At 36.5% G+C, this 61,992-nt stretch overlaps 3 protein-coding genes across 4 annotated transcripts in view; all 3 read left to right on the forward strand.

The window, feature by feature from the left end:
- The first annotated feature begins 615 nt into the window (after positions 1 to 615).
- Positions 616 to 32,656, forward strand: LOC117343469 (glycoprotein-N-acetylgalactosamine 3-beta-galactosyltransferase 1-like). 2 transcript variants are annotated; one of them, XM_033905828.1, is made up of 4 exons: positions 616 to 700; positions 23,365 to 23,661; positions 24,038 to 24,696; positions 29,221 to 32,656. In XM_033905828.1, the coding sequence occupies exons 1-4, from the start codon at positions 679 to 681 to the stop codon at positions 29,362 to 29,364; spliced, it is 1,122 nt and encodes a 373-aa protein (XP_033761719.1). In that variant the 5' UTR covers positions 616 to 678; the 3' UTR covers positions 29,365 to 32,656. The 2 variants fall into 2 exon arrangements, with proteins under 2 accessions (XP_033761719.1, XP_033761720.1); XM_033905829.1 differs by lacking the exon at positions 616 to 700 and adding an exon at positions 20,285 to 20,490.
- A 2,101-nt stretch (positions 32,657 to 34,757) lies between these two features.
- LOC117343422 (glycoprotein-N-acetylgalactosamine 3-beta-galactosyltransferase 1-B-like) lies at positions 34,758 to 54,783 on the forward strand. Its single transcript, XM_033905764.1, has 5 exons — positions 34,758 to 35,042; positions 51,557 to 51,764; positions 52,375 to 53,033; positions 54,359 to 54,382; positions 54,640 to 54,783. Exons 1-5 carry the CDS (start codon positions 34,758 to 34,760, stop codon positions 54,781 to 54,783), a joined length of 1,320 nt encoding a protein of 439 aa, XP_033761655.1.
- A 5,868-nt stretch (positions 54,784 to 60,651) lies between these two features.
- Positions 60,652 to 61,992, forward strand: part of LOC117343423 (glycoprotein-N-acetylgalactosamine 3-beta-galactosyltransferase 1-A-like) — a 2,092-nt gene continuing 751 nt past the window's right edge. The window contains 2 exon segments of the mRNA XM_033905765.1: positions 60,652 to 60,850; positions 61,696 to 61,992. The exon segment at positions 61,696 to 61,992 is cut by the window's right edge and continues 362 nt beyond it. Coding sequence (XP_033761656.1) covers positions 60,652 to 60,850; positions 61,696 to 61,992 — 496 coding nt within the window.

Consider the following 61,992-nt stretch of genomic DNA (forward strand, 5'->3'; position numbering starts at 1 on the left):
ATTACTACAATCGCCACAGGTGTTGATTTCACGGTCGATTAGCCAGGACCAGTCATGTTCGCGAAGTATAAGGTTTGTGACAGGTTCTAACTATTAATTTGCATTAGTGATGACATTTTCGTGCATCTGTCGTACAATCATTTTCGACCGTTTTATCACACCAATTCTTCATACGTTGTATACTGTAGAGTTAGCTCACGAACACAGCTAAATTAAATATCCGCGAATACTTTCAACTAACCTGTATACAAGACTTTTATAATTACTAACTATATACTTCATGGGGTGCGTGCAGTGATAGCTTCAAACGTCGCTAGTAAGCACAATACAAGATCTACACTATTACCTGTGTTTGTTTGAACAATATTAGTTTTACAGGAGAGTCCGTGTTGACGTAGCTGAAGGACATTTTTATCACTGAAAATTCTGCAGTGAACTTAAATAACTCCAGGTCGATTTTCTATAACGTTAAATGGGATTATTTTCCTTTATCCAATCTACTATTGTAGGTAGAACTCCCGTTCTCTATCTCAAACTCTCACAGGCTAACTGATACAATCAAAAACGATTTCATGACGTGGCAGAGTCACTATTGAATGATCAAACGAAGTCTGTACATACAATCAATGTTACGGCGACTTTACGGATGTTAGCTGGAGTTTTAACCGCCGCCCCACAATGAGATTATGTATGAGACACGGTAAGAATTATCCTAATTATGTTTTATTTGTATATTATGTAAAAAGAATTAAATTCCCCGGATTGTTTATTCCCGGGAAACAGTAATTCAAGTCATTTAAGAAGATTACAAATATCTCGTGAAAATGACATCGCACTCCATACTCTGATGTCTTCTGATGTTCTATGTACTTGTAATTTGAGATAGTGTAGATAGCTGCGGAAATGCTTGATATCCAATAGTATTCTTTATATGTTATGACACTTATGTGTATCTGTTATTCTAGGTACTGCGTAATTAAAAATATTTTGGATATATACCATTCAAAACACATGTATGTATGTGATGATACTTTCGATATCTTCTCTTGTTATTTGTGTTTTATATTTGTTTATATATATACATATACATTTACGTTAAATGATACTATGCCTCTTAGAATATCTGACATACTAGATATGTGATGATACTTTTGAAATCCATTCTTGTCACTTATATATTTACGTTAAATGGTGCCAGCCCCTCAGTTTTTAGGAAATTTGGTATCATTGGTTCTCTACCTTATGTTGACATTGCTACCCACTGACCCTATCTGTGGCCGATCGAGGTTGTGGGACGAAACAAACCAATTGCGGATATACACAAAATATTTTCCTTCATAGCACGTGCTGTTATCTCTTCGTTTTAACTTGCGTAGATACTTGTTAGTCCCTTTATTACGTCTTTTTTATATTTATATCCATATAAACACAACCCCAGATTTTCAAGTTAATAGCAATGTGGGAAATAATTTATCGACCAAAGGGATCATTGAAACATAACGACACTGTTCCTTACTTTTCTACGTAACTTATGAATCTGTTTCCTGACCTTTGTATGTATGTAATCGTTTCGATTGCCTCGAAAATTTGACGATTTACTTATCTGTACTGTCTTTTGTACTATATGACCAATAATATGTATATATAATTATGAACACCAATGCTGTTGTTGACCAAATATATTATCGAAGTATAAGAATTGATTATAATAATTTTTTTCACCGCCTGTGCAATTGGAAGTTTCATTAATGCGGGTATATAAGAGGAAATCAAGGAACCGTTATTCAACATATGAAATTATATTCTTTTGAACCTGTCTTATACCGAATCATTTCACAACAAAAGAATTTTCGGTTTTCTGTTGTCAGCGCCGCAGTGGTAAGGTTTGTATGGTTTGTGTGGTCTATAAAAAAGGGATCTTTATCATTTAGTTTATCTGATCTATTACGAAGGGACCCTTATCCTCCAGACTAGCTGGTCTGTAAAAAGGGGGAACCTTTATCCTCCAGATTAGCTGGTCTGTAAAAAAAAAAAAAAAAGGGGGGGGGGGGGGGGGGGGGGGGGGGACCTTTATCCTCCAGATTAGCTGATCTGTAAAAAGGGGGGACCTTTATCCTCCAGATTAGCTGATCTGTAAAAAGGGGAGACCTTTATCCTCCAGATTAGCTGATCTGTAAAAAAGGGGACCTTTATCCTCCAGATCCCTCTTAACACCCAGATTACCTGGTTTATTAAGAATTGACCCTTATTATCCAGATTATCTATTCTATTTAGCTTGATTTTTTTTCAAAGCTTAGTAAAACCAGTCTTAGCTTTTAATCAATAGACAAACAATTGCTACTCCATTATCAAAGAAGCCTTATACATTACTGAATTGAAACAATGACTCACCTCAAGAACAATAAACATCTGTCAGTTAACTGTGACTAGGGTACGTAGTAGTATCAATAATTGAAACAGCTTATACACATCTATATATTTCATGGCATTTTTTTTTTATCAAACTAGTAAAACTTATATTTTTCACTTCAGCGATAAGCAGTGAAAATATATGATTTTGCAGTGAAAATATAAGTTCTGCAGTGAAGTGAAAATATAAGTTCTGCAGTGAAAATATAAGTTCTGCAGTAAAAATATAAGTTTTACGTTTTTGACCAGTCAGAGCAAACCTTTGTTTTCACCACATTGCAACTTGGCGATTTTTCCATTTGAAGCGAAGATAGATGAATTGATTATTTTGCTGTATTTCTGAAATATTCAGACTAGTTTTTGATAAAATACTAACTTGACGTTAGCTATTCATGCATAGATCCTCCTATGATAGCAGAAACGCTTAAATATTTGGTTGATCAGTCCATTCAAAATGGCGCCGTCAAGGTGACGTGGAGTAACGTCACAAAGGGATGACGTCATACTCGTGATATCTAACGGGAAACCATTCGATATCCTCTATGTATTTACTGATTTCTAATTGTTCAGAGTATTCATTTATCCCCATTCTGCAATGTAATCAGGTATCAGTCAAAATAACTGATGGCTGTAATGATGCGGAACACTTTCAGATGTTTTCTATTTTATTTTGTGACGTCTTTAACCTTGCTACCCTTCACTGAGAAGTTCTACATCAGTAGAAGGGAAGTAACTCACGTGGCCTTGTTTGCTTAAATAATCCCTTCCTCTAGGACAAAAAGTGTGGTGTATATATGTCTAAACATATTTTACTGATATATCTTAATATATGTATCATAATATATCTGTTGAAAAGGCATGATTAATATACAATGTACGTGGACATTTGCGATATGATACCTGTTCAAAAGGCGCGATTTATGCATATTAATATGTGTTATAAGATGCATGTATCAATATAAAGGGTTTAATTGATATATATATGTTAATAATTGTCATAAGATACCTGTACAAAAGGCGTGACTAATACATGTTAATATTTGCAATAAGATACCTGTTCAAAAGGCGTGATTCATGTTTGTTAATATTTGTTATAATATACATGTACACAGGTTTTTGGTGAACATACAGTGTATTTCCAATAATTCCTAAGTTACCCATACAGATGGCTTGTCACTTACATACTTATGACAGCAAAGTAGGCTTTAGCTTCAGCCTGCGTGACAACAACTTTACAATTTGTCGGTGTTAATGATATCCGGGTCTGTTACATGTTTTTTTCCTGCGAGTTAGTAAGTTTTATGTGATAGTGTATGAATCTGATAGGAATTCGAGTCTTACTAGGACAGGTTATTACGTTTTCAATATGTTTCATGAATTTTTGCTTTAATAAAAGTGGGTATACAAAAGGGTAATAACGTCGTCACACTTGTGTAAAAATCAAGATACACTTACAAAAACGTAAATACGAAGGATGATTGATATGTTGTGAGCCTCACATTGAAGGAGGTACTCAAAGATGTTCTTTTTAAGTCCTACTATTTTTGTCAATATAGGGCCGTGTACTCAAAGACTGATCTCATTTGGTTAGTTTATATCGAAGAGGAAGCACTGGACAAAATCGGTGAAAGAGCAGCGATCCAATATTTGCATAAACAGGTTTAACACCTAAGAATATCCGAAATGATATGGTAGCAACACTAGGGCGCTCATTATCGCGTGCTAATCTGATAGTTTTTAGCTCTCTGGACGGAGTCCAGGAGAGCTTACGCAGTCATTCTCATGTTTTTGCCGGAAGTAGAATTATTAAAATTTTGTGGACAGAGGATATCAGAAATAGTGGGACTGTCGGAATGGATTTCAAGACACATGATTGGGGTCGACACGAACTAGATTTGACAAGAAATTTGAGTTGTTAAATGTTTTCATTTTCGAGTAATCGTCAATTTACGGTGTCATTTTGGACATATTCGGTGTCACAGGGACATGCCGAACGTTATTCTGAGGAGTTATGAGGCAAAGTTCCTATATCAACCCACTGTAATGTGTATATAGTAATGTGCTGCAACACACGTATCCCTGTGCCGCTGCAAAAAAAATGCTGCTATGCGTGTTACTTTATATACATTATGTCGTCTGCTACAGTGTACAGAGTGTCTCGCGAGGTATACGTATACGTCCCTGGCAAACACACTGATATGAAACATTACTATGTGAACGGATTTTGACAATATTTCGTCATGTTATGAAGAAATGTCCATAGTTTCTTATCATAATATTAATTTATTTTTCCGTTGAGTATTTATGGAGCAATACAGAATTGTCTACACTGATAATTTCCGTGTGACGCCATTTCTCTATATGACGTTACTAAAATAACGTCAAAATGGCGTTCAAAAAATTAGGTATTGTAAAAAAAATATATGATTTCTCTAGTCATATACATCGGAAAACAGTGAAAATATTATGAGATGAAACAGGAAACAATTCTCTATAAGAGTACAAATTTCATTTAAAACGATCAATACACAAAGTCAGGAAAATTCATTGAAAAAGTTAAAAATACAAAGAATATATAGCAAAATTAAAAAAAAAAAAAAAAAGACTAAAATTGGCACGTTACTGTATCAACGTCCAGAGAGCTACGAGGCCCTTGGCCTCTTGTTTAGGAAGATCCTGCTCTTCAGATATTTGTCACTATTGATAAAACATGGGTCCATCATTTTACCCCACAGGTCAAACAACAACCGAAACAATGGAATCACCAAAGACTGTTCCATCAGCTGTAAATGTTATGGCCTCTGTTTTCTGGGATGCAGATGATATTCTGCAGATATCTCCAAAAGGGACCAAACAATCAGTGACACATACTATGCTTTACTTCTGAGGCAGTTACGGGAAAAAAGTAAAATTAAGCGCCGCGGAAAGCTCACTAATGGTGTGTTATTTCATCAGGACAATGCTTCTGTTCATAAGTCTGTCATTGCCAGAGATGCCATTTACGATTGTGGCTTTAAATTGATTGAGCATCCGCCTTATTCACCAGATCTCTCTCCATCAGACTTTTATCTATTTCCAAAACTGAAAACAGCTATTTGAGGCACCAACTTTCAGTCCGATGATGGCGTGATACATGCAGTGGATGACGCTGTGAACAGCCAAGAAAATGAGTTTGATATCAGTGGCATTTAGGTCATTAAACACTGCTGGCAAACGTGTATAGAGACTGAAGGAATATTTGTTGAAAACATAATACAATATGTCCGGCAAAATTCAAAGTCTTCAATATTAGGCTCACAGCACCTCGTAAGGAAGAGAAACGCCAAACAATAATGGATTACCGTACGAGACTTATGTGGAGTAGCATTAACAGCATTAGTTGATTATAAGACAGCGGGAAAGTCATCAAAGCGAGATAGATATTACTTGCATTGCACTCTAGTAAAATATACTTGCTTAAATTGAACGCTGAATGACTGTTCATGGATGCTTATTGTTAAATGATGATAGGAACAGGGACGAGCTTTGCCACAAGGCCAAATATTCTTAGAATAACAATGTAAATCAAAGTTCTGTTGGGGGGGTAGCATCTATCAATATTTCCTATCTTCTTTAAGTATACTGATTAAAAGTTTGAAGAATCAATGATTATTTAAACAGTGTTGGAACCTTGTTTAGGTCCCAGTGAGAAAAAAAGAAAAACTGAAGACCGATAGGCCCCGACAGCAGCATTGCCCGTGAATAGCCGACCACTCCAGCAGGATTGGGGTTGATATATCCGATTAACATTGAGAGAATGCAGCCCTTACTGTAAACCCCTTGATAATTGGACACTCCCTTCTGTATTGTCTTTTCTGTTTCCTTTCTCGATTGTCAACTGCTGTATTGCTTAGAACAAAAATTGTCATGTTCACTTTAAAGGGCCAGGTGTGTGTATCTTGTCTGTCCACGTTAGTCACTAACCAACGAAATCGTTAGTATCGTCATGAGTATGTGCAGGATTTTCTGAATATTATCGCTTGTCTTTAACAATATAGTAAATGTATAGCTACTAACATACTACTCACAAGTATTGATATTCGTAAGACTAAAAGTAATCAATTCTGAAACTGTATACGGCGAAGTAAACTACTTCACGATAAGTCGAATACGGCCATTAGGTGTGTAACAGGTGTCCTTTCGTTTATAGGGAACAACCAACCAATTGAAAAAATAGATTTTTGAAACAGCCCCTGTGTATAGAAAATTGAGCCAAGGATAAAATGTCTGGCGGCCACTGATTGGCCAGTATGTTATGAAGCGAGAAAATAGATATGTAGCCCGATAGGTAACTACGCATGTGGGTTAATGTTGCATTTATAATTAAAAAGAACAAAAAACATCATGCTTTAATATAAATTCAATATTTAATGATTTCCCGGTTAGTTCTGTTTGTTTTTTTGATCGGATTTTAATGTTAGGTGTCCAACGTCTTTATCGGGATGTTTTCGTCGTTCCTCGTGTTCTCGCGTGGTCACGTGACCGGCACGAAGGACTACATTAACACTTGGTCGGTAAATTTATTCATCGTGCTAAGAAACCGAGAAAAAGTGCTGTACATTCTTCTATTTATTCAAGTATGGTTACATAATGGCGTTATAAACTGGTGTTAATTGAAGAAATGCCGATTAATTGACTACTTTTTAAGTAATTTTGACGATGTTTGTCATTTTCGTAAGAATGTACAGCACTTTTCGTTGCTCTCATACAATTACCTTCACGCTCGTACCTGTTTCATAAGTATTGATTTAGGGTAGTCGGGTGCTCTAGGACCATTCTCCAATATTGGAACTCTTCAGTGTTTTAAGTATCGAAATCGGCATATAGAAACGAACAAACGTTAATAAACGAATGCAATGGATCGTAATTAATTCAATTAATTATTTACAGATGATTTCCAAAGACAAAGGTATAGTTAGAAGTTTTCGGCTGTACACATGCAAGTTTGTAAATTCGTCACTGTGATGAAACCACCGTCCTCGTCGTTGCCATGACAGCCGATCGAAGCTGCGATCACGAATGCACTGACAAAGTGAAAGTTGAAGTATTTTTCGCAATATGCGGTTTAAACTTAAAATTACAATCACACCTCATATTGATTGGGGTTGTTTAATCATACCTGATCAATTGAATTATCAGAAAACTAACAAAAAACATTAAAAAACACAGAATGAAGCCTTCGTGTCAGGCAGTGCAGGCACAACGCGGGATCTGTAAACAATGTGACGTCATTGGAATGTACAAGTTGCAACAATGTACAACAATGTATATTTTACATGAATACACCAATGAGCAACAAAACGGGACGCAACATTAACCCACATGCGTATCAATAAGAAATGTTGATATTAATTTTGTAAGTCCGATTGTTTTTTCCCCCCAAAGCTCAGGTAATAACAATAAATAGGTAAACATTTAAGATTTTTGAGAATTTTTACTGCGAAATTCACCCATTTTCAAAATGGCTACCCTGGAGAAAATTTGAGCTGAAGGACCCAACTTCTTTTTTTGATCTGGTGTTATATCAGACCCTAAACTTTTGTAATGTTATCTAGAGTTGTAAGTGACGAGGGCTGTGATAGTGTCTTGAGTTGTAAGTCACGAGGGCTGTGATAGTGCCTTGAGTTGTAAGTGACGAGGGCTGTGATGTTGTTTATAGTTGTAAGTGACGAGGACTGTGATGATGTCTAGAGTTGTAAGTGACGAGGGCTGTAATGTTGTTTATAGTTGTAAGTGACGAGGACTGTGATGTTGTCTAGAGTTGTTAGTGACGAGGGCTGTGATGTTGTTTATAGTTGTAAGTGACGAGGACTGTGATGTTGTCTAGAGTTGTAAGTGACGAGGGCTGTGATAGTGTCTAGAGTTGTAAGTGACGAGGACTGTAATGTTATCTAGAGTTGTAAGTGACGAGGGCTGTGATGATGCCTTGAGTTGTAAGTGACGAGGGCTGTGATGATGCCTTGAGTTGTAAGTGACGAGGGTTGTGATGATGTCTAGAGTTGTAAGTGACGAGGGCTGTGATGATGCCTTGAGTTGTAAGTGACGAGGGCTGTGATGATGCCTTGAGTTGTAAGTGACGAGGGCTGTGATGATGCCTTGAGTTGTAAGTGACGAGGGCTGTGATGCTGTCTAGACTTGTAAGTGACGAAGGCTGTGATAGTGCCTTGAGTTGTAAGTGACGAGGGCTGTGATAGTGCCTTGAGTTGTAAATGACGAGGGCTGTGATAGTGCCTTGAGTTGTAAGTGACGAGGGCTGTGATAGTGCCTTGAGTTGTAAGTGACGAGGGCTGTGATGGTGTCTGTAGTTGTAAGTGACGAGGGCTGTAATGTTATCTAGAGTTGTAAGTGACGAGGACTGTGATAGTGTCTTGAGTTGTAAGTGACGAGGGCTGTAATGTTATCTAGAGTTGTAAGTCACGAGGGCTGTGATGTTGTCTAGAGTTGTAAGTGACGAGGGCTGTGATATTGTCTTGAGTTGTAAGTGACGAGGACTGTGATGTTGTCTAGAGTTGTAAGTGACGAGGGCTGTGATAGTGCCTTGAGTTGTAAGTGACGAGGACTGTGATGTTGTCTATAGTTGTAAGTGACGAGGGCTGTAATGTTATCTAGAGTTGTAAGTGACGAGGGATGTGATAGTGTCTTGAGTTGTAAGTGACGAGGGCTGTAATATTATCTAGAGTTGTAAGTGACGAGGGCTGTAATGTTATCTAGAGTTGTAAGTGACGAGGACTGTAATGTTATCTAGAGTTGTAAGTGACGAGGACTGTAATGTTATCTAGAGTTGTAAGTGACGAGGGCTGTAATGTTGTCTAGAGTTGTAAGTGACGAGGGCTGTAATGTTATCTTGAGTTGTAAGTGACGAGGACTGTGATGTTGTCTAGAGTTGTAAGTGACGAGGGCTGTAATGTAATCTAGAGTTGTAGATGACGAGGGCTGTAATGTTATCTAGAGTTGTAAGTGACGAGGGCTGTAATGTTGTCTAGAGTTGTAAGTGACGAGGGCTGTGATGTTATCTAGAGTTGTAAGTGACGAGGACTGTGATGTTGTCTAGAGTTGTAAGTGACGAGGGCTGTAATGTTATCTAGAGTTGTAAGTGACGAGGGCTGTAATGTTATCTAGAGTTGTAAGTGACGAGGGCTGTAATGTTGTCTAGAGTTGTAAGTGACGAGGGCTGTGATGTTATCTAGAGTTGTAAGTGACGAGGACTGTGATGTTGTCTAGAGTTGTAAGTGACGAGGGCTGTAATGTTATCTAGAGTTGTAAGTGACGAGGACTGTGATGTTGTCTAGAGTTGTAAGTGACGAGGGCTGTAATGTAATCTAGAGTTGTAAGTGACGAGGGCTGTGATGATGTCTAGAGTTGTAAGTGACGAGGGCTGTAATGTTGTCTAGAGTTGTAGGTGACGAGGGCTGTAATGTTATCTAGAGTTGTAAGTGACGAGGGCTGTGATAGTGCCTTGAGTTGTAAGTGACGAGGACTGTAATGTTATCTAGAGTTGTAAGTGACGAGGGCTGTGATGATGTCTAGAGTTGTAAGTGACGAGGGCTGTGATGTTGTCTAGAGTTGTAAGTGACGAGGGCTGTGATGATGTCTAGAGTTGTAAGTGACGAGGGCTGTAATGTTGTCTAGAGTTGTAGGTGACGAGGGCTGTAATGTTATCTAGAGTTGTAAGTGACGAGGGCTGTGATAGTGCCTTGAGTTGTAAGTGACGAGGACTGTAATGTTATCTAGAGTTGTAAGTGACGAGGGCTGTGATGATGTCTAGAGTTGTAAGTGACGAGGGCTGTGATGTTGTCTAGAGTTGTAAGTGACGAGGGCTGTAATGTTATCTAGAGTTGTAAGTGACGAGGGCTGTGATGTTGTCTAGAGTTGTAAGTGACGAGGGCTGTAACATTATCTAGAGTTGTAAGTGACGAGGGCTGTGATGCTGCCTTGAGTTGTAAGTGACGAGGGCTGTGATAGTGCCTTGAGTTGTAAGTGACGAGGGCTGTAATGTTGTCTTGAGTTGTAAGTGACGAGGGCTGTAATGTTATCTAGAGTTGTAAGTGACGAGGGCTGTGATGCTGCCTTGAGTTGTAAGTGACGAGGGCTGTAATGTTATCTAGAGTTGTAAGTGACGAGGGCTGTGATAGTGTCTAGAGTTGTAAGTGACGAGGGCTGTAATGTTATCTATAGTTGTAAGTGACGAGGGCTGTGATGCTGCCTTGAGTTGTAAGTGACGAGGACTGTAATGTTATCTAGAGTTGTAAGTGACGAGGGCTGTGATAGTGCCTTGAGTTGTAAGTGACGAGGGCTGTAATGTTATCTAGAGTTGTAAGTGACGAGGGCTGTGATGATGCCTTGAGTTGTAAGTGACGAGGACTGTGATGCTGTCTAGAGTTGTAAGTGACGAGGGCTGTGATGCTGCCTTGAGTTGTAAGTGACGAGGGCTGTAATGTTATCTAGAGTTGTAAGTGACGAGGGCTGTGATGTTATCTAGAGTTGTAAGTGACGAGGGCTGTGATGATGCCTTGAGTTGTAAGTGACGAGGGCTGTAATGTTGTCTAGAGTTGTAAGTGACGAGGACTGTGATGCTGTCTAGAGTTGTAAGTGACGAGGGCTGTGATGCTGCCTTGAGTTGTAAGTGACGAGGGCTGTAATGTTATCTAGAGTTGTAAGTGACGAGGGCTGTGATGTTATCTAGAGTTGTAAGTGACGAGGGCTGTGATGCTGCCTTGAGTTGTAAGTGACGAGGGCTGTAATGTTATCTAGAGTTGTAAGTGACGAGGGCTGTGATAGTGTCTTGAGTTGTAAGTGACGAGGGCTGTAATGTTATCTAGAGTTGTTAGTGACGGGGACTGTAATGTTATCTAGAGTTGTAAGTGACGAGGGCTGTGATGTTATCTAGAGTTGTAAGTGACGAGGGCTGTGATGTTATCTAGAGTTGTAAGTGACGAGGACTGTGATGGTGTCTTGAGTTGTAAGTGACGAGGGCTGTAATGTTATCTAGAGTTGTAAGTGACGAGGACTGTAATGTTGTCTAGAGTTGTAAGTGACGAGGGCCGTGATGATGTCTAGAGTTGTAAGTGACGAGGGCTGTAATGTTATCTAGAGTTGTAAGTGACAAGGGCTGTAATGTTGTCTAGAGTTGTAAGTGACGAGGGTTGTAATGTTATCTAGAGTTTTAAGTGACGAGGGCTGTAATGTTATCTAGAGTTGTAAGTGACGAGGGCTGTAATGTTATCTAGAGTTGTAAGTGACGAGGGCTGTGATGCTGCCTTGAGTTGTAAGTGACGAGGGCTGTGATGATGTCTAGAGTTGTAAGTGACGAGGGCTGTAATGTTGTCTAGAGTTGTAGGTGACGAGGGCTGTAATGTTATCTAGAGTTGTAAGTGACGAGGGCTGTGATAGTGCCTTGAGTTGTAAGTGACGAGGACTGTGATGTTATCTAGAGTTGTAAGTGACGAGAGCTGTGATGCTGCCTTGAGTTGTAAGTGACGAGGGCTGTAATGTTATCTAGAGTTGTAAGTGACGAGGGCTGTGATAGTGTCTTGAGTTGTAAGTGACGAGGGCTGTAATGTTATCTAGAGTTGTAAGTGACGGGGACTGTAATGTTATCTAGAGTTGTAAGTGACGAGGGCTGTGATGTTATCTAGAGTTGTAAGTGACGAGGGCTGTGATGTTATCTAGAGTTGTAAGTGACGAGGACTGTGATGGTGTCTTGAGTTGTAAGTGACGAGGGCTGTAATGTTATCTAGAGTTGTAAGTGACGAGGACTGTAATGTTGTCTAGAGTTGTAAGTGACGAGGGCCGTGATGATGTCTAGAGTTGTAAGTGACGAGGGCTGTAATGTTATCTAGAGTTGTAAGTGACAAGGGCTGTAATGTTGTCTAGAGTTGTAAGTGACGAGGGCTGTAATGTTATCTAGAGTTGTAAGTGACGAGGGCTGTAATGTTATCTAGAGTTGTAAGTGACGAGGGCTGTAATGTTATCTAGAGTTGTAAGTGACGAGGGCTGTGATGCTGCCTTGAGTTGTAAGTGACGAGGGCTGTGATGATGTCTAGAGTTGTAAGTGACGAGGGCTGTAATGTTGTCTAGAGTTGTAGGTGACGAGGGCTGTAATGTTATCTAGAGTTGTAAGTGACGAGGGCTGTGATAGTGCCTTGAGTTGTAAGTGACGAGGACTGTGATGTTATCTAGAGTTGTAAGTGACGAGAGCTGTGATGCTGCCTTGAGTTGTAAGTGACGAGGGCTGTGATGATGCCTTGAGTTGTAAGTGACGAGGGCTGTAATGTTATCTAGAGTTGTAAGTGACGAGGACTGTAATGTTGTCTAGAGTTGTAAGTGACGAGGGCCGTGATGATGTCTAGAGTTGTAAGTGACGAGGGCTGTAATGTTATCTAGAGTTGTAAGTGACGAGGGCTGTAATGTTGTCTAGAGTTGTAAGTGACGAGGGCTGTAATGTTATCTAGAGTTGTAAGTGACGAGGGCTGTAATGTTATCTAGAGTTGTAAGTGACGAGGGCTGTAATGTTATCTAGAGTTGTAAGTGACGAGGGCTGTGATGCTGCCTTGAGTTGTAAGTGACGAGGGCTGTGATGATGTCTAGAGTTGTAAGTGACGAGGGCTGTAATGTTGTCTAGAGTTGTAGGTGACGAGGGCTGTAATGTTATCTAGAGTTGTAAGTGACGAGGGCTGTGATAGTGCCTTGAGTTGTAAGTGACGAGGACTGTGATGTTATCTAGAGTTGTAAGTGACGAGAGCTGTGATGCTGCCTTGAGTTGTAAGTGACGAGGGCTGTGATGATGCCTTGAGTTGTAAGTGACGAGGGCTGTAATGTTATCTAGAGTTGTAAGTGACGAGGACTGTAATGTTATCTAGAGTTGTAAGTGACGAGAACTGTAATGTTATCTAGAGTTGTAAGTGACGAGGACTGTGATGTTATCTAGAGTTGTAAGTGACGAGGGCTGTAATGTTGTCTAGAGTTGTAAGTGACGAGGGCTGTGCTAGTGCCTTGAGTTGTAAGTGACGAGGGCTGTAATGTTGTCTAGAGTTGTAAGTGACGAGGGCTGTGATGATGTCTAGAGTTGTAAGTGACGAGGACTGTGATGTTATCTAGAGTTGTAAGTGACGAGGGCTGTAATGTTATCTAGAGTTGTAAGTGACGAGGACTGTGATAGTGCCTTGAGTTGTAAGTGACGAGGGCTGTGATAGTGCCTTGAGTTGTAAGTCACGAGGGCTGTGATAGTGCCTTGAGTTGTAAGTGACGAGGGCTGTAATGTTATCTAGAGTTGTAAGTGACAAGGGCTGTAATGTTGTCTAGAGTTGTAAGTGACGAGGGCTGTAATGTTATCTAGAGTTGTAAGTGACGAGGGCTGTAATGTTATCTAGAGTTGTAAGTGACGAGGGCTGTAATGTTATCTAGAGTTGTAAGTGACGAGGGCTGTGATGCTGCCTTGAGTTGTAAGTGACGAGGGCTGTGATGATGTCTAGAGTTGTAAGTGACGAGGGCTGTAATGTTGTCTAGAGTTGTAGGTGACGAGGGCTGTAATGTTATCTAGAGTTGTAAGTGACGAGGGCTGTGATAGTGCCTTGAGTTGTAAGTGACGAGGACTGTGATGTTATCTAGAGTTGTAAGTGACGAGAGCTGTGATGCTGCCTTGAGTTGTAAGTGACGAGGGCTGTAATGTTATCTAGAGTTGTAAGTGACGAGGGCTGTGATAGTGTCTTGAGTTGTAAGTGACGAGGGCTGTAATGTTATCTAGAGTTGTAAGTGACGGGGACTGTAATGTTATCTAGAGTTGTAAGTGACGAGGGCTGTGATGTTATCTAGAGTTGTAAGTGACGAGGGCTGTGATGTTATCTAGAGTTGTAAGTGACGAGGACTGTGATGGTGTCTTGAGTTGTAAGTGACGAGGGCTGTAATGTTATCTAGAGTTGTAAGTGACGAGGACTGTAATGTTGTCTAGAGTTGTAATTGACGAGGGCCGTGATGATGTCTAGAGTTGTAAGTGACGAGGGCTGTAATGTTATCTAGAGTTGTAAGTGACAAGGGCTGTAATGTTGTCTAGAGTTGTAAGTGACGAGGGCTGTAATGTTATCTAGAGTTGTAAGTGACGAGGGCTGTAATGTTATCTAGAGTTGTAAGTGACGAGGGCTGTAATGTTATCTAGAGTTGTAAGTGACGAGGGCTGTGATGCTGCCTTGAGTTGTAAGTGACGAGGGCTGTGATGATGTCTAGAGTTGTAAGTGACGAGGGCTGTAATGTTGTCTAGAGTTGTAGGTGACGAGGGCTGTAATGTTATCTAGAGTTGTAAGTGACGAGGGCTGTGATAGTGCCTTGAGTTGTAAGTGACGAGGACTGTGATGTTATCTAGAGTTGTAAGTGACGAGAGCTGTGATGCTGCCTTGAGTTGTAAGTGACGAGGGCTGTGATGATGCCTTGAGTTGTAAGTGACGAGGGCTGTAATGTTATCTAGAGTTTTAAGTGACGAGGACTGTAATGTTATCTAGAGTTGTAAGTGACGAGAACTGTAATGTTATCTAGAGTTGTAAGTGACGAGGACTGTGATGTTATCTAGAGTTGTAAGTGACGAGGGCTGTAATGTTGTCTAGAGTTGTAAGTCACGAGGGCTGTGCTAGTGCCTTGAGTTGTAAGTGACGAGGGCTGTAATGTTGTCTAGAGTTGTAAGTGACGAGGGCTGTGATGATGTCTAGAGTTGTAAGTGACGAGGACTGTGATGTTATCTAGAGTTGTAAGTGACGAGGGCTGTAATGTTATCTAGAGTTGTAAGTGACGAGGACTGTGATAGTGCCTTGAGTTGTAAGTGACGAGGGCTGTGATAGTGCCTTGAGTTGTAAGTGACGAGGGCTGTGATAGTGCCTTGAGTTGTAAGTGACGAGGGCTGTGATAGTGCCTTGAGTTGTAAGTGACGAGGGCTGTGATGCTGCCTTGAGTTGTAATTGACGAGGGCTGTAATGTTATCTAGAGTTGTAAGTGACGAGGGCTGTGATAGTGCCTTGAGTTGTAAGTGACAAGGGCTGTAATGTTGTCTAGAGTTGTAAGTGACGAGGGCTGTAATGTTATCTAGAGTTGTAAGTGACGAGGGCTGTAATGTTGTCTTGAGTTGTAAGTGACGAGGAATGTGATGGTGTCTTGAGTTGTAAGTGACGAGGGCTGTGATGGTGTCTTGAGTTGTAAGTGACGAGGGCTGTAATGTTGTCTAGAGTTGTAAGTGACGAGGGCTGTGATGTTATCTAGAGTTGTAAGTGACGAGGGCTGTAATGTTGTCTAGAGTTGTAAGTGACGAGGACTGTAATGTTGTCTAGAGTTGTAAGTGACGAGGGCTGTAATGTTGTCTAGAGTTGTAAGTGACGAGGGCTGTAATGTTGTCTTGAGTTGTAAGTGACGAGGGCTGTGATGCTGCCTTGAGTTGTAAGTGACGAGGGCTGTGGTGTTGTCTGTAGTTGTAAGTGACGAGGGCTTCATGGTGACACCATCGTGTAAGATTTTGATCTTTCTTTATCGTGTTGTACCTTCACTGTATTGTATACAAATAAAGAACAAAGAGGACCTCCTATTTGACATTTCTTGTTTGATAAATAACGATAACCTTCTATAACGGAGATATTTTCATGTCACGTTTTGATAGATTCACACAGACCTGTCGCAATGAAATGCTGAGAATTGTGACATTTATCGGGGCTAGTGCACGTTTACACAAGAATTCTATAATTCTTTCGAGATATGATAATTTTCCCGTCGCCTTCTAGTTTAACACTTTCCGCCTTTAACACCATTGGTTATTTAAAGAAGGACGATACAGATGCAGATTGATTCATTTTCGGTGTGTTAATATCTTGTTTGTTTTTTTGCACAAGCATTTGATCTTTTTCACACATTATATCACTTGCAATTTTTTATTTTTTTTTCTTGTGATATACCGCAAAAACCAATGTTACAGCCAATACAGTTTTAAAAACGCAATGAAGCTAAGCAAACATATCGCAGTGATGCTCGCTATTCTTTCGGAACATTTCGACGCCACATTTGTTTTTATATGTTGTTCAGCGCAACATATGATATTAAATAGTCTGCCATGCATGCAGGCGATCTCACTTAAATTGATGATGTCATGAAACCAAACGGTCTGTCACTAGAAAAAGTAAAAAATGTTTATTGCAGGCCAGACACATTAATAACAGCTGAGTTCCACGCCTACGATACGTCGACATCTGCTCAGTCAACCTGTTATATAAGTTAACACATTTGGTGAAAATCAGCATTCAGTGAGTTATCGGCAAAACTTTTTAATTTTCGATAGGCTATTGTTACAGCAAGGAAACAATGGGTAGGACACTCATTATTCCAGTAATCAATTGCTGTTTAGTATACGCCCCTCCAGGGAGAATATCAAATTGCTGTTAAATGTATGTTGTTAAACTGTATAATGAATCCATGCGGGTTCTCGTGTCAATTAAAAGGTACTGTATGATATTTCAGAGTGATTGAACTATAAACGTGTCCGTCAGTCGTCAGGGGACAGCGGGGTTATACCTGGTATGATGGAATAAAGTATGTTCAAATTTTAATGTAGGGCAAATAACAATCCGACTATCATGTAATACTTAATAACAATCCGCTATCATGTAATACTTAATAACAATCCGCCTATTATGTAATACTTAATAACAATCCGCCCATTATGTAATACTTAATAACAATCCGCCTATCATGTAATACTTAATAACAATCCGCCCATCGTGTAATACTTAATAACAATCCGCCCATCATGTAATACTTAATACCAATCCGCCCATCATGTTATACTTAATAACAATCCGCCCATCATGTAATACTTTATAACAATCCGCCCATCATGTAATACTTAATAACAATCCGCCCATCTTGTTATACTTAATAACAATCCGCCCATCGTGTAATACTTAATAACAATCTGCCCATCTTGTTAAACTTAATAACAATCCGCCCATCATGTAATACTTTATAACAATCCGACCATCATGTAATACTTAATAACAATCCGCCCATCATGTAATACTTAATAACAATCCGCCCATCATGTAATACTTAATAACAATCCGCCCATCATGTAATACTTAATAACAATCCGCCCATCATGTAATACTTAATAACAATCCGCCCATCATGTAATACTTAATAACAATCCGCTATCATGTAATACTTAATAACAATCCGCCATCATGTAATACTTAATAACAATCCGCCCATCATGTAATACTTAATAACAATCCGCCCATCTTGTAATACTTAATAACAATCCGCCCATCATGTAATACTTAATAACAATCCGCCTATCATGTTATACTTAATAACAATCCGCCCATCATGTAATACTTAATAACAATCCGCCCATCATGTAATACTTAATAACAATCCGCCCATCATGTAATACTTAATAACAATCCGTCTATCATGTAATACTTTATAACAATCCGCCCATCTTGTTATACTTAATAACAATCCGCCCATCATGTTATACTTAATAACAATCCGCCTATCTTGTTATACTTAATAACCAACCGCCTATCTTGTTATACTTAATAACAATCCGCCCATCTTGTTAAACTTAATAACAATCCGCCCATCTTGTTATACTTAATAACAATCCGCCCATCTTGTTATACTTAATAACAATCCGCCCATCATGTAATACTTTATAACAACCCGCCCATCGTGTAATACTTAATAACAATCCGCCCATCATGTAATACTTAATAACAATCCGCCCATCGTGTAATACTTAATAACAATCCGCCCATCATGTAATACTTAATAACAATCCGCCTATCATGTTATACTAAATAACCATCCGCCCATCATGTTATACTTAATAACCATCCGCCCATCATGTAATACTTTATAACAATCCGCCTATCATGTAATACTTAATAACAATCCGCCCATCATGTAATACTTAATAACAATCCGCCTATCATGTAATACTTAATAACAATCCGCTATCATGTAATACTTAATAACAATCCGCCCATCATGTAATACTTAATAACAATCCGCCCATTATGTAATACTTAATAACAATCCGCCCATCATGTAATACTTAATAACAATCCGCCCATTATATAATACTTAATAACAATCCGACTATCATGTAATACTTAATAACAATCCGCCTATTATGTTATACTTAATAACAATCCGCCCATCATGTAATACTTTATAACAATCCGCCCATCATGTACTACTTAATAACAATCCGCCCATCATGTAATACTTAATAACAATCTGCTATCATGTAATACTTAATAACAATCCGCTATCATGTCATACTTTATAACAATCCGCCTATCATGTAATACTTTATAACAATCCGCTATCATGTAATACTTAATAACAATCCGCCCATCATGTAATACTTAATAACAATCCGCCTATCATGTAATACTTAATAACAATCCGCCTATCATGTAATACTTAATAACAATCCGCCCATCTTGTTATACTTTATAACAATCCGCCCATCATGTTATACTTAATAACAATCCACCTATCATGTAATACTTAATAACAATCCGCCCATCATGTAATACTTAATAACAATCCGCCTATCATGTAATACTTAATAACAATCCGCCTATCATGTAATACTTAATAACAATCCGCTATCATGTAATACTTAATAACAATCCGCCCATCGTGTAATACTTAATAACAATCCGCCGAGATATTCTATCATTGGTCGACTGCTTTAAATGCATTGAACTTTCACTCTTTAATGATAACTCGGTGTTGATAATTGTATATATCCTGTCTTTAGTTGGAGTATTTGTGAGCATACCTCGTCGGATTTGAAATTGTGCTGCGAATTGCATACCTTTCGAACGGTTTACCGTAATTAAGGAGTAACAGTTTTTGCTTTTCATTTGGTTGTGAAAAGGGGTTATTTGTGGAAAGTGCGTTAAGTTTTCAAATTTTGTGAGTGGGTGGATGTTGGAATGTGTGTGAGGGTGTGTGGATGTGTGATGGTGGGTGAGCTTGTGTATTACCCACTGACCACATGTCCGGTGGGGGCCGCGGTGGCCGAGTGGTTAAGGTGTACCGACACTTTATCACTAGCCCTCCACCTCTGGGTTGCGAGTTCGAAACCTACGTGGGACAGTTGCCAGGTACTGATCGTAGGCCGGTGGTTTTTCTCCGGGTACTCCGGCTTTCCTCCACCTCCTAAACCTGGTACGTCCTTAAATGAACCTGGCTGTTAATAGGACGTTAAACAAAAACAAACAAACCAAACATGTCCGGTATCTACCTGTAAATGTCTAACCTGTGAAGGTATATATATATACACATGCAGGCATATTGATTTTTACCTGTTCCGTGTCATACTTATCTACTAGATACACCAAGTCTAATTACCAATAACCCTGACCCTATAGGTATCCGTTAGTATACGTTATAAGTAAGACGTATCACCTCATCATTTACAGGTGAGACATATACAATTGTATAATCACGCTAAATGTAGACGTTAAAACTTCGTTAACATCATTATACGCTTGCTGTGTATATTTATATAGTCTAGGCCAATGTTCTACCGATGTAAAAACAAAACATAAAACAACAATAAATGATTTTATCCTCAATGTCTTTAACGATTTATTCTGTTATAACAAAAACATATACAACACCTAAAATGTTTCTGGTTATAAATACAGTTTAGCATTAAAATGAAATTGTTTCTTGATACGATACTAAATGGGATTAAACAAATTCAATTGCCTATTGTATATGATGCCCAGAGGTATCACTTGTAGCCATCCCTAATGGAATGTGTGTACACACTACCACGTGTGCACTCACACACCGGGGACTGAATACTCAGAGGTGCTGTATTTACATATCGCTCAAGACCTCTGTCGAGGCTATCGAGCAAGCGTTATCGTCAGTGTGTTGTGTAGAAGTGGACTAAATTTATCTGGCAGCTGACGTGGACTCTTACAGGAAAATATGGCGTGTTCATTCATTATGGTCCGGAAGCTTGTCTAAATACACAGAGTACAATGGGTAAGTGCTACCGTGCTTTCTGGCGATTTATGGTGGAAAGTTCACCCACGTCAGGATGTAACTAATGTTATGACACGACATCGAGATGTGCGGAATTCGAGATACCGGTGTAGTTAGTCTTAACTTGTAGTAAATGGTTCGGGACAGCGGGACCATTCACATAATTACGCCACACACACACACACACATTACATAGACCACGCGTAATTGAGACACTGTTTGTATTTCGACGCATTAGACCCAGAGTTAAAGTGTGTCGATACCGGCATTGTTCCAACACTCGTGAGCATCAGTATAATCAGTATATGGCGATGTTGTAACATAGATTTATATATAAACATTTCTTGAGTCAGGACATGCAAGATTTGTTTTGATTATTAACATCAGGAACAGGTTCATTTAATGTGTACACACGTGTGACAAAGTACTGACAATCTACATCCGTGTTTAAACTGTCATACACGTAATACAATACATCTATTTATAACGGGCTGGTGACTTCAAGTAATCATTCCGTGATTTATATAGCAAAATGATCATAAACATTTCCTGGGGATATATGCATGTGATGTTCTGCTTCACGGTTTGTTCATCATGAACAAACCGTGAAGCAGAACATCACATGCATATTTCCCCAAACTATTAATATAACAAGAAACAATACGTATATATAGAATTGATATCTGAATCTGACAGGCTAATTCACGCGCGTGAAGGTTTTACATGTTAGTATTTTACAGTATGATATATGTATTTTCAAATTTGTCTTGGCGTATTAGAATTAAAGTAGATATGTTTGACTCGACAGAAGCTGGAGTCTGTCGTCTGTTTGTGGACGTTGTGCTCGGGGATACTGCTTTGACTGGCCGTGGCTTTAAAGTAAACAATACCTGCAAGGGAAACTCTACGCGTACAATTATTACACATGGCCGATTATATCTCTAGCGATAAGCAAGAACACGCGGTCTAAACAAGATCTAGAGTAGCCTAGAGGCGCTAAAACCCATTTACACAGGAATGTAAGCTGTGTACGTACAGAGTTGTCTGTGACAGGCTGACAAGCCAACAGTATACTCTTCAGGTGGAACGTGACATATTATGCCGAAGAATTGTGTTTTTTTGGGATTATAAACAACGACACACAATCAATTTAATTTTCTATAAAAATGAGATCGCATTGCTGCCATATTGTTGAATATTGTCTCGCTTTAAAAGGACAGAAGAAACCTTTATCTAAGCTTACAATTGATTACGTCATAAATAAGCTACATAATGGAGTAGGTGACCTCTTGATTGACCTTTAATCTCCCAACCTATTTATAGATCCGTAGCTATCTAGGGACATATACAATCGTGTCGTTGAGAACAGTATGGACATTATCAACACTGGTCTTGAATATGACTTGTAACTGGTACACTTTATTGATCGAATGAAAAACATTTTCAACTAACTGTCACTTGATTTAGAAAGTAACGCTTTCTTGAACCATTGATGTCAAAAAGGTATGGCGCATATTGGTCTGTTCATTGCAATGGATATTTCATAAAATGTCCGTAAAGTTGCATCATCGGGCTATTTGCAACTTTCGAGGGGGGTTTTCCCGCATTCATATAATTTTTTGACATACATTGTAGAGCGCATCGGAAGACCAACTTTTACAATGTCTAATTTTATTCTATGTACCAAAAGACAAATAAAAATCCAATTCTTAAAAAGTGGTCCTCAGATGCGCTGGTATCAAAAATTGAAAAAACGTAGTTGATAAAATAATTTAGCTTTAGCATTAACTAGACTGACTCCAAATCATAACATAAACTTTACATTCCTGTCAGTTCGCATAGGTCATATGGTAGAACTATCGCTTATCAACCCGAAGGTTCGGAGTTCGAATCACTAAGATGTATCTTATCAATATTTTGTAATGTTTCTAAGAATGATACCTTTTTATTTTTCTTGGTCGTATTTGAAAGATATTTTCAACATTAAATGTATATTTAATATGAAGTATTTAGTAAAAAGATAGAAAGGTTGAGATAAACAAATTTTCACTTGGATAAAAAAAGAGTGAAATCATAACCTATTAACTCCTTATCATTCAAAGTAACATGTAAATGAACTGCAGAGTTGACAACAGGCATATATGGATGAGTGGTGTAAAATTCCTATCTAACATGTCAATTTAACTTTATTTCCTATGGTATTGATTGACTACATATATGGAATCCGTTCACAACACACAGCGCGCCAATGGACCATGAAGATCTATTTTGGTACTGAGGAAATCACTGGGGTCACGTGATATTTTACCTGTATTTTTAGCCCAGACTATCGCTGTACGTGGCCTAGGTCAGGATAAGCGGAAAACGACCATACCTTTTCCTGTCAAACCTCTGACCCGAATGTCCACAACGTTCCTTGAGTTTAGTAATATCTAACTTGAAATTTCCGTCGGAAAACATGTTATGATTTAAGAAAAGTTTTCTGAACTAAGTTTATCTTTTTAGTCTCGAGGTTCGGCAAATAACAAAATGTAAATATCCGGTAATACACTAAAACAATAACGATATGAACCTTCGAAATCTTATATTATAGGACGAAGTTCATTTCTTTGATTTCGTTTAGATACAAGACATTCTTAAAGCCATCCACCATTCACTCAGTTCAAATTTGAATGAGTTAATGTAGCGAAAGACCTCACCAAAACCTGAAAATCAGGAGAGAACTATTTTCTATTGCCATATTTTACAATTTTTAATTGCGGTAAGAATTGAATTTTGTGCTTAATAATATACGCCTAATATTATTTGCAAATTATATCAAAGTTTTAACTTTATATTTCGTTCTATATTGACTTTAAACTATTGATCTTACAGTGTGTGGATCGTCTCAGACCGCTAGTGTCAACTTCTGTTTTGGTTTGGCTATTGGACTGGTCATTGCCTTTGTGGTAGCCAGTCTGACGTCACTTCAGACGCCAGTGTTGATGGCGAAATATGCCGAAAAAATAGACAAGTTTCGGTATATTACTGCAGGCGGAAATGACGTCAACAAAACTTCCCAAGACGGGCATGAAAATGTGCACAAGGACGAGGAGAAATTCCACGAAGAAATGGAGAAAAATATTGGCAAAGTAAAACAAGTTGACTTCGACGACTCTCATTTCCATAAAGGTAAGGATGGAATAATTCAAACAAACATTTCTGTTGGCTTTCTCAAACATAAAATACAACGGTGTTGTCTTTTCTGAAAAGAACGAGCCCAAAAAGATAGAAAATGAAAATTTATTATTTAGAAACATAAAGGCTAACTAAAATTATTTAAGGAACAATTACACGTGGGAGTTCAGCCAATCATGTTACGCTTGTTTTCATATAGAGAACGCAGTGTGTTTGTGTTGGTGCGCTTTACAATCAAACTGATGTGAAATAAACATTATTATCATGTAATAGATAAGTGGTATAGATATCTTGTTATCAGGAGCTAGATACATAACAGAAAGCCTGGCATTGGATGTTCCAATCTAATACACACTGGTGTTTTTTGCAGATAACGACAAAGTGGCTAAGGAGCTAGAAAAGAAAATCCGCGTGTTGTGTTGGGTGATGACGAGTCCACAGAATTTGGATAAAAAGGCAATTCATGTCAAACGCACGTGGGCCAAACGGTGTAACGTTTTAGTGTTTATTAGTTCCACAACAAATACCAGCTTCCCTACCATTGGACTGGACGTCGCTGAGGGACGGGAACACCTTACTGCCAAAACAATGAAAGCTTTTAAATATGTTTACGACACACATTTTGATGACGCCGATTGGTTTGTTAAAGCAGACGATGATACATATATGATCCTAGAAAACCTTCGTTATTTCCTACAGTCCTACTCAAAGGACGACCCTGTATATTTCGGACACCACTTTAAGACTATAGTAAAACAAGGGTACTACAGTGGAGGGGCGGGGTATGTCCTAAGTAAGGAAGCGCTCCGGCGACTCAATGAAAAGGGCAAAGACCCAAAAGTTTGTCGCCAAGATGGCGGCGCGGAGGACGCTGAGTTAGGGAAATGTATGGAGAATTTAGGCGTCAGAACTGTTAATTCTACAGACGCTTTAGGACGAAGTAGATTCCACTGTTTCGATCCGGAAACACATTTATTTGGAGGCTATCCAGATTGGTACTATAAATACGATGCTAATGGGGCTAAAAAGGTAAGTTATTTTTAATTGGTTCAATGTCACTAGCTAGTGAACATTAGCAAATCCATTGCTTCGATTACTACCAGCTCCCCATTACTATCTAAACATACCGTTAATATGGAACCATTCTTATTGATTGTGATGAAATATCGACCAACAGCGTTGTGCTTTCAAAACGCTTTCGGTATTGTAAGAAATATGTGGTAATGTTGACATAGGGTAAGGTCGTGTGTTTTAATGTACAATGACACCTCTCTATTAAGACCACCTGGAGGTCTAAGTGGAAGTCGTCTTAATTAGCAGGGTGGTCTTAATACTGAAGTGGACCTTTGGTAGTCAAGAACCGTAACTCTGTGTGGTATCAGACGAGTAAATGTGTGACAGTTACTTTAGATATACTGAGAAATTGTAATTTAAACAAAGACGCATTTTATTTAGATAACTTTAATTAAAAAAAAGACGCATTTACGTTAAATAACTATAATTAAAACAAAGACGCATTTTATTTAGATAATTTTAATAAAAAAAAAAAGACGCATTTTTACGTTAGATAACTTTAATAAAACAATGACGGAATTTACGTTAGATAAATTTAATTAAAACAAAGACGCATTTTACGGTAGATAAATATTTTGGACACACGATAATCTGACTAGCAGCACAGGCTGATCAAGTTATAGATTCCAAGAGACAGTTCTGACAAGTTTAAATGGGCACAATCATGTTGTTGTCGTTTCTATCAGCCTCTAAATACCTTTCGATCGTTTACCTCTATAGTTCTGATAGAATGTTATCACTCCGACATTTTCTTCGGCAACGCGCTGACTGACCAAACACAAAGGTTATCTGAACGTAACATTGATCTTGTCAGGTGTGGTAAGTTGTAATCGAAGCCATGAGTAAATAGTTTAAATCGGACTAATCATTACACGGTAACTAAATGAATAGTCCTGTGACAGGTCATGTTGGGTAAGAAAAGGAGGAATCTGTAGTTTTGTTAGATGATATCAATTTTTACAAAACAATATCATGTTATATCTGTTCTAACAATTCATAAAACGTTTTGCGGAGAGGCCATAGACATTATATAGGAAATGTAATATGTAGGTGTAATGAATAGTGAACTATTTACATAGGTTTATGATAGAGGTATCTGGATTATAATAATTGATATGGAGGTTTGATATGGAGGTAAAGAGGGTTGAAAATCGATACAGATGTTTAATATGGAGAGGTAGGTATTAGATGAATTTGTACAGAGGTTTAATATGGAGGTGTAGGGGAAAGATAAATCTGTAAAAAATGTTTAATATGGAGGTGTACAGTAATATATTTGTACAGATGTTAAATATGGAGTGTAGAGAAATATATTTGTACAGATGTTTAATATGGAGGTGTAGAGAAATATATTTGTACAGATGTTTGATATGGAGGTGTACAGTAATATATTTGTACAGATGTTTAATATGGAGATGTAGAGTAAGATCAATCTGTACAGAGGTTTAATATGGAGGTGTAGGGAAAAGATAAATATGTACAGAGGTTTAATATGGAGGTGTAGAGTAAGATAAATTTGTACAGAGGTTTAATATGGAGATGTAGGAGTAAGATAAATCTGTACAGAGGTTTAATATGGAGGTGTAGAGGTAAGATAAATATGTACAGAGGTTTAATATGGAGGTGTAGAGTAAGATAAATTTGTACAGAGGTTTAATATGGAGATGTAGGAGTAAGATAAATCTGTACAGAGGTTTGATATGGAGGTGTAGATTAAGATAAATCTGTACAGAGGTTTAATATGGAGATATAGGGGTAAGATAAATATGTACAGAGGTTTAATATGGAGGTGTAGAGTAAGATAAATCTGTACAGAGGTTTAATATGGAGGTGTAGATTAAGATAAATCTGTACAGAGGTTTAATATGGAGGTGTAGGGGTAAGATAAATATGTACAGAGGTTTAATATGGAGGTGTAGAGGTAAGATAAATATGTACAGAGGTTTAATATGGAGGTGTAGAGTAAGATAAATTTGTACAGAGGTTTAATATGGAGATGTAGGAGTAAGATAAATCTGTACAGAGGTTTAATATGGAGGTGTAGATTAAGATAAATCTGTACCGAGGTTTAATATGGAGGTATAGGGGTAAGATAAATCTGTACAGAGGTTTAATATGAAGGTGTAGGGATAAGATAAATCTACCGATGTTTAATGTGGAGGTGTAGATGTAAGATAAATCTATACAGATGTTTAATATGGAGTTGTAGAGGTCAGATAAATCTGTACAGATGTTTAATATGGAGGTGTAGGGGTAAGATAAATCTGTACAGATGTTTAATATGGAGGCATAGGGGTAAGATAAATCTGTAGAGAGGTTTAATATGGAGGTGTAGAGGTAAGATAAATATCTACAGATGTTTAATATGGAGGTGTAGAGGTAAGATAAATCTGTAGAGAGGTTTAATATGGAGGTGTAGATTATGATAAATCTGTACAGAGGTTTAATATGGAGGTGTAGAGGTAAGATAAATATGTACAGAGGTTTAATATGGAGATGTAGGAGTAAGATAAATCTGTACAGAGGTTTGATATGGAGGTGTAGATTAAGATAAATCTGTACAGAGGTTTAATATGGAGATATAGGGGTAAGATAAATATGTACAGAGGTTTAATATGGAGGTGTAGAGTGAGATAAATTTGTACAGAGGTTTAATATGGAGATGTAGGAGTAAGATAAATCTGTACAGAGGTTTAATATGGAGGTGTAGATTAAGATAAATCTGTACCGAGGTTTAATATGGAGGTATAGGGGTAAGATAAATCTGTACAGAGGTTTAATATGAAGGTGTAGGGATAAGATAAATCTACCGATGTTTAATGTGGAGGTGTAGATGTAAGATAAATCTATACAGATGTTTAATATGGAGTTGTAGAGGTCAGATAAATCTGTACAGATGTTTAATATGGAGGTGTAGGGGTAAGATAAATCTGTACAGATGTTTAATATGGAGGCATAGGGGTAAGATAAATCTGTAGAGAGGTTTAATATGGAGGTGTAGAGGTAAGATAAATATCTACAGATGTTTAATATGGAGGTGTAGAGGTAAGATAAATCTGTACAGATGTTTAATATGGAGGTGTAGAGTAAGATCAATCTGTACAGAGGTTTAATATGGAGGTGTAGAGGTAAGATAAATATGTACAGAGGTTTAATATGGAGATGTAGGAGTAAGATAAATCTGTACAGAGGTTTGATATGGAGGTGTAGATTAAGATAAATCTGTACAGAGGTTTAATATGGAGATATAGGGGTAAGATAAATATGTACAGAGGTTTAATATGGAGGTGTAGAGTGAGATAAATCTGTACAGAGGTTTAATATGGAGGTGTAGATTAAGATAAATCTGTACAGAGGTTTAATATGGAGGTGTAGGGTTAAGATAAATTTGTACAGAGGTTTAATATGGAGGTGTAGAGGTAAGATGAATATGTACAGAGGTTTAATATGGAGGTGTAGAGTAAGATAAATTTGTACAGAGGTTTAATATGGAGATGTAGGAGTAAGATAAATCTGTACAGAGGTTTAATATGGAGGTGTAGATTAAGATAAATCTGTACCGAGGTTTAATATGGAAGTATAGGGGTAAGATAAATCTGTACAGAGGTTTAATATGAAGGTGTAGGGATAAGATAAATCTACCGATGTTTAATGTGGAGGTGTAGATGTAAGATAAATCTATACAGATGTTTAATATGGAGTTGTAGAGGTAAGATAAATCTGTACAGATGTTTAATATGGAGGTGTAGGGGTAAGATAAATCTGTACAGAGGTTTAATATGGAGGTGTAGAGGTAAGATAAATCTGTACAGAGGTTTAATATGGAGGTGTAGAGGTAAGATAAATCTGTACAGAGGTTTAATTTGGAGGTATAGAGGTAAGATCAATCTGTACAGAGGTTTACTATGGAGGTGTAGGAGTAAGATAAATCTCTACAGAGGTTTAATATGGATGTGTAGAATAACAGATGTTTAATTTGGAGGTGTAGCGGCTTGGGTTATTCGAGGTTTATTATTGGTTCATTAGAGCTAAAAATTGCATACCTGGGTGTGTAAGTTTTTATAGCTATACTATGGGTTGATATAGTTTTACTATGGGCTTTATTGCTATACTACTAAGTATATATAGCTATACTATGGGTGTATAGGTTTATTAGAGCTGTACGTTTTTATAGCTACATGTTTTATAACTATACTATGGTTGTTTTTAGCTATACTATGGGTTTCATAACTATAATATGGGTTTTATAACTATGCCACAGGTGTAAAGGTTTATTAGAGGTAAATTATGCACGTGTAGATTTTTACAAGAAAATATGTTGTAGAGTATATACATGTACAGGTATGTAGGAAATTATAGTTTTCCATCTAGGAAACAATATATAGTACTATCTGATACTGTGCTACCTTACTCAATATAATATCTTACCTGTCCGTATTCTACGTTATAACTAACCGTAGTCAATATTCTATGTTACAGGGTACAGAGAGTATCAGTGATTACGCCATCTCGTTCCACTACGTACCACCTCAGAAGATGTACGCATTGGAGTTTTATATCTATCATTTACGTCCGTACGGCCTAGAATCTGGCCACCAGGATCTCAATGTGCCCCGGCGCTAGTCCCTGCGTATTAACATCCATCATGTGACATATTACCATTACAATACGTAACACCTTAAATGTTCTAGTCCTCGTTGTACGGCGTACCTGTAGTGTCACCGTAAAGATGGAGTTGACATAACAGGAGTGTCAAACAGTTTATAGAACAGTGTAATCAGCCAAGCTTAACACGAATTGTCTTTAAATATCCACACCAAAGCAACATTTCACTACTTCAAAGATTTGAGAGATCCTTAGAGACATTCTAGGTTGATGACCATCAGCTGTCAAAAGAAATATAAAATGTCGATTAAAGAATTATGGCAAGCATAGTTCGAACTGGAGTTTATGATGGTCGCAATTACGACATCTAGGTCAACATTTTAATATCTAAGTCAATTTTACGCTATATGTATGTGTAAGTCGATATTACGACACGTGTATGAGTAAGTCGATAGTATGGTATAATTTCTTCGGTACTCGCTTCTTTTCCTAAACTGACTCTTTGGACCCCACACGAATGAAAACTGAAGATACAATCGTATTACTGAGGAAAAGTCACAATTTTTATTGTCGTGTATTAATTAAATTATAATTATGTTTTATTGTTAAGCTGCAATACAGTGTCACAAATATCATCTTTTGTGTAATTGTTAAACGTTATTATGAATATTGCATTCAAATCTATTCGAGTGTAATTATAGGTTGAATTATATATACGTTTGTGTGATTTCGAGTCAGTGCTAGGTGGGTGTGTGATTGTGTAATATAAGTTTGTGTGATTTCGAGTCAGTGCTGGGTGGGTGTGTGATTGTGTAATATAAGTTTGTGTGATTTCGAGTCAGTGCTAGGTGGGTGTGTGATTGTGTAATATAAGTTTGTGTGATTTCGAGTCAGTGCTAGGTGGGTGTGTGATTGTGTAATATAAGTTTGTGTGATTTCGCGTCAGTGCTAGGTGGGTGTGTGATTGTGTAATATAAGTTTGTGTGATTTCGAGTCAGTGCTAGGTGGGTGTGTGATTGTGTAATATAAGTTTGTGTGATTTCGAGTCAGTGCTAGGTGGGTGTGTGATTGTGTAATATAAGTTTGTGTGATTTCGAGTCAGTGCTAGGTGGGTGTGTGATTGTGTAATATAAGTTTGTGTGATTTCGAGTCAGTGCTGGGTGTGGGTGTGATTGTGTAATTAGCGTTTACCGTGGTGTGTGGTCGTGCGAGAGGTGTGTAGATGTTGACCAAGAAATTCTGCAACATTGCCAGAAGTGTTTTAATGTAGTAATATATTTTATTTAATGTTTAGTTATAGTTATAGAATTACGATGCGTTCACAAAGTGTTCTTATGTAGTATATATAGCAGAAGTGCCTTCTGAATTACTTGTATATGCAGCACAGGGGTAACAAGCCTGTACCGACTATGTACACACGTGTTTTAGTATGTTATTGCAAGGCGAGGCGCTTACAACCTATTACCCGTTAAAGACTCTCTATGTTTTTGTTTACTAATATGAAACTTGTAACAAACATTCAATTTCAAAACATTTTATTGACACAAGGACAATAGGATTGGACAGCAGGCAAAGCCTATATAAGTCCTCTCCCAAAACAGTAGCATACACAATGGTACAAACATGGACATAATATAACACATTACATATTAAAATCTCAATGCTTAACAAACATCTAAATATAGCACGTAAACCAACACTGATGGTTCCGAGTTTACATCTCCGAATGATTAACAGAAGAAAACCCTGGTTTTGTTGATCAAATGATGAGAAGATTCACTTGACAGATCTGACGTTAATCTGTAAGTCTAGTTTGTTGTGATTTTACCCCATCCTTTCTTGTCTTCGTGGCAGCAACCAGTTCGTCAGATCGACTTTTAATTTTTGGTGCGCATGCGTGCATATCATATTTGATTTGGCTCATCCACATATAGAGAGTAGACCACCGCATAATTAGAGATCCACTGTTATCACCGAGTACTGGGTAGTTTCCGGATTTTAATTGCAATTGTAAAGAACTGCGGTGTTGGTGGTCCTATAATATTATCATTTTTTTATCATATCTATAACATTTTTTTTTGTGATTTTGACAAAGTTTATATATTACGATAACATAGTGAGGTTTGATGGTGATCTACAGCATCTGTGTGCTTTAATAAACTCTCGCATCGGAAGTTAAAGCAAGAGGAGATAACTCCCATATACAAATTTAAGGTAACCAGTGATACAGAGGGTTATACCTTAAGTGTTATGGGATGTACATGTATGTTGGTTTCTCGTTGTTCATTTATTTTATGTAGGGATGTGTGTACATTGTAATACAATATAATTATCACTGTGCCCAGTAATATAACAACATTCCATCTGGTTAATCGCTTCCCTTTCTATTCATTAGCTGATTAAGATACTTTGTTTTTTCATTGCTTTTTTATTCAGAGGACGTGTTTTTTAAACATCCAATCACGTTTCTATATTATCCAAAAGGTTGTAGACAATTGTAAATGTGCAGCTTTACCTCTCAGTGTTTTGGGTGTCCATCCAGAGATGATACATGTATGTTCGAGTGTACCACGCAATGTTTCTTGGTGTCCGTCCAGACATATGTGTTCGGCAATAATGCAATGATTGTCACATACTATAGATGTAAACTATAAATTTCCACATCGATTGATTCATTTACATGTCGATAACGTAGTCATTTTCTTCAAGAAAATTTGCTTTTAGTTTCAAGACTATAGGCTTCACTCAGATGATTTTATTTAAGTTTGTGTGTAAATATACTTATTAGTGGTATTTTAAACATTGGCTGCAATGATTCGACAACATTCTTATAACGATGCTAGTGCAGCATTTAAGCAGGATTTGCTAAAAACACATTTTATTTGTTATTTTATTTTTAAGAACAGTAAAACGTAGATTATTTAGATATACTAGTATTGAAGAGGGAAAACAATGGCAATGACTTCCACACTAACACTAAGATAGAATATATCTATTGAGAAAGGGAAGAGGATTTTCCCTCCTTGTAAGAAAAACGGGGTAGGATCTAGGTGACAAAGATTCATCAAGTACGTACATATATAACATATGTCAATGTTATAAAGTTTAATATATGATACTATATTCCCTTTTCTGTGTTGATATTTTCTTCACATCAATTTTATGTGATAAACGATTAGAAATAACAGAATAATTATGATTTGTCGCCATGCAAGTGACGTTTTGTTGACAACAATGGTTTGAGGGATGCGGTAAACAGTTCTTTATTTTCATTTACTGCTACCAAAATAAATATCATATAGAACCGAAACGGATTTCTTTCAACTTTATTTTTAGATTACAGGTTGTCCACTTACGAATAAAAATACATCGAGTTATCTCCTGTTTGTTGCTAGGTACGTTTACATTTTTGATCACCCATTAAATAGTCACAGGTATGTATCGATTGGGTATCCTTGTAGTAGATGGTGGCTATCTCATTGCACATCTTGGCGGTGGCCTGTCGCATTCTTTTCCTAACAATTGGAGACATGATAATAACAGAAACTTGACAGACGTAATCTATGTCTGTATATCACATACCATTTATTTATATAACATTAGATTATAAACCACAGGATAATAACACAGACGTAATCTCAGTTTTTATAACGTATACCATCTATTTACATTACAATTAAGGATTAAACTGTCTGTTTTTGGTGTCTATGGTCGATATAGATGCCAGAGCTTTGCAAACAAACATTTAAGCTCTGGCATTTATATCGACCATAGACACCAAAAAAGACAGTTTAATGCTTATATTTACATTCTCGACATATTTTTGGGGTTATTTTTGAAAATTACAATTGTGTAGCATAAACAATGCCAATATTCAGCGACTTTGTCAATGGGGTTCGACAAATGGAACAGCCTATTTTTCAAAATTCATTTGTCACGTGCAGATTGGCAAACAAAAAAGTGCATTGAAATAATACAAAAAAAAAACCATAGTCTGTTCAATTCGTTTTATTATTGGTGTAACAATATTGATACTTTTTAATTAACATAAAAAAGCGACGTAGTCCTAGGCTTTTTTCATAGAGCCATGATTGTTTACGTTAGTTACAAGTAGTTCCGGTTGGTGAAATATTCATGCGCGCCATGGATTGATGTCACGTTTTGAGTGTCAATTAAGCTCACATAGACTGCAAATCTTTGTACATGGTTTATATCGTGGCTTTGTCACCAAAATGTAAATATTACATTATAAACCAGAGGAAAGTAACATAGACGTAGGAATCATTAAAAAAGATAACAACATTAGAGAGGAGATGTATTTACACTGTGTGGTTTAAGTATGAAGTATTTGATAGCTCTAAGCGAATTCTAAGTTTTAAGTTGTTGATCTATAGATACTGTGATTAACTGTATGATGTAGTTTTGAGTGGTATACCCGGTTCAGTCTGGTCTCGGTAAAAGGTTTATATCAAATTAAAAAGAGAGAATGAATAATGGATGCGTACATCCGGTTCCTTCTAATGTGAGAACGTAAGTGTATAGCTACACTTGTACATGCTAGGTAGTAATTAAAATATTTATGAAATGTAGGTATTAAATATATTTTAAACGTAATCAATTTTGTCTGCCTTGTTTATCTTGAGGATGTAAAATCAATGGTGGCCATGGTCTGTTGACTGGTGTTTGGTTACAATGTTAACTATCAAATTATTGATGTTTTATTTTAGCTTTCTATTATCTTTCATTTTCTCTTTCATTTTTACATTCTATTTCGTGGGCATGTCTGATAAAAGTTGGTGTCAATTAAAACTTATATTTAGGCATGTGTGATAAAAGTTAGTGTCATATTAAAACTTCGTTTTTAATTCGTGAACCCCAATTTACTTATAAATAAGTTTATAGTAAAATTAGAATACATTCTATAATATATCAGATGCATTTTCTTCTAGCTCTTCAAAAAAGTATTTTTGGAATAAAAAATGTCATGTTTAAGTGTTTTGCGGGATAAAGTAATTTAACGAAATTTAGAATTTGTTTTTAATATATCAATTACCACATGGCTAAAACGTATACATGGTGCTTCCCAATCTGATTAAAATCAGCTGTTACATGGCTACCTTTACCACGCACTACGCCTTGTAAACGTAGCCATGTAACAGCTGATTTTAATCAGATTGGGTAATTCCATACTACCAAGAGGAGGATGTTTTAGGAGCAAATACTGAAGTTTAATTTGAGTTTGCTTTAAACTTTCTATACTTACAAAGTAGGAACGTCGAGACATCTTTGTTACGTGTTTTAGTTACATATAGTATATTTGGAAGATTCGGCATGTCCTCACCTTATAAATAAACATGAGTATAGGGAAAGGAAAGTAGATACGGATTAAGATAGTCTCAGCACAATCCCTAATGCAGGATGGACAGGATGGACAGGATGAACAGGATGGACATGGTGGACATGTGGACATGGTGGACAGGATGGACATGGTGGACAGGATGGACAGGATGGACAGGATGGGCATGGTGGACATGGTGGACAGGATGGACAGGATGGACATGGTGGACAGTATGGACAGGATGGACATATTGGACAGGATGGACATGGTGGACATGGTGGACAGGATGGACATGGTGGACATCGTGGACAGGATTGACAGGATGGACAGGATGGACATGGTGGACATGGTGGACATGGTGACAGGATGGACAGGATGGACAGGATGGACATGGTGCTAATTCATATCAAGTCTCCCCTAGAGATAATTCTAAAACTAAGTCAGAATATATCCAGACAAAATAAAAGTATTTAATTTTAATAAAATAAAGAGCAACTATTCAAAACTGTGATACATTATTAATATCCCAAATAAGGAATACATATGTAATTACAGTGTATAAAGCCTATCAAGGTTTAAGGTATTTAGGGTACATGACTCCAGACAAGAGTAAAACACTGAAATAGAATGTAAACAATGGTCAGAAACAGAGATAAGTTGATAAAAAAGAACGACATATTAGTGAGCTGACCTCGTACTGACGGACAAACAACTCCCTACCTCGTACTGACGGACAGACAACCCCATACGTCATACTGACGGACAGACAACTCCACACCTCGTACTGACGGACAGACAACTCCCCACGTCGGAATGACGGTTAATGTCTTTTGCTTTTTTAAAGACACCCGCCAGGTAAATTTAGATCACAACGACACCAACTATGTTAATCTAGATCACGTCGAAACCCGCCATGTAAATCTAGGTCACGTCGACATTCGCCATATAAATCTAGGTCACGTCAACACCCGTTATGTAAATCTAGGTAAAGACGACACCTGCCATATGAACCTAGGTCATGGCGACACCCGCCAGGTGAATCTAGGTCATGGCGACACCCGCCATGTGAATCTAGGCAACAGGGACACACGACATGTAAATCTTTGTTAAATCGGAGTTAAGTTACGTTTACAAAAGTATAACGAGTGTCGTGACAAAGGAACTATCAGGGACTTCAAGGAAAGTTGAACACGTCTGACTTACCTTCTCACAAGAACACTGAATATTTTCAAATAGGATGAAAGGGTCGACAATAAAAGACACGATATTCCTGGGTCTCTTGAAATCAGGTGTTTTAGTTTTCCCACGTGAAGTTAATATGTTGTATGGTATCCATGATAACAGGAACATGTCACATAAAATTGAATCACCTTAGACATGTCAATATGATAGAAGGGGGGTGGAGGATATTATCAAGCCTTTCTTACACCTTTGCATACTTAAAAATACATGTTTCATGTGGAACACCCTTGTTGGATATCCTTATCCCACATAGTTGCACCGAGTGACCTTAGGGTCGGGACTACTTTTTAACTGTATGGCGTAACCGGGAAACTATTCTGTTTCTTTATATGTGTTATAACTTTCACAAATGCACTGTATCATTTTTCTATGTTTCTTTTGGTTTGGTTTATTTAGTTTAACGTCCTATTAACAGCTTAGGTCATTTAAGGACGGCCTCCCGTGCGTGCGACATACATGCGTTTGGTGAGTGCGTGTGTTTTGGGAGGCTGCGGTATGTTCCTGTTAAGTCTCCTTGTGATAGTCCGGAACTTTTGCCGATTTATAGTGCTACCTCACTGAAGCATACTGCCGAAGATACCAAGCAGCACACTCCACCCGGTCACATTATACTGACAACGGGCCAACCAGTCGTCCCACTTCTAACAAGCTGAGCGCTAAGCAGGAGTAGCAACTACCATTTTTAATGACTCTGGTATGTCTTGACCAGGGTACAGAACCGAAAGCCTTCTTCGCAAGGGCGAACGCTCAACTGAAGACCAAAAGTGAGGCATTGTCAAGGGAGACATTAGGAAGAAGAAAGATGTTCAGAAAGAAGAGAAAAGATAAGATCCCAAATTTAGTCGTCTCTTACGATCATGCAATGGGGACAGCAGGTACAATTCGTCCGCCCTACCTGCAGGGCAGTTTCTGTTTCAGTTGAACGATCATAAATTGTGATCATTGACCTATAAATTCAGTCATATTGTTACTGTTTGTCGAGAACTTACCTTTTACAGCGTAAGACTATATAGTTTGCATTTCATTTCAACAAATTTCATTGTTTAAAAAAAAAACAATTGGATTGAACATCAGGCTTAAACCTATTTTAAGTTATCTCCGTACTATAATAATATTAATAAAATAAAAACATTCGGTATTAATAGCATACAATGTAGAGTAATATATAGTATTACACACACACACACACACGCACACACACACACACACTCGCACATGTTATACATGTATATGTACAGGGGAAAGAAATTCAAATACTCTATGTATATAAACAGTGGGTTTTCCATTACTATTATGATTAGAATTTATAGATATGTTTGATATTGCATGTTATCTGCCTGGATGGGAGGCAGGTGCCTAGTCAAACCAAGAGTTTCCGACAAAAATGTCCATGAGGTGCTTACACCCAGTAGTCATCCACTCATGGCTGAATACACACCTGCCCCCCAACCCAGGCAGACACTATGCACATATATGTGTTTTTAACTTTTTCTTTCCATCTTAGAATAATTACGGTAATTATAAACTCAGAGTATTAAATGGTTTAGTATTACTCATCCAAAACAGGGTCACCTACACAGATTCTTGCGCAAAACTGCACAGACATGAACACAATTTTTAAGATGTTCATAATATCTCATCAACTATATACAAGGATAAATGACAAATACATTTTACTAAGATCTTAATTTGATCAAATATTTGATAAAAAATATACATGTGCTAATGAACCACTAATTCTTAAGTACAATGGTTTAGGCTGTCCTTTACCATTAGGACCAACTAATAGACATATAATAGACTTCCAGTACTAAAGACTTGAATCAGACCCCGACTTTTGACTTAATGACTAATGTAATAGTCTATTTGTGTTTTTAATATATCTAATTACATTATCAAAGATATGAGTGTTTATATCATCACTGTAACTGTCAGAGCCATTTAGGAGTATGTCAATATGAAAATATTCCTGCTTATGTAGAGAATTTATTAGAGTATCTCTATGCACAATATAGTTAGGGCATAAAAAGAAAAAATGATATGAAGTTTCAAGTCCATATCCACAACTACAAACAGGCGATTCTATCAGGTGGTCTTTATAAAGATCATAATTTAATTGGCTTGCTACATTTCTCAATTGACACAAAAAGTATGTTTTCATTTCTATTTCCTTTATATTTAAAGATTGAGGAAGTAGTATTTCTTATATCATTACCCGCTGATATCAAGTTTCGAAATTTTGTAATGGTTGGTGCATTTAATGTATCAAAATCAAGGTCATTAAACTCTCGTACCATGGAGGGAAAAAAAATATGAAAATAATTTTCAGAGTGACATAGTGGTGGGTTGAAAGCCCTGATGGTTCTTAAAGGGTAGTTCTGTTCATCAATATTATTTTTAAAAACGTTTACAATCTCAGTAAGATAGGAAGGTGTATCATTGTGTATTATTTTGTACATCAGCAGATATTTATGTTTCTTCCGTCTGGACTCCAATGTTTCCCATCCTACATGTAGCTCATTATACAATTTTTCATGCGAGGTTCCCCTACGTAGGCCAGTTATAATATGAGCAGCTTCAATTTGAATAGATTCTAATAAATTTTTACATTGCCGAGAGCAAATATCCCAGATCACATCAGCATAATCAAGTATATATATAGGCCTAATAAAAGCAGTAAAAATAGTAGTAAGTGAACTTCTATCAATCTTATATTTAAGATATTTCAAAATATTAAGACGTTTACAGGCTTTTTGGTAGATATTGTGAATATGATTATTCCATGTACCATCAGCTGAAAATAAAACACCAAGGTGACTATGTGAGTCATTATTTTCTATTGCTGTGTCAGCAAAAAATAGTGGTAAGTGTGTAGTATTTCTTTTTCTGGTAAATAAAACTGATTTAGTTTTTGAGGGGTTAAATATAACATCCCATTGTTTTGCCCAAATATTGATAGTTTGTAGATCTTCATTTAGTAAGTCAGTAGCAATAATTTTATTATGATTATCAATAATGGCAAATAATGATGTATCATCTGCAAACAGTTTTATAGAATTATTAACATCATTAGTTATGTCATTTATACAAATAAGAAATAACAGTTTGCTGTGCAAGCAAGCATAGACGGAGGAATATGACGTGCCAAACATCAATCGGCAATTAACGGAAAGCTGATCACCTCTGACAAACATTAATTTATAATTTATGCTAGGTATTTGGGATAGGTAATTCTACCCTCGGGGGTAGAATTTAAGGTCAAGCGTCGGTTCTGACCCCAAATTCTACACCCTCGGGTAGAATTTTCCTATCCTCTATTCCTACATATGCTGGACTCTATCAATAATACAGCGTATTTGCTGATTAAGTCATCAGTACACATTTGATGTTAGTAAGCTACTGACGTTGAATAGTCTCTAGTGTATTTGATCTCAAGTTCTATAGAGTATTTCTGTTCGACAAGGTGAACTATTTTGTTAAATTTAAAGACAGCATATGCTAAATATATAAATATGTTAAATTGAAGGGCATTGTAACTTCCCTGTTGCCTGCTCTTCATTATAATCGTATGTAAACGGAATCAAATGCGGGGCTTGTTATGGGTAAGAGTTGTAATATCAATGTTAATTTATTTAAAAATCAATAATTAAGTACATTGTAGATATTATGATGATATTATAAACAGGTAAGGAAGGGTTTCCTCTTGCAGGAGAGCAAAGTATTGATCATTTCAACCACATGTATGCAGCCGTGAGAATAACCCGCGCATGCTTTATTTACTTATGTTTGCATTCCGCTTTTGAATTGTTGTCTAGTTGATGTAGAAATGCCCTGCATAAATGCTCTCTCCAGTATTCCGTAAGTAGTCAAACAAATACACGGTATCAAATGATGCCGAAAAATTAATTCGGGACATTGTTAATTGCTGGACAATTGATTTTATGATTAATGAACCTACATTCACCTGAATCAAAGTGTCAGCTTGGAGTGTTGAAGAGCAACTAAAAAATAACAGATTTCTTCTTGCTGCCTGGATATCCAATACCATGGGTAGGTAATGTATTATTTAGTAAAATGGTTATTTCCGTAATATGCATTTTCTATGATATGATATAATAATAATGAAATATTTTGGATATGTATATATATTATTTGATAATGATGTTCTAAAATAAAATGATCTAACATAGAAGTTTAGTGGTAGGATGCATAGCTACGTGAAAGAAGCCTCTCGGCCCGGCTGGTGTGCTGTATCCTTGACCAAGATATTTAATTTACTCTGTTGTGTTCCAGTCACCTCAGCTGTGAATGAATGTCTTGTGTAACCTGTATGCTCCCCGGGGAGTTGATAAAGACACTGGCCAGTTGGTAAAGGCCCAATAACCACGGCTATGTTGTGATACAGCGGTATATAAAACTCTTAAATTATTAATAAATTATTAGTTTTATTGACCACAAATTTAAACCAGCAATACTTAAATGTGCGAAACTTACAGATGTGCAGTACATGTAAATCTGTTAAATCAAATACTATATATAACTTAGCAACACTTAACAACAAATGACGAAGGAAGACAACTTTTTGACTTGTGTCCTGACCGGGCCTCGAACTCACGATCTACGGCACCCAATCGCCTAGCCAGAAATACCCGCAGCTTATACCGCTGCGCCACATCGGCGTTCTTACAAAAGAACGTTTCAGTGGCGCAGTGATGGTCGGCCCGATACCCTGACATGATCATTGTGGAAGTCGTCTATAAGATGATATGAATACCTAGATCGCAATGTATTTACATACATGGATACGAATTGTACATATATTATATATATTTCTCTCGGTACAACTACGACAGGAAATTCAAATACTGTAAACGTACATATTTTAGCGGTAATTTTATTTTAGCGCTTTTCGCGCTGGAAGCCTTGCGCTAAATTATGATTGCGCTAATTACTTTTTGTACGTTCCATTTCTATAGAAAGTTCTGTGGATGCGCTAATTCATCATTGCGCTAACTGGCTGAAATCTGCAAATGCGCTAAAATTTGATTGCGCTAAAATAAGTACGTTTACAGTATATATCTTCGGATCACCAACACATAATGTATGTATATATATATATGTTTACATAAAATGCATGGTTTCTTTAGGTATCGAAGTAATTCATATAAGTATTGGCAAATAAGCGCCGATCGATAAGTTTGAGTTTCCACTTGGGGCTGACTCCCCTCAGAAACATGCGCTACCGCCAATGCCCGGTATTGGAAGATCCTCCCAAGATATCGCAGATCGATTAATCAGTACACGGGACGTACACAATTCAGAAACCGAAAGTAGATTGTGTGTCAGCATATCAGGAAAGACATTTTAATAGTAGCTTTAATAATAACAAGTATTCACCAAACGAAATAGATATGTCACTGCTGAAGGTATTACATTTTTATTTCATTTCATTTCAATTTCAACAAATTTTATTGACATTTGATGTTATTTGTCAAAAGGATTAAATAACAGGCCAAGCCTATATAAATTTTCTCCTATGGTGGCAATTGGAATGTATAAATATAAAATTAATATATAAATTTACTATGAAATGAAAAAAATACATGTATAACTAACATTTAAGGGAGATAACTCAAACATAAACATTCACACATCATTCATACATTTTGCTTATATATACATGTATACATAATATTTGATAATATTTAATATGAACTTTATCTATAAGAATTATTCATTGACAGGCATTTTTATTTCATTATTATTTTTATTACCTTCAAGTTTCTGTAAACAGTTATACATAATTTATGTTTAACAAGAGGCCAAGGGCCTCGTAGCTCTCTGGACGTTGATACAGTAACGTGCCAATTTTAGTCTTTTTTTTTTTTTTTTTAATTTTCCTATATATTCTTTGTATTTTTAACTTTTTCAATGAATTTTCCTGACTTTGTGAATTGATCGTTTTAAATGAAATTTGTACTCTTATAGAGAATTGTTTCCTGTTTCATCTCATAATATTTTCACTGTTTTCCGAGTTTTTTGAACGCCATTTTGACGTTATTTTAGTAACGTCATATAGAGAAATGGCGTCACACGGAAATTATCAGTGTAGACAATTCTGTATTGCTCCATAAATACTCAACGGAAAAATAAATTAATATTATGATAAGAAACTATGGACATTTCTTCATAACATGACGAAATATTGTCAAAATCCGTTCACATAGTAATGTTTCATATCAGTGTGTTTGCCAGGAACGTATACGTATACCTCGCGAGACACTCTGTACACTGTAGCAGACGACATAATGTATATAAAGTAACACGCATAGCAGCATTTTTTTGCAGCGGCACAGGGATACGTGTGTTGCAGCACATTACTATATACACATTACAGTGGGTTGATATAGGAACTTTGCCTCATAACTCCTCCAAAATGACACCGTAAATTGACGATTACTCGAAAATGAAAACATTTAACAACTCAAATTTCTTGTCAAATCTAGTTCGTGTCGACCCCAATCATGTGTCTTGAAATCCATTCCGACAGTCCCACTGTTTCTGATATCCTCTGTCCACAAAATTTTAATAATTCTACTTCCGGCAAAAACATGAGAATGACTGCGTAAGCTCTCCTGGACTCCGTCCAGAGAGCTAAAAAGCAACGGTGCTGATATGACTCGTGTGCCTTAAAGCAGATCCGTTTGATTAGTAGATTGAATGGTAGTTTTTATTTGTGTTTGGCTGAAAATAGTAACTGTTAGTCTCGCTTAAGTAATAATAATCCATATTTTACCGAGAAAATGCTATCAGTGGTTTTTTTCCAGACGCGTAATTATTTCATTGTACTACGATCTAACTTTTCATCTCCTACTCTAAATAAACACCCGTACTACCCAGGGAACCACCGTAGTTATTACTCAAAGGGATACATATATAATTCATGAAGGTATAGAGATATCTGCAAATGCTCTATAGAAATTCGTAAGCTTCAGTTTATCATGTAAACCAACATGTGATATTAAGTGATTTTGTATAGAACATGCTAGATCGATTTATAAACGTTGACGAGGTCCTGACTACGCCATGACAGTTGTATTCGCCGACTGTATGAAATATCTGTGTACATTATAAATGTGGTAGGAAGGATAGCTAGGGAAGCATCGGGTTTGTAATCTTAGCAAAAACTATAAGTAAAAGGCACACACGTGCACTTACCATATACTTGCACAGATGTTTATTTTGATTCTGACAATAGTTTTAAATATCATAAGAAAAAAATCATAAAAGGTACATATCAGTAAGAATCTTTTAAACTCGTGTGGAAATCCATTTAAGATTTAATTGGATCAAATCAAGTCATAATTCCAACATTTAAGACAAGAATTACATCTGAAAAGTCGTAAACACAATTGCCCTGGACGTCGATACAAACACGTTGGTTGTATTCACACAGATATTATATTAAACCTTCTGTTGACCTCGATTTGTTTAGAGAAGTCAATGTATTGGTATGATCACTCAATGTGGTCCTGCCTGTTGAAAATCGTAAAACAACAATATTGTTTTTGACGACATTCTCTCATATAAACACTAATCAAACATGTTCTGTACCCGATGTTACCATTGCTGTGGTTGGGTCAGAGCTAGGGAAACCTTAATCCTAACGATTGTCTTCATCGATAGAAAGCTCTACCTCTAAAACGTCTTATAGATAGAACGCTCTACCTCTAAAACGTCTTACAGATAGAAAACTCTACCTCTAAAACGTCTTATAGATAGAAAGTTCTACCTCTAAAACGTCTTATAGATAGAAAGCTCTACCTCTAAAACGTCTTATAGATAGAAAGCTGTATCTCTAAAACGTCTTATAGATAGAAAGCTCTACCTCTAAAACGTCTTATAGATAGAAAGCTGTATCTCTAAAACGTCTTATAGATAGAACGCTCTACCTCTAAAACGTCTTATAGATAGAACGCTCTACCTCTAAAACGTCTTATAGATAGAAAGCTCTACCTCTAAAACGTCTTATAGATAGAAAGCTCTACCTCTAAAACGTCTTATAGATAGAAAGCTCTACCTCTAAAACGTCTTATAGATAGAAAACTCTACCTCTAAAACGTCTTATAGATAGAAAGCTCTACCTCTAAAACGTCTTATAGATAGAAAGCTCTACCTCTAAAACGTCTTATAGATAGAAAGCTGTATCTCTAAAACGTCTTATAGATAGAAAGCTCTACCTCTAAAACGTCTTATAGATAGAAAGCTGTATCTCTAAAACGTCTTATAGATAGAACGCTCTACCTCTAAAACGTCTTATAGATAGAACGCTCTACCTCTAAAACGTCTTATAGATAGAAAGCTCTACCTCTAAAACGTCTTATAGATAGAAAGCTCTACCTCTAAAACGTCTTATAGATAGAAAGCTCTACCTCTAAAACGTCTTATAGATAGAAAGCTCTACCTCTAAAACGTCTTATAGATAGAAAGCTCTACCTCTAAAACGTCTTATAGATAGAAAGCTCTACCTCTAAAACGTCTTATAGATAGAAAGCTCTACCTCTAAAACGTCTTATAGATAGAAAGCTCTACCTCTAAAACGTCTTATAGATAGAAAGCTCTACCTCTAAAACGTCTTATAGATAGAAAGCTCTACCTCTAAAACGTCTTATAGATAGAAAGCTCTACCTCTAAAACGTCTTATAGATAGAAAGCTCTACCTCTAAAACGTCTTATAGATAGAAAGCTCTACCTCTAAAACGTCTTATAGATAGAAAGCTCTACCTCTAAAACGTCTTATAGATAGAAAGCTCTACCTATAAAACGTCTTATAGATAGAAAGCTCTACCTCTAAAACGTCTTATAGATAGAAAGCTCTACCTCTAAAACGTCTTATAGATAGAAAGCTCTACCTCTAAAACGTCTTCATAGATAGAACGCTCTACCTCTAAAACGTCTTACAGATAGAAAGCTCTACCTCTAAAATGTCTTATAGATAGAACGCTCTACCTCTAAAACGTCTTACAGATAGAAAGCTCTACCTCTAAAACGTCTTACAGATAGAAAGCTCTACCTCTAAAACGTCTTACAGATAGAAAGCTCTACCTCTAAAACGTCTTATAGATAGAAAGCTCTACCTCTAAAACGTCTTATATATAGAACGCTCTACCTCTAAAACGTCTTATAGATAGAAAGCTCTACCTCTAAAACGTCTTATAGATAGAAAGCTCTACCTCTAAAACGTCTTATAGATAGAAAGCTCTACCTCTAAAACGTCTTACAGATAGAAAGCTCTACCTCTAAAACATCTTATAGATAGAAAGCTCTGTCTCTAAAACGTCTTATAGATAGAAAGTTCTACCTCTAAAACGTCTTATGGATAGAAAGCTCTATCTCTAAAACGTCTTATAGATAGAAAGCTCTACCTCTAAAACGTCTTATAGATAGAAAGCTCTACCTCTAAAACGTCTTATAGATAGAAAGCTCTACCTCTAAAACGTCTTACAGATAGAAAGCTCTACCTCTAAAACGTCTTATAGATAGAAAGCTCTACCTCTAAAACGTCTTATAGATAGAAAGCTCTACCTCTAAAACGTCTTATAGATAGAAAGCTCTACCTCTAAAACGTCTTACAGATAGAAAGCTCTACCTCTAAAACGTCTTACAGATAGAACGCTCTACCTCTAAAACGTCTTATAGATATCAAGCTCTACCTCTAAAACGTCTTATAGATAGAAAGCTCTACCTCTAAAACGTCTTATAGATATAAAGCTCTACCTCTAAAACGTCTTACAGATAGAACGCTCTACCTCTAAAACGTCTTATAGATAGAACGCTCTACCTCTAAAACGTCTTATAGATAGAAAGCTCTACCTCTAAAACGTCTTATAGATAGAAAGCTCTACCTCTAAAACGTCTTATAGATAGAAAGCTCTACCTCTAAAACGTCTTATAGATAGAAAGCTCTACCTCTAAAACGTCTTATAGATAGAAAGCTCTACCTCTAAAACGTCTTATAGATAGAAAGCTCTACCTCTAAAACGTCTTATAGATAGAAAGCTCTACCTCTAAAACGTCTTATAGATAGAAAGCTCTACCTCTAAAACGTCTTATAGATAGAAAGCTCTACCTCTAAAACGTCTTACAGATAGAAAGCTCTACCTCTAAAACGTCTTATAGATAGAAAGCTCTACCTCTAAAACGTCTTCATCGATAGAAAGCTCTACCTCTAAAACGTCTTATAGATAGAAAGCTCTACCTCTAAAACGTCTTATAGATAGAAAGCTCTACCTCTAAAACGTCTTATAGATAGAAAGCTCTACCTCTAAAACGTCTTATAGATAGAAAGCTCTACCTCTAAAACGTCTTATAGATAGAAAGCTCTACCTCTAAAACGTCTTATAGATAGAAAGCTCTACCTCTAAAACGTCTTATAGATAGAAAGTTCTACCTCTAAAACGTCTTACAGATAGAAAGCTCTACCTCTACAACGTCTTATAGATAGAAAGCTCTACCTCTAAAACGTCTTATAGATAGAAAGCTCTACCTCTAAAACGTCTTATAGATAGAAAGCTCTACCTCTAAAACGTCTTATAGATAGAAAGCTCTACCTCTAAAACGTCTTATAGATAGAAAGCTCTACCTCTAAAACGTCTTATAGATAGAAAGCTCTACCTCTAAAACATCTTATAGATAGAAATCTCTACCTCTAAAACGTCTTATAGATAGAAATCTCTACCTCTAAAACGTCTTATAGATAGAACGCTCTACCTCTAAAACGTCTTATAGATAGAAAGCTCTACCTCTAAAACGTCTTCATCGATAGAAAGCTCTACCTCTAAAACGTCTTACAGATAGAAAGCTCTACCTCTAAAACGTCTTATAGATAGAAAGCTCTACCTCTAAAACGTCTTACATATAGAAAGCTCTACCTCTAAAACGTCTTATAGATAGAACGCTCTACCTCTAAAACGTCTTATAGATAGAAAGCTCTACCTCTAAAACGTCTTATAGATAGAAAGCTCTACCTCTAAAACGTCTTATAGATAGAAAGCTCTATCTCTAAAACGTCTTACAGATAGAAAGCTCTACCTCTAAAACGTCTTACAGATAGAAAGCTCTACCTCTGAAACGTCTTATAGATAGAAAGCTCTACCTCTAAAACGTCTTATAGATAGAAAGCTCTACCTCTAAAACGTCTTATAGATAGAAAGCTCTACCTCTAAAACGTCTTATAGATAGAAAGCTCTACCTCTAAAACGTCTTACAGATAGAAAGCTCTACCTCTAAAACGTCTTATAGATAGAAAGCTCTACCTCTAAAACGTCTTACAGATAGAAAGCTCTACCTCTAAAACGTCTTATAGATAGAAAGCTCTACCTCTAAAACGTCTTACAGATAGAAAGCTCTACCTCTAAAACGTCCTATAGATAGAAAGCTCTACCTCTAAAACGTCTTATAGATAGAAAGCTCTACCTCTAAAACGTCTTATAGATAGAACGCTCTACCTCTAAAACGTCTTACATATAGAAAACTCTACCTCTAAAACGTCTTACAGATAGAAAGCTCTACCTCTAAAACGTCTTATAGATAGAAAGCTCTACCTCTAAAACGTCTTACAGATAGAAAGCTCTACCTCTAAAACGTCTTATAGATAGAAAGCTCTACCTCTAAAACGTCTTACAGATAGAAAGCTCTACCTCTAAAACGTCTTACAGATAGAAAGCTCTACCTCTAAAACGTCTTATAGATAGAAAGCTCTACCTCTAAAACGTCTTACAGATAGAAAGCTCTACCTCTAAAACGTCTTACAGATAGAAAGCTCTACCTCTAAAACGTCTTATAGATAGAAAGCTCTACCTCTAAAACGTCTTATATATAGAAAGCTCTACCTCTAAAACGTCTTATAGATAGAAAGCTCTACCTCTAAAACGTCTTATAGATAGAAAGCTCTACCTCTAAAACGTCTTACAGATAGAAAGCTCTACCTCTAAAACGTCTTACAGATAGAAAGCTCTATCTCTAAAACGTCTTACAGATAGAACGCTCTACCTCTAAAACGTCTTACAGATAGAAAGCTCTACCTCTAAAACGTCTTACAGATAGAAAGCTCTACCTCTAAAACGTCTTACAGATAGAAAACTCTACCTCTAAAACGTCTTATAGATAGAACGCTCTACCTCTAAAACGTCTTACAGATAGAAAGCTCTACCTCTAAAACGTCTTACAGATATAAAGCTCTACCTCTAAAACGTCTTATAGATAGAACGCTCTACCTCTAAAACGTCTTACAGATAGAAAGCTCTACCTCTAAAACGTCTTATAGATAGAACGCTCTACCTCTAAAACATCTTATAGATAGAAAGCTCTACCTCTAAAACGTCTTATAGATAGAACGCTCTACCTCTAAAACGTCTTATAGATAGAACGCTCTACCTCTAAAACGTCTTATAGATAGAAAGCTCTACCTCTAAAACGTCTTACAGATAGAAAGCTCTACCTCTAAAACGTCCTATAGATAGAAAGCTCTACCTCTAAAACGTCTTATAGATAGAAAGCTCTACCTCTAAAACGTCTTATAGATAGAACGCTCTACCTCTAAAACGTCTTACATATAGAAAACTCTACCTCTAAAACGTCTTACAGATAGAAAGCTCTACCTCTAAAACGTCTTATAGATAGAAAGCTCTACCTCTAAAACGTCTTACAGATAGAAAGCTCTACCTCTAAAACGTCTTATAGATAGAAAGCACTACCTCTAAAACGTCTTACAGATAGAAAGCTCTACCTCTAAAACGTCTTACAGATAGAAAGCTCTACCTCTAAAACGTCTTATAGATAGAAAGCTCTACCTCTAAAACGTCTTACAGATAGAAAGCTCTACCTCTAAAACGTCTTACAGATAGAAAGCTCTACCTCTAAAACGTCTTATAGATAGAAAGCTCTACCTCTAAAACGTCTTATAGATAGAAAGCTCTACCTCTAAAACGTCTTATAGATAGAAAGCTCTACCTCTAAAACGTCTTATAGATAGAAAGCTCTACCTCTAAAACGTCTTACAGATAGAAAGCTCTACCTCTAAAACGTCTTACAGATAGAAAGCTCTATCTCTAAAACGTCTTACAGATAGAACGCTCTACCTCTAAAACGTCTTACAGATAGAAAGCTCTACCTCTAAAACGTCTTACAGATAGAAAGCTCTACCTCTAAAACGTCTTACAGATAGAAAGCTCTACCTCTAAAACGTCTTATAGATAGAACGCTCTACCTCTAAAACGTCTTACAGATAGAAAGCTCTACCTCTAAAACGTCTTACAGATAGAAAGCTCTACCTCTAAAACGTCTTATAGATAGAACGCTCTACCTCTAAAACGTCTTACAGATAGAAAGCTCTACCTCTAAAACGTCTTATAGATAGAACGCTCTACCTCTAAAACATCTTATAGATAGAAAGCTCTACCTCTAAAACGTCTTATAGATAGAACGCTCTACCTCTAAAACGTCTTATAGATAGAACGCTCTACCTCTAAAACGTCTTATAGATAGAAAGCTCTACCTCTAAAACGTCTTATAGATAGAACGCTCTACCTCTAAAACGTCTTATAGATAGAAAGCTCTACCTCTAAAACGTCTTATAGATAGAAAGCTCTACCTCTAAAACGTCTTATAGATAGAAAGCTCTACCTCTAAAACGTCTTACAGATAGAAAGCTCTACCTCTAAAACGTCTTATAGATAGAAAGCTCTACCTCTAAAACGTCTTATAGATAGAAAGCTCTACCTCTAAAACGTCTTATAGATAGAAAGCTCTACCTCTAAAACGTCTTATAGATAGAAAGCTCTACCTCTAAAACGTCTTATAGATAGAAAGCTCTACCTCTAAAACGTCTTATAGATAGAAAGCTCTACCTCTAAAACGTCTTATAGATAGAAAGCTCTACCTCTAAAACGTCTTACAGATAGAAAGCTCTACCTCTACAACGTCTTACAGATAGAAAGCTCTACCTCTAAAATGTCTTATAGATAGAAAGCTCTACCTCTAAAACGTCTTACAGATAGAAAGCTCTACCTCTAAAACGTCTTATAGATAGAAAGCTCTATCTCTAAAACGTCTTACAGATAGAAAGCTCTACCTCTAAAACGTCTTATAGATAGAACGCTCTACCTCTAAAACGTCTTATAGATAGAAAGCTCTACCTCTAAAACGTCTTCATCGATAGAACGCTCTACCTCTAAAACGTCTTACAGATAGAAAGCTCTACCTCTAAAACGTCTTATAGATAGAACGCTCTACCTCTAAAACGTCTTATAGATAAAACGCTCTACCTCTAAAACGTCTTATAGATAGAAAGCTCTACCTCTAAAACGTCTTATAGATAGAACGCTCTACCTCTAAAACGTCTTATAGATAGAAAGCTCTACCTCTAAAACGTCTTATAGATAGAACGCTCTACCTCTAAAACGTCTTATAGATAGAAAGCTCTACCTCTAAAACGTCTTATAGATAGAAAGCTCTACCTCTAAAACGTCTTATAGATAGAACGCTCTACCTCTAAAACGTCTTATAGATAGAAAGCTCTACCTCTAAAACGTCTTATAGATAGAAAGCTCTACCTCTAAAACGTCTTATAGATAGAAAGCTCTACCTCTAAAACGTCTTATAGATAGAAAGCTCTACCTCTAAAACGTCTTATAGATAGAAAGCTCTACCTCTAAAACGTCTTATAGATAGAAAGCTCTACCTCTAAAACGTCTTATAGATAGAAAGCTTCTACCTCTAAAACGTCTTACCTCTAAAACGTCTTACCTCTAAAACGTCTTATAGATAGAAAGCTCTACCTCTAAAACGTCTTATAGATAGAAAGCTCTACCTCTAAAACGTCTTATAGATAGAAAGCTCTACCTCTAAAAGGTCTTACAGATAGAAAGCTCTACCTCTAAAACGTCTTATAGATAGAACGCTCTACCTCTAAAACGTCTTATAGATAGAAAGCTCTACCTCTAAAACGTCTTATAGATAGAAAGCTCTACCTCTAAAACGTCTTATAGATAGAACGCTCTACCTCTAAAACGTCTTATAGATAGAAAGCTCTACCTCTAAAACGTCTTATAGATAGAAAGCTCTACCTCTAAAACGTCTTATAGATAGAAAGCTCTACCTCTAAAACGTCTTATAGATAGAAAGCTCTACCTCTAAAACGTCTGATAGATAGAAAGCTCTACCTCTAAAACGTCTTATAGATAGAAAGCTCTACCTCTAAAACGTCTTACAGATAGAAAGCTCTACCTCTAAAACGTCTTATAGATAGAAAGCTCTACCTCTAAAACATCTTATAGATAGAAAGCTCTACCTCTAAAACATCTTATAGATAGAAAGCTCTACCTCTAAAACGTCTTATAGATAGAAAGCTCTACCTCTAAAACGTCCTATAACGTTTCTCGGTGTTACGGTATCCATCTCTCTTTTTTGACAATATACATTTTCAAGGCATGCACGGTAATCCATTACGTTTACATTTGTTTATTCACTTCAGCTTACGGAGTCTCCTCCAAGCTGAGAAGGAACTTTTGGGTTAGGTTGTCATCTGGATTGATCATAGCTTTCCTGATACTTAGCATAAGGTGTCCACAGACGCGGCTGACCGACCAGAGCATTAACAAAGAAAACCTCAGGTATACGGACCAAACGCGAGCTGACCGAGGTATTCAGACAAAAACGGCGCCGTCTCCGACAGGATCTTCCGACGGACATACAACAAGATGCAATGACGATCCAAAGGATGGAAAAAGTAACGACAAGGTTAAACAAATCAATTTCGAGGATTCCCACTTTCATAAAGGTAAGAGAATATGTGTTATTGATAATCAAGGTGTGGACATAACACTACAGAAATAGTAATATAAGTTTATCTCAAACATACATGTATCACCACCAGTTTAATATCTAGTGGTCCGTTATACAGGGATTATAAACAAAGTAAAAAACGTTGAAGACCTTTTAATGACCCATGATAACAGACATACTGACTCTTCAATCGTTTTCAAAAATTAACCTTTCATATTCTATTGATATTAATGTATTAAAAGTAAAATTGTTTGAATTGACTTTCCATATCTTTTTTCAACGGGAAATTCAGTCCTAATCATTTTTTCAATTAAAGCTGAAAACTAAAGAGAGAAGACATTTGACTATCACAGTTTGTTGGGGACACTCGGACAGAATCTCAAAAGGAAAGAAAAATGAATCTGGAGTAAAGAGTTGATTTCATAATCTAATGGACATTTACCCCACACATTTATAGTATGTAGAAAAAGTATGTATTTTCTGAGCGTTCATATACTGTATATTCTTATGCGAAATACATGTGAATTGCTCTTGATATGATTAGCGATTGTGTGATTGCTTAGCATGTACCAATATGTCTTCTTTATATTAACTATCTATTTCAGACAACGACACAGTTGCTAAAACACTCGAGAAAAACATTCGAGTATTATGTTGGGTCATGACAAGTCCACAGAATTTAGAGGACAAAGCCATTCACGTGAAACGCACGTGGGCCAAACGGTGTAGCGTTTTAGTGTTTATAAGTTCTACTACAAATACAAGCTTCCCAACAATCGGACTCAACGTGTCAGAAGGCCGGGAATATCTTACTGCAAAAACAATGGGAGCCTTTAGGTACGTTTATGACAAACACTTGAATGACGCCGATTGGTTTGTTAAAGCAGACGATGATACATATATGATCTTAGAAAACCTTCGTTATTTCCTACAGTCCTACTCAAAGGACGACCCTGTATATTTCGGACACCACTTTAAGACTATAGTAAAACAAGGGTACTACAGTGGAGGGGCGGGGTATGTCCTAAGTAAGGAAGCGCTCCGGCGACTCAATGAAAATGGCAAGGACCCTAAAATGTGTCGCCAAGATGGCGGCGCGGAGGACGTCGAATTCGGGAAGTGTATGGAAAATTTAGGTGTTAAAACCGCAAATTCTACAGACGCTTTAGGACGAAGTAGATTCCATTGTTTCGATCCGGAAACACATTTATTTGGAGACTATCCAGATTGGTACAATAAGTACGATGCTAATGGGGCTAAGCAGGTACGTGATGAACTCTACTTATTAAATTGTACGGCAAGAAATTTACTAGAAAACATTAAACATTTTCTTTCGTGTTTTTCTCTCTTTCTCTCTCTCTCTCTCTATATCGGGCATTACTATGTACCATGGAATAACATCTTTATTAAAGTAAACAAACATCATGCACTTGTTTCGTCCTTGTAGGATTAGTCGACAATGCTAGGAACATGAAACTGGTTTCGTCGATGATATATTAGGGACATCATACGATTGTTCGTCCTTCAAAGACTCATCTGTGATGCTTTTTTTCATCATACAATTGGTTTGCCCTTTAAGTGATGCTTAAAACTTCATAAAGTTATTTTTCCTGCTAGGATGCGTCAATAATGCTACAGACATCATGCAGTTGTTCTGTCCTAGGATTTGTCGGTGGTGTTAGGGACATCATACATTTGTTTCGTCCTTCTAGGATCCGTCATTATACAGCTGTTCCGTTATTCGAGGATTCGTTGCGATTTTAAGGGCATCATATACAGTTGTTTCGTTACATGATTCGTCGGTGATGCTAGGAACATAAGAATCGAGATGTAGGGAAAATGAAATACATGTTTAAACAGAGGAGTGAAGTAAATTTTTCTAATGACTTGATTTTTAATCTATTTCAAATAAGATGAATTGATATTCTGAACCATTTTCATTATATATACGAATTTAAAATAGGATACCACTTTATTTTTTCAAATACGATATCGAAATTCGAATTTGATCATATCAGTGATTACGTCATCTCATTTTGTGTAACATGGTACAGAGAGTGTAAGTGATTACGTCATCTTATATTGTGTTACAGGGTACAGAGTATCAGTGATTACGTCATCCTGTTTTGTGTTACAGGGTACAGAGAGTATTAGTGATTACGTCATCTTATATTGTGTTACAAGGTACAGAGTATTAGTGATTACGTCATCTTATTTTGTGTTACATGGTACAGAGAGTATTAGTGATTACGTCATCTTATATTGTGTTACAAGGTACAGAGTATTAGTGATTACGTCATCTTATTTTGTGTTACAGGGTACAGAGAGTATTAGTGATTACGTCATCTTATATTGTGTTACAGGGTACAGAGTATCAGTGATTACGTCATCTTGTTTTGTGTTAAAGGGTACAGAGAGTATTAGTGATTACGTCATCTTATATTGTGTTACAAGGTACAGAATATTAGTGATTACGTCATCTTATTTTGTGTTACAGGGTACAGAGAGTATTAGTGATTACGTCATCTTGTTTTGTGTTACAGGGTACGGAGAGTATCAGTGATTATGTCATCTTGTTTTGTGTTACAGGGTCCAGAGAGTATCAGTGATTACGTATGTCATCTTGTTTTTGTGTTACAGGGTACGGAGAGTATCAGTGATTACGTCATCTTGTTTCGTGTTACAGGGTCCAGAGAGATTCAGTGATTACGTCATCCTGTTTTGTGTTACAGGGTACGGAGAGTATCAGTGAGTATGTCATCTTGTTTTGTGTTACAGGGTCCAGAGAGATGCAGTGATTACGTCATCCTGTTTTGTGTTACAGGGTACAGAGAGTATTAGTGATTACGTCATCTTGTTTTGTGTTACAGGGTACAGAGAGTATCAGTGAATATGCCATCTCGTTCCACTACGTACCACCTAAGAAGATGTACGCATTGGAGTTTTATATCTATCATCTACGTCTTTATGGGATTGAATCTGGCCACCAGCATCTCAACCTACCTACACATTAAAAATGAATTCGTCTCGTACTGCATTAATCTTACATACAATGTACTGTAATGCGTTATACAGCCTGGGAGAATTCTAAAGGTTGAGTCTCACGTTTTAAACCTTTAATTACTCCAATGCTATTAGTTTACGATCAAATATATGTCTGTTCATCCCGATATGGAGATAAATATATAAAACGGAGGGAGGAAGCACGACTTAAAGACACCGAAGTTACTACAAATTAGATTCCAAATTCCATCTTCCATTTATTTCTTCATAACAAATGCTATCATCTGTGTCATCCTTATATTTTTATAAAAGAATATTGAAATTAGAGTCATTTTAACGTTTTTGACATAGACCTATCTTCAGTAAATATTTACGTTTCCAAACTGTAGTCTATAGGATTTTAAACATCATACAAACTGCGGGGTATATTTCAAATAAAACCAAGGTCGGTTAATCTCATTCATAGTAATAGAAATAGTTTCTGAAACGAAAATCGAACGATTTAAAATATGAAACAGATATTTATTTAAACGAATCGTAGATTAAGAAATTTGCTTATTTGTCAAGGAAAAACGTATATAATACCTTCAAGGCAAGGTCAAAGAGATTCCTGTGATTTTGGTAAATAGGCCAACGGACAATGTACCGGAGCTGGCTATCTGTAAACTTTAGTTAATACAAGTATTATTTTGGTCTGTGAGGTCAATTTAAGGAGAGGCCACTATACAGGAGAGGGCAAACTGAAGGAGTCGGTTATCTGAAGGAGTTGGCAAACTTAAGGAGTGGGCAAACTTAAAGAGTGGGCAAACATAAGGAGTGGGCAAACACAAGGAGTGGGCAATTTGAGGGAGCCGGCAATCTAATGAAGCGGAATATAATACAGAGGCAATTTAAAGTATAAGGCAATCTTAGAGATGTGCAATATACAGAAGAGGGCAATAAAAAGTGGAAAATCTAAACAAGTGGGGAATCTAAAGGAGTGGGAAATCTAAAGGAGTGGGCAATCTTAAGGGGCTGGCAATCTAAAGGAGTGGGCAATCTGAAGTCTAACACAATGGGCACTCCAAAAAAGTGGGCAATCTAAAATACGGTAGCCAAAGTATTGGGTTGATATTTAGTAACATTGAGTCACAAATGTACAGATTTTGAAATCTTGCTCTATGCATCGTCAATATGACGTAGTTTATGTATGTGTGTTGTGATCTATTGATCTATTCTGTTTATTAGGCTATAATTGATTTATTGATTATTAAGGGAAAAAAACCCTTTTACATGACAGAATAATAACTGCTTAATATCAGTGTGAGATATGACAGTAGGATATGACAGTATGTCAGGGTGAGATATGACAGTATGTCAGTAAGGTCAGTGTTAGATATGACAGTATGTCGGTTATGTCAGTGTGAGATATGACAGTATGTCAACGAAACTTTGTAATTTATTTATTACATGCCAATTTTACATATTTTAGATATATTTTTAAACATTTTATCCGAACAAAATCAAGAGAAAACTGTGCTTCTATTGAGATTTAATATTGGCAGGGTGAGCTACAAATTAAGAATACTGAATAAGCGGAAACACATGGCCGGTGATAAACAATGAGCCGACCGGACTCACCCAAGCCGGATATTTGTAGTATGTAAAAACAAAAAATAATAATAACTTTAATTTCTAAATATATTTTTATATATCTCCTTTTTTCCCCAAATCAATATCAGGTTTTAGGAATAGACCTATATGTTCTTCATCAAAATCCAAAACACAATGTACATCAAAAAGTCTCGAACACAATATCAAGTTAAGTAACAAATTAATATCAGCTATGTCAGATTGTTTTTTCTTCTTATTGCAATTTTAACAAAAAATACTGCTGCTAGCAAAACTCTAGTAAACAGTATTATGAAAAATCCATATCTAACAAAACTCAAACTATCTCATTCTTTAATTTCATGTCAAATTAGTGAATTTTATACAAACTCATTCGAAAAATGGAATCAAAAGTTGTATTTCATGGAAATATGTCGTAAGTATGCCTTAATTACTATAATAGATTTTACTCAAATTTAGGTAAAATATTTGATAACTGTTTAATAAGCTGCTATTGTATGTTCAATAACAATTAAAGTTGATTGTATTAAAAAAAAAGAGTATATTTTTAGAAAAAACTTTTGCTAGTTATCATTTATACATGTATGAATAGTTTGTGTTTTTGTCATGTGGTAATTTGAGTGTGAGAAAATGAGATGTGTATCATGTGTCATTTGTGTGGCGAGTAAGAGCCCCCCTGTGCGGGGACATTGTTTATATTTTGAAGGCTGACCTCAAGGCCCCAACCTTGGCAGCCTTCCAATTTTTACATGTTCTGGGAGATTAAATGTTTGTGTGAAAAAAAAAACCCCAATAAATTATATTCGTTAAATGTTTCCGAGACTGAGTGGCGCGAATCAGCTGAATATGTACGGCACAACAGAGACATAGGAAGGGATATTGGAACGTAATGATTAGTCAAAAAGTAATCCATGATTAAATCATTTGAATGATAAAAAAAAAAAAAAAATACTGAATAAAGCAAAACATTAGAACGAAACATTCTAAACTAACAGAAAACACTGATATCATTTAGTCGCAATGTCGACAGCTATTCCAAATGTTTACTCACCAAAACATCAGAACATATTAACAAACATTATATAAAGTACTATATAGGGAGAACATCCGAGGGAAAAGAACCCAGAATATGGTACTTAAAGGAAAGATGGGGACGTAAACTTACAACAGAATTATGATTACTACACAGTGTGAACATTGGCGAAGAGACCGACAGATTATACATAATGATATAGTGTACTCAGCAAAAACAGGATGTAATATCACAAACAAATTGTACATAGTGTAACTGTGTTGAGCGATGGCAGCTAAAACTTTGGACAAAAAAGATAGGAAAAACAGAAAAAGATGTACGCATGTACAATGTATCCAAGGTTGACATGATATATAACACAGTAACATATTTGAAGAAGGAAGACAACTTTATGACTCGTGCCCTGACCGGGCCTCGAAATCACGATCTACGGTACCCGATCGCCTAGCCAGAAAACACATAGCTTATACCTCTGCGCCGAATGGGTGTTCAATGTTGACATGATAGATATAGATAACTACAACTCTTCCTCCTGAAACATGTACCAGGAGAACTCCTCCGAGAATACGGTTCGAAGGTTTAATTATACTGTAGTGTGTTGTATATTCGCGTGTCACGCGGACCAACCGTAGATTGGTTATTTATTTATTTATAGTATCGCCGTGTGAGCTACCCGGAATCAATACAATATAAATCAGTCTTTGAATCTTCAAACACAACTCATTAAACTCGGGACTCTAGAGGCAATTTTTTTTATCAGGCTTCATCAATTAAATCGAAATTTCAAGTTTAGAGAATAAATTCCAATAGATATGAGTAAATAAATTGATATGTTGCTGAAGGTCATTATTGATTTTTATTTTCCTTCTGGTATGATTTAATTTAGATGGGCACAAAATATAACCCCACCGAATGTTTATTTTAAAGTGAGATTAAGCTTGTAGAATGGGACAAGAAGTAGAGTATTAATTACCATCCACTTCAGGGACTCGGATCACCGACCCATACCTGGACCCGAATCACCCATCCATAACTGCTGTATCCGGCCTGTCGAGAATGTGATTAGTTCTAACATAGAATTAAGGAAATGAATACACTAATGAAGATGCTATACCTACTTTGATCCCCTTTAAGGCCAAACGTTTACAAAAGAATAATCATTCCGAATAGCGTACCTTCATTACACCCATATGAATTATGTATTATTTATTTCATGAAAAGTACTTGTTACCAGCTTGGAGACATTTTGCAATGCGACATGATTGAAAAAAGTAACTTGTTTGCGGTCAGGGACTCGATACGTACACCATGGATAAGTCCTGCTCGCCTTATTTACGGCTTTTGTTGACTAGATTGTGATTTCAACTTTCAATGTGTATGTGAAGCTACTTTACAACTGACACTTGATCAAAACATTGAAATGATTTCCTTATTTTATGATCTGTCATAAATAAATCGTACAAATAATTATGACCTGATGATATGTTATATCATATCAGATGGAGAATGATTTATTTTTCTCATAGAAATTTAGGTCATCAACACTAAAAATGCATGTCATAAGCTGTTTATATGGATATTGAATTATAACGAATTTATCTCTGCATATCTAGGATATATTGAATCTATTAACCGAGTTCAATAATTTTATATGCCTCTCACCTTAATGTTGTGGCATATCAAATCATTAAATCGTTTCATAAACTCCGTATAACATAAGCGAGTGTAAGATTCCGTTCAGTCACATAACATTAATCTCCGTATAAGAGAGACAAATTTTGACTAGGACGGTGTGTTTTATAAAAACAAGAACGCAAAGGCCAAAAGATTTGATCTTTGATTTTGAATAGAAAGATTTATACAAACAAAAGCGACGTTGCACAATCAGCTAGTCTTTAATGTATCTCATTGTTAAGGAAGTGTGACATTATTTGTTTAAATTGTAAGAGTTTGTATAAATTTCAGGTTTGATTGAATTTATTTCAGTCAATTCTGATTGTTCACAGAGGTAGACCCATATACACTAATGAGGACAAACTAATCCACACGCATGCTAATGTAGTGAGACATGCAGTAGGTCCTACCTCAGGAATCCGGACACATCAGTATTAAATCTACTGATCATCAGAATCACGCTAAGATACATAAACAGATGTATGATCATATTACAAACTTCCATATGCTTTTCCTACATATTATCATTAAAAAATCACTTTTAGACTGCAAGCATTCTGCTATAGTAAGTTTGAACTTATTTGACCTTAAAACACGACAATGAAGTCTTGTGAGCTAAATTTAGAACTTCACTCTTAAACATCGATGAATCCTGTTAAGTTTGATTAAAAACATCCGTACCAACAAGTTTTTACAGAAAAAATGCACTTATATCATCTATAAAACTGAGTCAAACGTCAATGCATCATGCTTGCATCAAATGTCATATAGCTATACCTGTGTGTCTTAAGGGCTTTACAGACCATGTACTGATAAAATCAGAAAAAATATTAACGTGAAAAATGAATGATGAACAACAATTTCGACAGATTTACCTGTACATTGATGTACGTACATGTAATAATACATCAGACGGTTCACAGACACGTGTGATTCTATACCACATAGAAACTTATTTTGTGTCTATGCACATAGATACACATTCATATCAAACAAAGCAACATACAAAAAGGAATTGTTCAGATACCTGTGTAAAATGACTTGCAACAATAGTTCTGACTAAAATCTGATACAACAAAGGCACTTTATGAACACAAATTATGTATTGTACGCCCATGATTAGACACAGTTTCAGTGGCCAAATTCGTCACTTCATAGAAGATAAGACGTTCACATCGAACCGTTTCAAATCATTTAACTGGAACCAGTGTTTCTCATGATAGCAATGTGTATTTTCTGTAGGGTCAATGTATCATCACTATTTATGATGTGACAAATGGCTGCTCGCGTTTCGTTGTCATAATTAACGGAATAAATGGAATTCGAATAGCGTAGAACTTTTAATGGAGTTTTCAGTTTCAGAACCATTGGTAACTAAATCCGACTGACGTAACACTGTACACCATTGTATAATTGTGTTATACGTGTGTTGGATGTGATTATTAATTTGGTGTATTTTTTTTTTGTCTCCTTAGTTGGTGGTTTTTCCCAGACCGTCTGTGGGAGTTTCTGTTTCGGCCTTATTGTCGGACAGGTCATTTCGTTACTGATGGTCACTTAGATGTGCCTTCAGGTGCCGAAACTGGTAACCAGATTTAACGGTGATATCGACGATGCCCAGTCCAAGGCAGAGAAAGTGTCTTCTTTCACAACAACGAACAAAGTCACACGAATTTGGAACGACAAATCCCCAAAACAGTCGGATATAAGGATTGGACACACTAAATCAGGCAATATTGACGATTTCCGTTTTCCTAACGGTACTTAAAAATAGAGTCTTTTTTTTAGATTATTAAACCAAAATGTTCTATATCCAATTTACTACTTTTACTGCCATTGTCCGGATACTTCTTTGACACCTTTGCATGGTTTCTGTGTTAATAAAACAGCATATATTATGTTGAGGGGCTTTATAAAACCATTTCTGACCTAGAAAATAATCATCTCATCAGCAATGTGATATTAATAAAATGTAGTTTCTAGGAAGTACGTTTTATTACATTTTTACCAGTGAAATATCAAAAATTATTCATTCTATAAAAGTGATATTTTTCACTAGTGAAGAATATCATATTTTTCACTAGTGAAAAATATCACTTTTGCTGATTTGACCAATCAAATTAAAGATTAGAAAATACCAAAATAATTGACCAATCACAAAGCCCGACATATATGTCAGCACCTGGACAGGGGAAACTACTTTTGTTTACAAATTATCGCTGTAGTCCTACATATGTAGTTAGCATACGGGGTAGGGTTTTCGTTGATAAAAAATATAATAAACAGAATATCTAACAGTGTCTTCAGTAATACCAAATATATTTCACTTGTGTGGCTAATATTTTGATATTTTTCACGAGTGCGCAGCACATCCTCTATATACTCAATGTAAGAATACAAATATGCAGTTGTATAATGGATCAAGATATGTAACGATGTCTTATGGGGCTATACAAAATATCACATGAACAGCTTATATCTGATCAAATGATTCTTGAGTCATGATATCGAAATATTACCATCAAAATTGATTCATATTTAATCAAAATAGTTCTTGAGTCATGATATCGAAATGTTACCATCAAAATTGATTCATTTCTTGTAGATAACGACAAGGTAGCGAAGGATCTAGAGAAGGAAATTCTAGTTCTGTGTTGGGTGATGACGAGTCCCCAGAACTTAAATGTCAAGGCCATCCACGTGAGGAACACGTGGGCCAGGCGCTGTAATATTGTAGTATTCATAGGTTCTGAGACAGACACAAACTTCCCAACCGTAGGACCTAATGTTTCAGAAGGGAGAGAGCATCTCACGGCTAAAACAATGAAAGCATTTAAATACATTTACAAAAATCATTTCAACGACGCTGATTGGTTTATGAAAGCTGATGACGACACATTTG

Source organism: Pecten maximus, chromosome 15 (assembly GCF_902652985.1).
Source record: "Pecten maximus chromosome 15, xPecMax1.1, whole genome shotgun sequence".
Taxonomy (NCBI): domain Eukaryota; kingdom Metazoa; phylum Mollusca; class Bivalvia; order Pectinida; family Pectinidae; genus Pecten; species Pecten maximus.

What these genes read in the sequence shown, in the direction of transcription:
- LOC117343469 (XM_033905828.1), top strand. Translation starts at nt 679, where the DNA reads ATGAGATTATGTATGAGACACG. An exon ending in CGACTCTCATTTCCATAAAG is followed by an intron (nt 23,662 to 24,037) that starts GTAAGGATGGAA and finishes TGTTTTTTGCAG; the next exon opens with ATAACGACAAAGTGGCTAAG. An exon ending in ATGCTAATGGGGCTAAAAAG is followed by an intron (nt 24,697 to 29,220) that starts GTAAGTTATTTT and finishes TCTATGTTACAG; the next exon opens with GGTACAGAGAGTATCAGTGA.
- LOC117343422 (XM_033905764.1), top strand. Translation starts at nt 34,758, where the DNA reads ATGCAGGATGGACAGGATGGACAGGATGAACAGGATGGACATGGTGGA. An exon ending in TGGTGGACATGGTGGACATG is followed by an intron (nt 35,043 to 51,556) that starts GTGACAGGATGG and finishes AGGTGTCCACAG; the next exon opens with ACGCGGCTGACCGACCAGAG. An exon ending in ATGCTAATGGGGCTAAGCAG is followed by an intron (nt 53,034 to 54,358) that starts GTACGTGATGAA and finishes TTTGTGTTACAG; the next exon opens with GGTCCAGAGAGTATCAGTGA.